The 62,133-nt window shown below is 43.6% G+C and overlaps 1 pseudogene; it reads left to right on the forward strand.

Annotated features, from left to right (window-relative positions):
* Positions 1-18,809: 18,809 nt before the first annotated feature.
* Positions 18,810-31,593, forward strand: LOC127202996 (vomeronasal type-2 receptor 116-like; annotated as a pseudogene).
* Positions 31,594-62,133: the final 30,540 nt, after the last annotated feature.

The following is a 62,133-nucleotide window of genomic DNA, read 5'->3' on the forward strand; positions in this document are numbered from 1 at the left end:
TTTAATCCCTGAACTTGGGAGGCAGAGGCAGGCAAATCGCTGTGAGTTCTGAGGCCAGCCTGGTCTACAAAGTGAGTCCAGGACAGTCAAGTCTACACAGAGAAATCCTGTCTCAAAAAAAAAAACTGTACTATTTATATTAAATATGTGTTTCAATATATTTTTAAAAAGAAAAGAGAGGAGGGGACAGGAAGGGAAGGACTGGCAGATGGCTTAGCAGGTAGGGCCACTTTGAACTGATTGTCAGGCTTAGTAGCCAATCTCTGAGACCCACACAGTAGAAGAAGTGAACCAACTCCCACAAGTTGTCCTTTGACCTCCATACTCTTTCCATTTCATGTGCCTGCTCATACATATGCACTAAATAAATATTTAGAGGGACAGAGAACTGGCTTAGCAAATAAGAGCACTGCATGCTGTAGTGGATAGAAACATGTTTTTGTTTTGATCCCAAGTGTGGGATGTGAAACAGACTTGTGTAAGGGTGTGTGGTGGTTTTGTTTGTTTGTTTGGTTGCTTTTGGCTTTTATTTTTTGTTTGTTTGTTTGTCTGTTTGTTTTTCTTTTTTTAGAGACAGGGTTTCTCTGTGTAGCCTTGGCTGTCGTGGACTCACTTTGTAGACCAGGCTGCCCTTGAACTCATAGATATCCGCCTGCCTCTGCCTCCCGAGTGCTGGAATTAAAGGCGTGCGCCACCACCACCCAGCCTGGGTGTGTAGTGTTTTTCCACTGAAAACAGATTTGTGAGAGAACAGGTGATGTTTGTCCACTAGAAGAGTAAACACCTCTTGTGAGGTCATGGTCTTTGCCAACTGATAAACACCCTAGTACAGACTCTGAGAAGAGATATGAGCCCAGAACAAGAGGCGGGGCTTTTTGGTCTTGGCTGTTCATCACGACACTTCAAGATGCTCCTCGAGAACTGCTCCAGTGAACACTTCAAGGCTCCAGGTTCCGGGTTCTGGCTGCTGCAGTTGCAATCACTTTCGCTGAATTTCTGGTTTGCTGTCTAATGGGTCTACTGTATTCCTGCCGACTACATCAGCGGAATTGCTCCGAGGAACTGAGTGTAAAAACGGTCTGTTTCTTCTGTTCCTATTAACCTCTCTTCTCTTCTGTCTAGCGTTAGGTAGGTTGAAGGGTGGTGCTGCTCTGGCTGCCCTGAAACTCCCTCTGAAGACCAGGCTGGTCTTGAACTCAGAGATCCTCCTGACTCTGGAATTAAAGGAGTTCATCATCACCACCGGCTCATTCCAACACTTTTTTTTTTTTTTTTTTTTTGGTGTTTTGTTTTGTTTTGTTTTTGGAGACAGGAAACTCACAAAGATCTGCCTGCCTCTGCCTCCCCCGAGGGCTGGAATTAAAGGTATGTGCCAACGCTCCAAATTTCACTCCAACATCCCAACTTCGTTCCAACAGTTTAGAAGAACATCGTCACGGGTGGATCAGGGCCCAGGGGGGCCTGCTCAAACTATGGCACTAACCAAGGACAATACAAGTAGTAAACATCAAACCCCTACTCTGATCTAGCCAATGGATAGGACATCCTCCACAGTTATGTGGAGAGCAGGGGCTAACTCTGACATAAGCTCTGGTGCCCTTGGTGGGGAGCCCTGGTGTCACTCAAAGAAAGAATAGGCAGACTACCAAGATGAGACTTGTTAGCCTGTGACCATAAAGTGGAGGAGGAGAGCCCCCTTGGACATGGACCTAAGGGAGGGTAAGAGAGTAGGGGTGGGAAGGTAGGAGAAATGAGAGGATAGGAGTGATGGGAGAACAATTTAGTTGTAATCTGAATAAATTAATAAAAAATAGCCGGGCGTGGTGGCGCATGCCTTTAATCCCAGCACTCGGGAGGCAGAGGCAGGCGGATTGCTGTGAGTTCGAAGCCAGCCTGGTCTACAAAGTGAGTCCAGGATGGCCAAGGCTACACGGAGAAACCCTGTCTCGAAAAACCAAAAAAAAAAAAAAAAAAAAAAAAAAAAAAAAAAAATTAATAAAAAATAGAAGTAAGCTGGGAGCACACCTTTAATCCCACAGCTCAGATGGCAGAGGCAGGCTGGTCTCTGTGATCTTGAGGCCAGTCTGGTCTACAAAGCACATCCAGGACAGTCAAGTCTACACAGAGAAATCCTGTCTTGAAAAGCAAAATAAAACAAAATGTAACTTTTGTGAAAGATATAGTGGCATATGCAATTATTAATCCCAACTATGCTAGCATTGGGCAGATCTATGAATTGGACACAAGTCAAGGGTCACATAGCAAAATCCTGTCTCATAAAAAAGCCAGGCACTTGGGGCACACGCCTTTAATCCCAGCACTCAGAAGGCAGAGGCAGATAGATATCTGTCAGTTCGAGGCCAGCCTGGTCTACAAAAGCAAGTCTATGACAGTCAAGGCCACACAGAGAAGAAGAAGAAAGAAGAAAAGTGAAAAAAATAAAATAAAATAAAGTACATTTTGCTTGTTTGTGACAAGACCTTGTGTCTCTTAGCCTAGCCTTGGATTCCACATTCTTCTATGTGCCCCTCCCAAGTGTTGGTATTATTTCTGTAGACCAAAAACTCTAGCATTTTTAGTCAAAACATTTAAAAGTACTATTTCAAAAGTACCTTTTTTGGTTTTTTTTTAGTTTTAAAGACAAAGTTTCTCTGTATAACCACTCTTACTGTTTTGGACTCAAATCAATCCACCTGCTTCTGCTTCCCGAGTGCTGGGACTAAAAGCATGTGCCACCACACCTGGTTAAAATTTTTTGTTTTCCAACTTTTTTATTTTATGTGGACAAGTGTTTTAGTCTGCATGTGTTTATACACAAGCCTGGTAATAGCAGAGCTCAAAAGAAGGCATGGGATTCCTTGAAAGTTGACTTACCTGAAATGGTGTTAACTACCATGTTGGTGCTGGGAACCAAACTTGGGTCCTATGCAAGAGAAGCCAGTAGTATTTTTTTTTTATTATTATGTATACAATGTTGTGGCTGCATGTGTGACTGCCCACAAGATGGCATTAGAGATGCTTGTGAGCTACTATGTGGTTGCTGGGAATTGAACTCAGGACCTCTGAAAGAGCAGACAATGCTCTTAACCACTGAGCCATCTCTCCAGCCCAAAGCCAGAATTCTTAAACTCTGAACTATCTCCTCCATTTAAAAAAACAAAACAAAAACCAATGGCTCCCTAAGCCCTACCCCAGATGCACAATGCTCAAAACCAGTCCGTACAATCATGGTGGTGTGCAGTGGTATGCTTCTTGATTCCCGTGGTGACTTAAAGGGACACACTCATCTACTTTCAAAAGACCTCGATGCCCTACAGATGGAAAAGGACGTCCTCAAACTACTTGCAGCATTCAACTTTGGCTTTCAGTGAAAACAATAGTCTACATTATAAATCTGAAGGGGGCTGAGGGGAAGGTAGTGCTCGCAGCTGAAGCTATTGTTGCTGTTGAGAGCCCTGCTATTATCAGCATCTCCTTCAGGGACACTGGACCAGTAAGTTGTACTGAAGTTTGCTACTGCCACAGGAGCCACTCCAATTGCTGGCTGCTTCATACCTTGGATTGGATTCAAACAGGCCTCAGGGAACCAGGGCATCTGTGGCTGAAAACAAGGCCCTCACAGAGGCATCTTATGCCAACCTGCCCAACATTGCTTTGTGGAGTACGGCCTCTCCTATGGCCTATGTGAACATTGTTATCCCTACGTAACAACACTCGGGGGAAATTCTCTACATGCTTAGCACTGTTTCCCATGAGCATCCACAGGTTATGCCTGGTCTCTACTTCTATGGAGACCTGGAGGAAATATAAAGAAGGAAGAGCAGGGGCTGGAGAGATGGCTCAGAGGTTAAGAGCACTGAGTGCTCCTCCAGAGGTCCTGAGTTCAATTCTCAGCAACCGCATGGTGGCTCACAACCATCTATAATGAGATCTGATGCCCTCTTCTGGCCTGCAGGGGTACACACAGGCAGAGCACTGCATACATAATAAATAAATAAATAAAATCTTTAAAAAAGAAGAAGGAAAAGTGTGGCGCCCGCGGTACCCAGTTGAGGGCAAGGGACTGCAGATTTAACTCACACACACACACACAATAACACAGCGGGTCCTTCATGCTAAGAGAGCAGCAGCCGGGGCAGCGGTTTATTATTTTTTCCCTCCCGAGTTCCACAGAGCCCTCTTATGGGCAGCAAAACAGGAATCCTCCTCCCAGGTGAAATCCCTTAAGAGGTAATTGCACACAGGAGGAAAAGTCTTGAGGAAGGGGGGGCGCGTTCTCAGAGCAGTAAACATGACTAGCTAACCAAGATAAACACAGACGTGGAAGCTGCTAGAAACAGGACATGAAACAGCAAGACAGGCAGGCAGCCCAGTCGGGCCTGGTTCCTACAGAAGAGCAGGCTGCTGACCAAGGACCAGGTGGCTCCTGAGTTCACTGCTGTACAGTGGAAGGCTGGTCTGGAAGTGTGCACATGTCTTTTGTGCCTTCCCAGCAGGCCCTTACTGAAGACTTCAGTATTCAGCAAGTAACCCAGGTAGGGCTGGCAGCTCCCACAGCACAGGCCTATATGAGTGATTTGGAGCGACCACTGAGTGGCCATGGGTGGCTCTTGCTCTGAAGACACCTGAGCAAAGAAGATGAAAAGGAAAATAAAGTACCTGAAAGCTGTGAGAAAAAAATGTAAATGGGTGTTTTTCTCTGTAAATGTGTAAACCACATAGGTGTCCAGTGCCCTCAGAGGTAATAAAAGGAGGGTTTTGTTTGTTTGTTGTTTTTGTTATGTTTTTGATTTTTTGGTTTTTTGAGACTGTGTTTCTCTTGTAGACCCACCTGCCTCTGCCTCCCACATGCTGGGAATAAAGGCCTGTGCCACCACCACAGGGCCTCATGGATTCTCTTAACTATTAAGCCATCTCTCCATCACCTAGGTCAAAAAGACTTGGGAGTCAAATCTTTAATGGTATTTGCTTTTAATCCTAGCACACAGGAGGCAGAGGCAGATTCCTATGAATTTGAAGCCAGCCTGGTCTATATAATGAGTTCCAGGCCAGCCAGGGATATGTGGTAAGACTGTGACTCAAAACAAAACAAAACAAAAAGCCAAGGGATTTTAGAGGAAATTTTTAAGTCGAAATCCAGAATTCCAGGTGAGCCAGGACCACAGAGTGAGCTGTCAGGAAATACAGCTGAATAGCTAATGCACTGCCCTGTAAGCCTAGTATATGTGAGGTGGAGGCAGAAGGGTCAGAGCTCAAGGTCATCTTCCTCCTCCTCCTCCTCCTTCTTCTTCCTCTGTCTCTGTCTCTCTCTCTCTCTCTCTCTCTGTCTCTCTCTGTCTCTCTCTCTGTCTCTCTCTGTCTCTCTCTCTGTCTCTCTCTCTGTCTCTCTCTGTCTCTGTCTGTCTCTCTCTCTCTCTGTCTCTGTCTCTCTCTGTCTCTGTCTCTCTCTCTCTATGTCTGTCTGTCTGTCTCTCTCTCTCTCACTCTCTCTGTCTCTCTCTCTGTGTGTCTCTCTCTCTGTGTCTCTGTCTCTGTCTCTGTCTCTCTCTCTCTCGCTTCTCTCTCTCTCTCTCTCTCTCTCTCTCTCTCTCTCTCTCTCTCTCTCTCTCTCTCTCTCTCTCTCTCTTCCTTCAGGGAAGGGGGCTGGTCTTGAACATCCAAAGATGATCTTGCACCTCCGACCCTCCAGAGTAAAGCTCCAAGAGTGTTGGGGTAACAGCCACTACTTCTGTTTCTTTAGCAGTTAGATTTTATTTGTTTGGGGTTGTTTTTTTCCCCAGACTGGGGTTCTCTGTGTAGCCTTAGCTGTCCTGGACTCCCTTTGTAGACCAGGCTGGCCTCGAACTCACAGCAATCTGCTTGCCTCTGCCTTCCAAGTGCTGGGGTTAAAGGCGTGCGCCGCCACCACCACCCGGCAAGAGTTGGATTTTAAATCCAATGCCTTCTGAATGTTAGGCTGCATGTTAGGCAAGCACTACATCCATGAAGTCATTGTCTTTCCTGCTTCCCATCTTTAGATACCTGTTTATTTATTTGTCTATTTGTAGTGTTTCTCCCCAGCCAACTTTGCCCTGTGAAGGCACAGGACTGGAACTTTGTGGTTCTATGTTACTCCAGATTCCCAAGTCTGTGTTGCTAGCTTTATTTTATTGTTATTATTTTGTTTTGTTTTTCTGTGCTTTTTTTGTTTTTGTTTGGTTTTTTGTTTTTGTTTTTGTTTTTGTTTGAGGAGGTGTGGCCATCTCTGTGTAGCCTTGGCTCTCCTGGACTCACTTTGTAGAACAGGCTGGACTTGAACTCACAATGACCTGCCCACCTCTACCTCCTGAGTCTCTTTGTGGTTTTTTGTTTTTGTTTGTTTGTTTAATGGTTTTTCTTTTCTTTTTTTCTTGTTTTTTTCAAGACAGGGTTTCTCTGTTTAGCCTTGGCTATTTGATAGTTTTTCAAGACAGGGTTTCTCTGTGCAAGCCCTGACTGTCCTGGAAGTCACTCTGTAGACCAGCCTGGCCTCAGACTCATAGTCCAACTCATGGAAATCTGCCTGCCTCTGCCTATGCTGGCACTAAAGCTGTGCACCATTACCACATAGCTATTTGGTTTTTTTCAAGATAGGATTTCTCTGTGTTGATCTGCCTCCCAAGTACTGGGATTAAAGGTGTGCACCACCACCCCTGGTTTATCTTTACACCAGTGATCCGGGAAGTGAGGCTATCATTTTAATTCCTTGTTTTTTTCTATACTTCCCAATTAACCCTTCATTATTCATGAATTACTGTGTTTTTGTTTATTTTTGGTTTCTCAAGACAGGGTTTCTCTATTTAACAGCCCTGGCAGTCCTAGACTCACTTTGTACATCCTCTAGGCTGGGATTAAAGATGTGCGCCACCATGCCAAGCAAATTAAGGTTCTTTTTAAGCCAGAAGGCTAAGTCATAGAACTACAGGAAAATGAAACCCAGAGAGACAGTCTACTAACACCTAAGGCTTTGAGGACTCCTCTCAAATATCTACTGCTCCATCCGGTATTTTACTTTATTTTTTTCCTAGTGCTGAGGAGGGAACCAAGGGTCTTACAGGTGATCAACAATATTTTATTCTTTTTTTATCTATCCTATATTGGGTTGACTGGTCTTGAGTACCTGATTCACCAATTCCCACCTCTCAAGGAATAGAACTACGGGTCTGTGTGCCAGGGGGCCTGTACTATATTTGTAGATTTATAGACTGGTTATGGAGCCTTCACTGGCCTCACTCTTGAAGTGGTCTTCCTGTCCCCACCATGTCAAGTGATGGAATTATTGGCATGATGCTCCCATGCGCACCTTGTGTGTATATGACTACATGTGTAGAGGTCAGAGAACAGCTGGAAATTGGTTCTTTGCATGTGGCTAACAGGGAGTGAGGTCAGGTAATTATCAAGCGGAGCTGGAAGCCCCTTTACCCTCTGAGGCACCATTATACTGGGAGCCACTTAGCCAACTCCGTAATATGGAGGACAGAGTTGACTTATCCCCTGGAGGTTAGTCTCTACAAGACTGGGAGAGGTCTGGGAAATTCTGAGCTACAATAGACCCAGTCTCAGCTCTCCAGGATACTCAGCTGACTTTAGCTTTGCTACTGTGTTTACCCCAAGATACAATGGTTTGATGGAAACTTCTCTTTGTTCCTTAGAGTAAGAGTGTCAGAGGCATGGCCTTCAATATAATGGACAAAGACAAAAGCCTCCCCTAGGTAAGTCTGTGGGTTACTTAAACCAAAAACTGTGATTGATCTGGGTGGGCCTAGCACATGCCTGAGATCCTGGGACTTCAGCTACCAAGGCAAGTGTACTTGGGGATACTATGAATATTCTTTTTTGTTTTTGTTTTTGTTTTTTTGTTTTTCTAGAAAGGCTTTCTCTGTGTAGCCTTGACTGTCCTGTATTTGCATTGTAGACCAGGCTGGCCTCAAACTCACAGCAATCTGCCCTGTGTGGCCCTGAGGTGTACTGTGGGTTCTAGAGTCACAAAAAAATCCACGAGGAACTCAGTGGTGTGACCCTACACAAGGGCCAATGGTCACTCACTCCTTGGGACCATTTTCAAAATTTTTCAAAAATCCTTGGGGTACAACCAAGTTTCCCTGGGTTAGGATGCAGTGTTCTCTTAGCAAAGCCTACAAGCTGTAGGGATCCTAAAGGCCATGGTGGAGACTTTACTCTCTTGACAAGGACTTTAAAACATTAGTCTTGGTGTCGCATGGAAAGCAGGTCTTTCTGTCCTTGTGTGGCTTAGTGTCATCGCCCCCACCCCAGCCCTCAACTGTTCTCCCACAGAAGGTCCTTTCCCTTTCTGATCAATTATGCACAGGAAGAAGTGAGGCACTCCTATTGGTCAGCTTAGTGGGACCCGCATGAGACTTGGGGTAGCGCTCTGCTCTGAGCCACTTGCCGAAGGCACTTGACTGCCTAGGCCTATGCTGGGCATGGAACCTGCCTCATACTGTGATGTCAAGCTTAGGGGATGTTTCTGTTGCCCCAAGACATATCTCTGAGACTTGGACTTCACCATCTGAGACAAAATGTCATTCTTCAATGCCGGCGGGCGGGGCGAGGGGGCGGGTTTGGAGGGGCGGAGTAGAGCACACCCTTAAACCCAGCACTCGCACTTGGGAAGCAGAGGCAGGCGTATCCCTATGAGTTCGAGGCCAGCCTGGTCTACAAAGCGAGTCCAGGACAGCCAGGGCTAACACAGAGAGACCCTGTCTTGGGGGTGGGGGAGTCACTCTTCAAGATCTCTGAACTTTCTACATTATTGGACGATGAACTTCAGTCAAGCAGCTGGGCCTGGCAGGAGGCCTCTGTCAGGGTGTGTCCCTCATGTGAGAAGTGCCCGCTGTGCTTCCAAAGGAGGAAGTCCTTCCCGCTGGAATGCCTCCCCCCGCCCCCGCCGCCCCCCTCCTCGCCCCCGAGAGCAGCAGCCTGGAGCCCAGGACAAGCAGTCACTGTGCTGCTGGTCTGGACATGTCTGTGTCCACACAGTTACACACCTTCTCCTTCTCCACCTCCACCTCTCAGAGCTGGGGATGTGGTAGAAGCCTGTGTGTGCCCGCTTTCCTGGGGTAGCTGCTGTGTTGTTCTTGTGTGGTTATTGTTGTGACTTTACTGATGTCCACTGACTTATACGGGCACATGAGTGGCCTGCAGCTGGTTTTATGTATAATAATAAGATATAAGAAGATGAATATGGTAAGGTACCAGATGCCACATAGCATATTATAGGAGGTTTATTAAATGAGCATGGGGAGAGAAGGAAAGGGGGGAGGGGTACTCCAGAGAGAGACAGAGACAGGAAGAATAAAAGGAGCAGAGAGAGAGGGAGAAGAAAAGAAGAGAAGACCGTTGCAACCCCTAGAAATTCAGTTCTAGGTTGTTGTGATCCATCGTTTTCTATGTTGGATGCTTTATCAAGGCTATAGACTAGTCTCAGGTTTGCTAGGAAACCAAGTCTGGCCTTGAACTCCTGATTTTTCTGCCTGAAACTATCACCATCTTCTGTGCGGTGTAATTGTTAATTGTTACTCTGTAAGCTTACTAAATCCATGTCTCCTCTAATACACCCACTATGTTGTTGTTCTTTGGGAGTGAGGAGAGGCAGTGGGCACGGGGAGAAGGAGGCACAGGCAAAGCTCCATCAACTGTCCAAAGCTCTTGTTCACTTTACCATGGTTGTGTCTAGGGGAAGGAGAGGAGGGAAGACTTCCTGACAGTTCCCTGCACCCACTGAGGGTCCTACATTGCTGGGTAGAAGTGGGGAGCAGGGGGACCAGAGAGATGCCTCTCTGCTCTTCCAGAGGTCCTGAGTTCATCTCCCAGGAAACCAACTTTTATGTGGTCTGATGCCCTCTTCCTCACGTAGGTTTACATGCAGAGAGTGCACTCATTTTCATAAAAATAATAAATAAATCATTAAATAGCAAAAAAAAAAAAAAAAAGTGGGGAGCACAGGAGTATCCAGTGCAAATTAACTCTAGGAAATGAGTTCATTATGGATTATACGGATTTTAAATTTTCAGCTATTTTGACTTTGACATGAACTCTGGTGCTCCATATTTGACCACCTCCCCTTGGTGGGGAGGCCTGGTGGCACTCAAAGAAAGAATAAGCAGGCTACCAATATGACACTTGATAGCCTATGACCATATAGTAGGGGAGGAGGTCCCTCTTGGTCATAGACTTAGGGGAGGGGAATAGGGTGAAAGCGGGAGGGAGGCAGGAATGGGAGGATAGAATTGATGGGATAACATTTGAGATGTAATCTGAATAAATTAATAAAATAAAATTTAAATTAAAAAATTTTTTTCAGCTATATTTAAATATATATCTTCCCCGAGTGGAAGTGTGTCCTGCGGCAGGCCTAAGGCCCTCCAGCCCATGGATCTGGAGTTATAGTGAGCACCTGATGGGCATGCCTGGAAGGGAACTCTTTATCCTGTGTTGGGGACAATAGGCCATATGGCCAATGTTCGGCCATCTTGTCAGAGCCTGCACCTTTAAGTCTCGGTCTTTCCCAGAGCTTGCCTTTCACCAGAAACTAGCTGACCCTGTTGTGGGTCGGCAGTTAGACTAAAGACAGATAGAGATGGAGCAACGCTATTGTAGTTCGGCAGTTAGACTAAAGCTAGATGAAGACAGAGCAAGGTACCCAGTGTGGCAGGATGTTATGACCCTGCCTGGAATTCCCTATGTTTTGAGAAAAGCCTGCAGCTGGGTTGCTATAGCAATATATGCTTCCCTGCCTTCTGCCTTATAAAAAGCTGCTGCCTGACTAATAAAGTTTGAGAGCTTGATCAATCAGACTTGCTCTCCTTCTTTGTGTCTTGCATTTCATTTTTCATACAGGTGAATCTCCTCTCGAGCTTTAGTCAAACCCCGCAGGCTGGGGCAATCCTGAGCAGCAGCAGTGTGCAGGTTGCTCCAGTGACGGGCATCTTGGGTAATAAAACATTCACATCCTTTTGATAGAATGTGCTTGGCTGTGCAGGGGAGGCCACCAATGTGGGATTCAAGGAAGACTAAGGATCTGCTCACTGAGAGTGCTTGCCTGGCAGGAGTGAGATGTGGGATCCAACCCCAATTCTTTAAAACTCTGTGTGTGTGTGTGTGTGTGTGTGTGTGTGTGTGTGTGTGTCTTATGTGTCTGTGTGTGTCAAGGCTACATAATGAAATCAGATATAAAAATAAAATCCTAGCCATTGAGATGTAACAAGAATAAATTAATAAAAAAGAAAATCCACTGAAGTTACTGGTGGCCACTGACCTGGTGACTCACTCTATAGAGTCCATGGTTGTGTACAGACACAGCACAGTCTTAACTGAGGCAAAGTAGCAATCAGGCAGAGATGAGAGACCATCTCCGTGGATAGGAAAGGATGTTGGCATGGTAAGGCCTAGGTCTCTGGACCTCAGCACTGGTAGGCATCCCCAACTGGGCTGTACATCACTGGCTCTGCCTCTAGGACAGAGGATCTCCAATTTCTTTCTTTCTTTCTTCCTTTTTGTTTGTTTTGTTTTGTTTCTTTGAGACAGGGTCTCTCTGTGTAGGCTGTCTTGGACTTGTGTAGACCAGGGTGGCCTCGAACTCACAGCAATCCTCCTGCCTCTGCCTCCCGGGTGCTGGGATTAAAGGTGTGCGCCACCACTCCTGGCTAGGATCTCCAATTTCAAGACCAACCCAGCCTATACAACTAGATGGAGGCCAGGTTGAGCATATGAACCATGCTTGTCCCCTATTCAGATCTAGCCAACAGAGAGCGCGTTCTCCACAGCTGTGGGGAGAGTGAGGGACTGACTCTGGCATGAACTCTAGTCTCCTCTATTTGACCACTTCCCCTGGGTGGGGAGGTCTGGTGGCACACAGAGGAAGGGGAAGCAGGCTAACTGGATGAGACCTGATAGGCTGTGATCATATGGTGGGGGAGGAGGTCCCCTTCTCTCACAGACCTAGGGGAGGAGAATAGGGTGAAAGAGGGAGGGAGGCAGGAATGGGAGGATAGAATTGATGGGATAACATTTGAGATGTAATCTGAATAAACTATTTATATAAAATTAAATATATATATTATCTCTTATATCTTAAATAAATACAATGTTATTTTTAACTAAATGCTATAACATAGACAGATATTTAAAATTAGCTCTTACATAATTCATAAATGACTAAAACCACAGATCGAAGATGAAACTAAACAAATATAATTATTGGGTTTATACTGGGTCTCAGACCTATGTAAACTCAGATGAAAAGCACATGGTGAGCCGAGCATGGTGGCACATGCCATTAATCCCAGCACTCAGGAGGCAGAGGCAGGTAGACATGCTGTGGGTTCGAGGCCAGCCTAGTCTACAAAGTGAGTCCAGGACAGCCAAGACTACACAGAGAGACCCTGTCTTGAAAAAAACCAAAAAAAAAAAAAAAGAAAGAAAGAAAAAAAGAAAGAAAGAAAGAAAAGAAAGGAAAAGCACATGGTGGTCACTATGTAAATACTGATTTGACCTCAAACTGGAAAAAAATAATAATATTATTAGCAGGAATTTGGGATGGAACAGAAGGTCATTTATCCTAAACTCAACATGCAGACTTAGGAAATTCTGAATTTTCAGACTCTAGTTTCAACAGTGTGTGTCTTGTATCTCTGTGTGTAGGAGTGTCTGTTGGTATGTGTGTGTGCCATACACATTTTTTAAAAATATTTATTTATTTATTATGTATACATTGCTCTGCCTGCTTGTACCCCTGCAGGCCAGAAGAGGGCATCAGATCACATTATAGATGGCTGTGAGCCACCATGTGGTTGCTGGGAATTGAACTCAGGACCTCTGGAAGAGCAGACAGTGCTCTTAACCTCTGAGCCATCTCTCCAGCCTCCGCCATACACATTTTTACACAAGAAATTAGGACAGGTATTATTTGAGAATTGCAAAGGTCTAGAGGAATGAAAGATGGTGTATCTTGTGAAGCTAGTGGGAAAAAATCATCAGTACACTCTTACAATGGCAATGCAGATTCTCAACTGCAATGAAGAATAGATTACTATGAAAACTGTATATGAAGAATTTACCCATTAAAACCATGGTTGTTTCCCAATTATTATTTGCTTCTAAAATACTCAGCACAAGAATTCTTTACAGAGCCGGGCGTGGTGGCGCACGCCTTTAATCCCAGCACTCGGGAGGCAGAGGCAGGCGGATCACTGTGAGTTCGAGGCCAGCCTGGTCTACAAAGTGAGTCCAGGATGACCAAGGCTACACAGAGAAACCCTGTCTCAAAAACCAAAAAAAAAAAAAAAAAAAAAGAATTCTTTACAGATATTACTTGAATGTAAAAGAGTATAAAACAATACTGAAATGCAGAGGTGAAGTACAAGAAATGGGTTATCACATTTTATTGATCTGTGAGAACTGCAGATCTAGGATGGATATTATGTGTTACAATTCAAATATTTAACATGGCTTATCATTAATAATGTAGGTGTTAGTGGAGTGACAAGTTTTATTTAATATTTGAAATGATACTAAAAGGTCATGATTTGAAGTGCGCATGAGCTACCATTTTGTGCGGAGCTAGATGGTTTTTGATACAGCATGACTCTAGAAATTTCTGGATTTCACCTGATTTTTTGGTTCTCCAAACATTGGCAACATATGTTTTGGTTAGATATTCTTTACTTGTCCCTGGTTTGACATATTTCACAGTGTGTGTGCTCTAGGGTCTCAGATGCCTCAGACAAATAGCTACTTCTGCATCATATAGACTTGGTGATCCTATGCTCACCATGTAAGCATGAGCCCTTTTGTATGTCCCTCCTGAATCAATAATTTATATTTAACTGTGTGTAATTTTAAAAATCTGGTGACATAATTTCTAGTTGCATTCACATAAACAGATATGTAAGATAGTACTGAAACCAAATTTTAACTAAACGTTCTCTGCCCAGGGATATTAATATCCATAAACATGAATGATGTCATGGAACTAGAGACAGAACTATCATCAAATATATTTATCAACTCATATTTATCACATGGACGGTGGACCACACATGACAAGCCTGAGGGAAGACTCCTTCAGGAATGATCAAGGACCTCAGGGAAAAAAAAAAGGAAGCATGGATATGCTAGTAGACTTTTCTTTGTCCAGAAAAATAAAAGAAAGAAGGGACACATGGCTGCCCATTTGTTATGTGGATATGCATGACACTTCATAATCCACAGTACTCAGGCTTACAGTAGGACAAAGATACTCACTTTCACCTTGTTGTACTTGCTTATCTACATCCCACTTCTCGTGAACAGTTTCGTTCCTTCCAGTTGCTTTTGGAGAATGAAGCAGAATGAGAGAAAGGATGGAGAGTTAATGAAAGCCTGTCTCTTTACACTTTATGTACATCAATGGCCTTTGGAGAAAGACTATTTTACCCACATTCTGAGTACGCTGTAAGTGCTTTTCTAGTTTTTCTTGTAGATTTCATCACAAGTATTTCAGTCAGGAGTGATCTGAAGAAGAGAAAAAGAACAATGCTTTGAGTGTTCTCTCTTGTTGTTCCAAGGTGCACATCAAGAAATAACTCGAAATTCTTTTATAAACTCAATGTTATTTTGTGAATTTGAATTGGTCCATAAAGTATTTCATGTTTCTTCCAGTTAGCCTCCTGATTTCAAGGCAAGAAGTTGACTGAACATAAGAATCTCTGCCATAATCCACAGAAAGTAGGCCTCCTGTTGGTAGTTTTCACAGCACAGTAGGCAGTGCTTTATTCTAAAAAGATACCCCATACTATTTCAATAAGTTTCATCCTGAGAAGGTAAAATTAAATGGCCATAGAGTGTGTTTCTGTCAGTGTGTAGCTACCAGTACATGTGCTGGGGCAACTAATGTTTGCACTACACCTAGATATAGGCAGCTTTCACATAGATGTTCATTTACTCACTAAAATTATCTGTATGTGGTCACTCTATGACTTCTGAACCTGCATCAAGAGTGTAAGTAGGATTTCTGTCCAATGTGAACTTTAAACATGTTCTTATATCTCCATCTTATCTTGTATACATACACAGCCACTGGCTTTTAAGTATTACAAAGCCCTGTTCTTCACTCTTTCTTTATCAAAGAAAAGAAATTCTTACATTGTAAATTTTATGTTTGAGAATGCAGGGTGTCACTAATACTGCAGTGACTACTTACTTCTTTTGTCACTTGACTGAGTTACATTTGTGGCATGTATAGTTGACAGTGCTAAAGAACAGAAACAGAGAAATTTCCTAGTAGCCCATCTCTGCAGTTCTTTAAGACATATGTGTCTTCTTTTTTATGCCTAAGCTCTTTATTCTCTTTTACTTTTATCACAGTTACTACTTATGTTTCTCTCTCAGTAATTTTACTCAGTATAATTGCATATTTTACCAGGTGGTTACTGTACACAGTTTTGTTTTGTGGGTTTCTGATAGTTGTTTTCAAGCACAGCACTTTAGATTACCAGGCCACTCTGGTAGCTCAAGTAACTGATGTTGCTTATGTTTAGTATGCAAGAATTAGTGTTTGTGTCACGCAAATCCTAGTCTCAGCTTCCTAATGTGTCTTATTGAAATTTCCAATGCTAATTTTTCTGTGCTACACTACAGGGTATTCTAAAAAGAAGTTATTTTTATAGACAAAGATACCAAAAAGGTACAATTTCTAAGTAAAAATCTAATTACATTTAAATATGAGTGAATCATTTCGAGTGAAGGAGTGTGTTTGATGCTTATTGTTCAGGTGATAGGAAATAACTAGCAAGAGACAGGAGTGGTTATTCTTTCCATACAGAGAATAAAAAACTTGTATTTTATTTGTTGCCCATTTTTATTAAAAATATATGAAGATTTCTCACATGCTTTACTCTTTTTATTCTTCTGTTCTTCTTTTTTTATAAACATGTAATACTGGCACATACAAATCTCACTGAAATTTCCAGATGTTCCTACTTCTCAGAAGGACATTACTCTTCTCTGAGCATACCTGGAAAGGGGGTCAAAAGACGGTTTATAGAAGAGAAAATATATTGCACAGATCTGTCAAGTGTGAATTGCACATCTCTTTTTTAGAATTAAAATGAATGAATGTGACTGGGTTGCTTGCGCATACCCTTAATCTATGTGTGCAAGTGTGGGGACAGCATAGTCCCATGCATTCAAAGCCATATTAGTTTAGATCAAAACGTTATTCAAAACCATGGGAGCAGTTACATTAATCTGTCATAAATGAGCATTGCTTAGGTCCATACATCCAGATGCTTACAGACATACATCAATTTAAAATAATTTAGTTATGTATTTTACCTACTGATCATTGCCCTCTCCCTCCTCTATTCCTTGTCACATGCTCTCTCCATCTACTTCATCTGCATTCTCTTTTATTAAAAAAACGGGAGCCCCCTACCAAATCACCTCAACTCATGAATCACATCAGGACTGAGTGTGTACTCTTCCTCTGTGTCCTGACAAAGAAGTCCTACCAGGGGAAAGAGATTTAAAAAAAACAGGCAACAGAGTCCAAGAGTCCATGTCAGAGACAGTCCCAATTGCTCTTTCTAGAGGATCCACAATAAGCCTGAACTGCCCATTGAATACATCTATGTAGGGGACCTAGGTCCAATTTTTGGATGGTCCTTGGTTGTTGATTCAGTCTCCACAAGTCCCTCTGTGCCCTGATAAATTGACTGTTGATTTTCTTGTGTAGTTTATGTTAGTTTTTCATCCTTCTATACTTCTCCCTACTTTTCTATAAGACTCCCAACACTCTTTGTCTAATATTTGGTTTTGATTCTTAGCATCTGTTTTGATTCACTGATGTCCAGAACTCTCAGGGAACATCTATGCCAGGCTCCTGTCTGAAAGCACAGCACAGTATCAATAATAGTGTCAGAGGTTGTCTCTCTCCTGTGTTCTGAGTCTCAGTTTGGTCCAGACATTGCTTGGACGTTCCCTCAATCTCTGCTCTATTTTTATCCCTGCATATCTTGTAGGAAAGGTAAATTTTGAGTCATAGTTCTTGTAGGTTGGTTGGTATTCCCCTTCCTTCAGTAGGAGTTCTGTCTAGTCAGAGGGTGTCCTCTCATCTGAGTCACCACTATATTATCCCAGACCTGTCTCATTTATTCATCTTGTCAGAGAGATATCTCCACCCATGCCTTATTCTTACTGTTCAGGCTCTCTGACCTGATGCATCAGCTCTCCCCATGTCTGATATCCACCTTCATTTCTATCTGAGCTCTCTCTCTCCTACCTTGTTCCATATCTTCAACTTCTTCTGCTGTCTATTATATTTCCCTTTCTGAGTTAGAATATAGCATCCTCGGGGCTGGAGAGATGGCTCAGCGGTTAAGAGCACTGACTGCTCTTCCAGAGGTCCTGAGTTCAATTCCCGGCAACCACATGGTGGCTCACAGCCATCTATCATGTGATCTGAGGCACACTGTATACATAATAAATAAATCTTAAAAAAAAAAAAAAAGAATAAAGCATCCTCTCTTGGGTCCTCCTTCTTACTAATTTTCTTTGGGTCTATAAATAATAGTATTTTTGTCCTGTACTATATGGCTAAGTAAGTACATCCACGTGTGTTTTTCTTAGTCTGGGTTACCACAGTCAGCAGATGTTTTCTAGTCTACTTGCCGGCAAATTTCATGTTTTTCATGGTTTTAGTATCTGAACTATATTTTATTGTTTCATTATCCATTCTTTGGTTGAGTGACATCTAGATTTTATGAATGAAGCTGTTATGAACATAGTTGAGCAAGTGTCCTAGGGTATATGTCCAGGTATGGTATAGTTATGTCTTGAGGTACAGGTTTTACAAGTTTTCTGAGAAAGTAACAGATTGATTTCCAAAGTCAGACATACATCTGTTTAAATATGCCTCTCCCGTGTGTGAATTTATTTGAAAATAAATCATTAAAAGGATATTCTGCGTGAAAAAAATAAACTAAAAAGTAAAAGGAGCAATATGAAGATGGATATAGGGGAATATGATAAATATATTTCCAACTAATTATAATTTATTGTTAGTACAGGTATCAAATACTGCCCCAGAAACACTTCTGTGCATTCATCAGTCATTCTTTCACTACCTTAGCCAAAACAGTTAATTTCATATGGAAATACCAGAAACTCAGAGGCTCAAACATAATGTGTTATTTTTTTTATTTCTTAATAATTAATAAATGAATACACGATCAGGTTTACAGCTTAGTCAAAACCTGTGGCCTTGTCTTTACCTTCTTAGCAGGTACTCAATAACCACAAATGGAAAATGCTTTCCATGGAATATGCATGTTTTGTATAGATGAACTCACATGAAATATTAAAGGTGTTCCAAGATTTCATATTTTTATGTCATCCAAATCTTATTACACAAGATAATTGTTCCTAACATAGGGATAAGGACAATATCTTCAAGTACAGGATAGTTGGTGTATTGGTGTCAAATGATCATGTATATATCTTTGTACATAATCAATATTGTTCTCTTTTACAGAGAACCAGCTGAAAGCCTGTTTTCTCTGGTCGTGGCTTTTTCAGTGGATGAAAAAAACCAAAACCCTCACCTTCTGCTAAATATTTCTTTAGTATTTAAAAGACCATATTTTTTAAGTGTGTCAGAAGTAAACAGTCTCCTTCATGTTTCTAGATCAACTCATTTTTATCCTCCTAATTATGACTGTACTCAAGAAGTCTGTTGTACAGTATTTCCTACAGGACCAAACTGGGAAGCATCTGTACTATATCACACATTCATGTCCAGCCATGAACCTCAGCAGGTGAGATTTTTATGGGGTTAAAATTTAATAAATTTGGGGGCTGGAGAGATGGCTCAGAGGTTAAGAGCACTGACTGTTCTTCCCAAGGTCATGAGTTCAATTCCCAGCAACCACATGTTGGCTCCCAACCATCTATAACAAGATTTGTAGACATAATAAATAAATATTTAAAAAAAAAAAAAAATTTAATTAATTTGTGTCTCCATTGGTGGCAATGATAAGATGCAAAGAAGGGTGTAAATAGGAAGCTGGTCTTACTGGATTTATGCCAATCTATGTAGTTCAATGGTTTTATTCAGATACTTGATTGGGATCAGACATTTCTCTGTTTGAAATAGGGATAAAGGGAGCAGTAACAGGTAAGGATGATTTCTAGAGGTTTGTACAGATAAAATGTGTTTACAACTTCTTAAAAGTACCATGCTAGAGCCAGGCGTGGTGGTGCACGCCTTTAATCCCAGCACTCGGGAGGCAGAGGCAGGTGGATCACTGTGAGTGTGAGGCCAGCCTGGTCTACAAAGTGAGTCCAGGACAGCCAAGGCTACACAGAGAAACCCTGCCTCGAAAAACCAAAAAAAAAAAAGTACCATGCTGCCTCATGCTGGTCCCTGTGTCCTAGGTTCTTCATCTTACTTATGGGCCTTTCCATCCTCTCCTGAATGACCGTGTACAATTTTCCTATATTTATCAGATGGCCCATGAGGATACATCTCTCGCCATGGCCCTTGTCGCCTTCTTACTTTATTTCAACTGGAACTGGGTAGGGATGGCCATCACAGACAATGAACAAGGTACACAATTTCTTTCATATTTGAAAAGAGAGATGGAAAAAAATACAATCTGCTTTGGCTTTGTGAATATGATTCCCATAAAGATGGATGTTTACATATCAAGAGCTGAAGTGTATTATAATCAAATCATGACATCATCCACAAATGTTGTTATCCTTTATGGTGACACAGACAGTACCCTAGCTGTGGCCTTTAGGATGTGGAAAACTCTAGGTATACAAAGAACATGGATCACCACCTCAGAGTGGGATGTTCCTACAAGTAAGAGAGATCTCACACTTGATCCATTCCATGGGACTTTTGCTTTTGCACAGCACCATGGTAAGATTTCAGGTTTTAAAAATTTTGTCCAGACATTGGACCCTCTCAAATACTCAGATAAATCACTGGCAAGACTGAAGTGGATGGACTTTAACTGTGAAGCCTCAGCATCTAAGTGTAAGACAATGAAGAACTGCTCATCCAATACCTCATTGGGATGGCTAATGGCACAGAATTTTGACATGGCCTTTAGTGACAGCAGTTATGACATATACAATGCTGCATATGCTATGGCCCATTCCCTTCATGAGATGCTTCTGCAACAGGTAGAAAATCAGCCAACTGAGAATGGGAAAGAACATGATTATAGCTGCATGAAGGTAGTGTTTCTTCTATTGGATGATACCTGCTCTCATCAATGTCACAGTTTTTAAGAGTCTCTCAGATGATGCCAGGTGGTGTGGTGGCAAACGCCTTTAATCCCAGCACTTGAGAGGCAGAGGCAGGTGGATCGATGTGTGTTCGAGGCCAGCCTAGTCTACAAAGAGAGTACAGGACAGCGAAGGCTACGCAGAGAAACCTTGTCTCGAAAGAAAAAAAAAAGGAGTCTCTCAGATGATTAAACTGAGTTAACTAGCAAATGTTCCCCAAAAATCTAGGTTTCTAAATATTTTTATATTGACACAATAAATCTAGAGATACGTATAAATCTCTAATACAAAGGCATTGGAATGAAAGATACTATCAGTGAAAATCAGTGATTCTGTCACAGACCACCTGATTATAACCATACCTGTTCTAATATTGGAGAACTGAGGAAAAATTAGTGTTTTCTCATTAATTGTCTCCATTATGAAAATATGAGTATTTGTTCATTAATTCTTGAATTTGAGCTAATAAGTTCAGGGGATAGTTTTCTCAGTTGATTCTGTCCTAAATGTAGTCTCTGCCTCAAAGTCTTAGTATAATTTCACAGAAATAGTTATGTGAATCAGTTTATTACACACACACACACACACACACACACACACACACACACACACTCATTTGTTTCAATATATGTTTCTCACTGTATATTTCTGTTTCTAAGTGTGTTTCTGTGTATCTGCATGTATATCTATGTTGATATGTGTGTGGTCATATGTGTGTGCATGTGTGTGTGTGTGTGTGTGTTTCTGTACATCTGTTTGTAGAAATGAGCATAAGTTGTCTGTGCTTCAATGCCCATGTGTATGTTTGTTTCTGTCTTTGTGTATGTTTCTGAGTGTATTTGTCAGTTCATGTGTCTGCGAGTTCTGTGAGTTTCTATGTACTGGGTTGCACATATGTATCTCTGATGCTATGGGTGTGTGTCTGTGTGTTTATGTTTCTGTCTGTCTCTCCTTTGATGTTGTGAGCATAAATGTGTTTTTATGTCATTGTCTCTCTGTGTGAGTGTTTATATCTCCTAATGTCTCTCTGGGTGTATTTGTCTGTGCATGTGTGTGTCTATGTATATGTTTGGTATATTTCTTTATTTGTGTGTGTGTTTGAGTGTATATGTCTTTCTGTGACTGTATACTCATATGTGTGTCTGAACATATATGCTAATGTGTGTGTAAAAAAATATGCAGGTATATTATGTGTGTGTGTCTATATACATGTATGTCTCTCTATGTGCAGATGCATGAATGTGTGTGTGTCTGTGTGTGTGTTAAACATCTATGTTTGATGTATATGTGATTGTCTATGCTTGTGTTTCTTAGTTTCCTTTCAGTGAACTAAAATTATGCAAACATTATGACGATTTAATATATCATTTTACTCTCATTGAGATTTTTCAACCCGAAATCTACAATAAAATTGCCTTCCAGATAAAATCATTATACATTTTCTCCCATCAGGGAAGAACATATGGATTATATAATACTGCCTGTTTTTAAGATGCACTCCTTGATGAGAAAGACCAACTTCACCAGCCCTACTGGAGACAAAGTGAACATGAACCAGAAAGAAAAATTTCAGAAGGAGTATGACATTTTCTACATTTGGAATCTTCGATGGGATTTTGAACTTAAAGTGAAGATAGGAAAATTTAGCCTACATTTTACACCTGGTCAACAGCTCCATTTATCTGAAGACATGTTAGAGTGGGCCACAGGAAGTAGACAGGTGAGTTTACAAAACTGTACTGATTTCCATCACATACCAGTAAACACTGTGTGTTTAGTTGATCCATTTATGCTTTTTTATAAATTAGTGAAATGAAATTAATTGTCACATAAGGAACCTACTTCTAGTCTCCTATGTTGCATTTCTTACTTTCACTATTTTGATGTGACCTTTTATTAATTCCTTGAAGAGTTCATGTAATAGATATAGTGTATTTTATTATATCGGAAACTGTGTTTTTGCTTTTTAAAGATGACTATAAAACAACTTTTGACCACTCATTTATAATATATCCAGTAAAGTGAACAATGTAGTCATGGTGCCATTCCTATTACTATTTTGTAATTTCCTCGTTTATTATGAACCTCTGATTAAAATAAAAGTTCACGAAACTGAAGCTTACTGTAATGAAAGAGTAAATTAAAAATACAATGGCATTAAAAGACAAACCCATCATTTTATTTACTTTTAATTCTTTTTTAAAATTTAATTTATTTTATTTTATTCATTTTACATACCAGTCTTAGTCCCCTTCCTCATGTCATTACAGGCTCAACCTCTCTTCTCCTTCCTCCTATGCCCTTTCCCTAGTCCTCAGAGAGGGGAACCCTTCTCCCCTACTCACTGTACTCACTGACCCCAGCCTATCAAGTATCATAAGGGCTGCCTGCACACTCTTCCTCTGTGTTTTGACCAGGGGGAAGTGATCAAACAGAAGACAACAGTTGTTTTTTCTGTTGTTGTTGTTGTTGTTGTTGTTTTTTATTATTACATATACAGTGTCCTACCTGCATATAACTCCTGCAGCCCAGAAGAGGGCACCAGATCTCATTACAGATGGCTGTGAGTCACAATGTGGTTGCTGGGAAATGAACTCAGGACCTTTGGAAGAGTAGCCAGTGCTCTTAACCTCTGAACCACCTCTCCAGCCCCCCAGTTTTATTTTATAGGTTTGCTTAAGCCTTCTTACAAAGAAGCCCTACATTTTCAACACTTCTAATTATAAATTGACATTTTTGTGATACATATTAAACATTCTATGGATTATAACGTTGTATTTTCTTTCTCTTTTATATGTGTATGGGTTTTCTGTCTGCATATACATCCATGAAAAACTGGCGTATGTCATGTATATGGATATTAGAAGAATGATACAGATACCAGGTAATGTGAAACTGCTGAGATGTACACAACTGGTGCAAGAAATCAATTGATATTGACAGGTTGGCCATGACGCAGCTCTGAATTATGCCACGTAAAGAAACTGCTCACTACAGTATGCTTGCTTGGCCTTCTTAATTGTTGTGTAGTTCATTCAAACTAATGAAGTGGTGTCTGGTTTCCTTCTGTGTATTTGGAGGTATTGGTAGTAATACATTGTTGATATACAGAAATTTGTGAATAAAAAAATTCCATCATAGCTCCAGAGTATGTCATAGGTATGATTTCTGTGTGGTTGGTGTTAAAGTATTCTATTTTATTTAACTACTCAACAGCAAAGTTGTTTAAATTTTAAAGAGGTTAAGTCCAGAAGTTTATTTTAAATGATATAGCAAGTTGCTCACATACCGTTACATTTGCTGTTAATACTCCTTCTCTGAGTGATGAGGGAAGTCAAACTTAGTCAAAGGAACACATGATGTGAAGCTTAGCTACTGAGATATATATCATTTCAATGGCAGCTATAATATCTTCTGTATGTTTTAGGCACAGCTTGATTGAGCATTACAAAACCATGCACTGGAATAATACTCAATGTTAAAAAAATATATAGAAGCATTGCTCTGCTTCCAGATGTGCATATTAGGATACATGCAGAAACAAACAAACATAAAAATGATGATATCAAATCTACCTAGCTCAAAATGTTACAGTCATAGTCTTAAATAAGAGTATGTTCAATGATATGCTAAATACATAATTCAAAGAATGATTAGTAGAATTTTCTGTGAAAAGTGAGAAGAGTAGACATAAATTACCCCTGGAAGGATACAAGGAGATCCCAAAAACTAACATAAAACAAGTCATTGAGAAAAGCGTATGAGCCGGGCATGGGGGCGCACGCCTTTAATCCCAGCACTCGGGAGGCAGAGGCAGGCGGATCGCTGTGAGTTCGAGGCCAGCCTGGTCTACAAAGTGAGTCCAGGACGGCCAAGGCTACACAGAGAAACCCTGTCTCGAAAAACCAAAAAAAGAAAAAGAAAAAAAGAAAAAAGGATATGAAGAGCCGGGCGTGGTGGTGCACGCCTTTAATCTCAGCACTTGGGAGGTAGAGGCAGGCGGATCGCTGTGAGTTCGAAGCCAGCCTGGTCTACAAAGTGAGTCCAGGACAGCCAAGGCTACACAGAGAAATCCTGTCTCAAAAAACAAAAACAAAAACAAAAAAGAAAAAAAAAGAAAAAAGAATATGAAAAAGGAATCCCATGAAGGTACAAAATAATAAAAATATTCCAACAAAAATATGTAAAGAAAAGGTAAATTAAATGATATAAAATTCTAAGTAAAAAGTCTCACCAAAACAACAGTTCAAGATAAAGACAGAAAAAAATAAAAATAAAAATAATAAAATTAAAATTAAAAAAAAGATAAAGACAGGCTTACAAAGCTTGAAATTAGGCGTAAGTATTAGAAAATTCAGACTATAACAAATATAAAACATTACAGAAGATTCAACATATAGGAGACCATGAGTTTCTGATTAAAAGGTCAAGCTTACAATCCAAGGTCATAAGGGGAAAAGAAGGAAACATTCAACTCATCAACACTATATCCAGTGAAATGTAATCATAAATTTCAAGTGAGATGTATGCCCATCAAGAAACAATGGTCATTTAAATAGCAAACATTCAAAATCAGTAAATTGGCATATTTAACTTAAAAATTATTTTGTAACAAAGGCATAAGGTTGAACGCTGCAGTACAGGTGACTCTGTCATAGCAAGTTCCCATCTGTATATCAGTCAATTTCACTATGATCATTCTTACAGGAGGAGAGTAATAGTGATGTATTTCAAACATTTAACAGCCAACCACAGTAACTATAAACAGAAAAGTTATTCCTCATAATAGAAGGGTACAGAACAGAGTTCAATAATACACACAATCACAGGAATTTATAACCACTGAAACAGCACTACAAAAGACACTAATTGAATCACTTCACATGATGAATGCAAGAGTCAAAGTAACATATAGGAAGCACTAATCTCTAGAGAAAAACAACTACTAGGAAACTATCACATATTAAAATATCAACAAATAGACAATATTCACCAAATCATTTACAATAATAATTTATTGTGAATGATCATATTCTCTAATAAAAATCCATAGACAACAAGATTGGTTCAATAAAATAACAACAAAACCCCAAAATTTTCTTTATTACTTCCATGGGAAAAATATTATTTGTAACCTCATTTCTTCTATAAAGATGAGCGTTATGGGGGCTGGAGAGATGGCTCAGTGGTTAAGAGCACTGTCTCCTCTTCCAAAGGACCCGGGTTCAGTTCCCAGCAACCACATGGCAGCTCGCAACTGTCTGTAATTCCAGTTCCAAGGCATCTGACACCCTTACCCCCACACCAATGCACATAAAATAAAATTAAAAAAAAAAAAGTTGAGCGTTATGAAATGGAAACAGACAAACAAACAAAAAAACCCATGAAAATATTCATGTTGATGGACATGGATGGAATAATTCTTGAGTAAACACCTATCTAGACAATTCAACAAGACACCACAAGTCTATTTCGCTCAAGAAATGCAATCATGGGCTGGAGTTCAATTCCCAGTGACCACATGGTGGCTCATAACCATCTATAATGAGATCTGATGTCATGTTCTGGTGTGCAGACGCATATGCAAGCAGAACACTGTATACATAATAAAATACATATATTTAAAAAAAAGAAATGCAATCATAAAAAAAATAAAAATAAAGAAATGAAATCATGATTCAAAAATACAGATCAGTTAAATGAGATACATCATTTAAATACACTCTAAAATGCAATTTTATAATTATACAAAAATATACATAAATGTATTACAAAGAAGTCCATCACCCATTCAGAGTAAAAAGGAAACATATTGGAATATAAAGAACATGTAATGTCTTGACAGAATAGGATTTTTAATGGCAAACAGATTGCAAGCATTGTACGGCAAGTTGGAGAGAAAAAAAATTTTTTTAATTCTATTAAAATCAGAATGAGGCCAGGTTTCTGTGGTGCATGTTTTAATCCAAACAGTTTGTAGGCAGATTTAGAAAATTCTCTGTTGATATGTGGCCAGTTTGACCAATATAGCTAATCCAAGGCAGGCAGTTTGACATAGAGACCATGCCTCTTCCTTAAAATATTGAAGAGAAATAGGGCAGCAATATGCACTGTCTCCAATCTTCTTCAAAATGGTCATTACAATCTTACCAAGTGCCTAGCTGAAGATTAGGATAGATACTGGGACTTGCTACTGGTACTCTAGGTGAGAGTGGTAAGGATGAATGTGGAAATAGAAGGACCCAGAAGGTACTAGAAACCTACAAGAAGACAACTAAGGCTGGCAGAGCTGGACTCAGGCCGGTCAGCTAAAAATTCTGTACTAACCTAGGACAATGCATGCAATAAACCTAGAACCCAAATCCAGATCTAGCCAGTGGACAGCACATTCTCCACAATTGTGTGGATAGCAGGGACTGACTCACACATGAACTCTGATATCCCCTACTTGACTGCTTTCCCTCGGTGGAGAGACCTGGTGAAGCTCAGAAGAAAAGTAAGCAGGCTACCAGGAAGAGACCTGATAGGCTGTCATCTTATAGTGGGGTACAAGGTCCCCTTCTCTCACAGACCTAGGGGAGCGGAATAGGATGAAAGAGGGAGGGGTGGGGAACGGGAAGATACAAGTGAGGGGATTAAAAAATGACATGTAATCTGAATAAATTACTTAAATTTAAGAAAAAAATCTTACCAAGTGCCAAAATAAATGTGAAAATATGTTTTGAAAATATAGAAAGTAATGTTCCCCATTCTACATAGGGATTTGAGGTATCCCAATGCTAAACAGTGAGACCCTGTTCCACTACCACCACAGCAAAAGGAAGCGTTCTCCTTAAGTGTATATATGGAGAATATGAGATGAACCTGTGTACCAGTGACAATGTGGTTTCCACATAGACCTTAGTACTGAATGAAGGATTCAAATGAGTATGCAAGAATCAGCAAATTTCTGAAGCTGCTTATAAAGCCCCATCATAATATTCAGTGTAATAAAAAGATAACCTTTCTTTTCTTTTTTTTTTTTTAAGATTTATTTATTATGTAAACATTATGCATCAGATCACATTATAGATGGTTGTGAGCCACCATGTGGTTGCTGGGAATCGAACTCATGACCTCTGGAAGAGTAGTCAGTGCTCTTAACCGCTGAGCCATCTCTCCAGCCCTACATAACCTTTCTTTAACCTAAGAAAACCTTCAATTAACATCAAACAAACTAACTTTTACTCAGGTTCCCACAGTATTTGTAGGCTCCTTAAGTTCTTCTCACTTCAGGAAACACATCACAGCTTCTCACACATCAACTCGGCACTTTGTCACTAGGATTGTCTTTTCAACTGTGTTTTTCTTTACACTAAGTTTGTGAAGATTTTCAGTCTTAATTTATTGGAGGGTGTGTTTGTTATTTAAGACTTGAGGAGATATTTCCCCTGTTTTAGATGTGCTTTCATCATATCTTGCTAAGTCGTTGCCTTGATTAAACTTTGGCCATGAGCACAGTGAGGAAGAGAGGTTGATTTGGCTTGTGGGTTATATACAAGGGAAGACAAGGATGGAATTTGGAGACTGAAAGTAAAGCATAGGCCCTTGAAAGAACATTGTTTACTGGCTTGCTCTGTTCATTTCTCATCCATCCTTGCCTAGCAACAGCATTGCCTTTAGTAGACTGGGCATGCCTACAATGAATACCCAATAACAAAATTCATTAGCATTAGAAAGACAGGCTGTTCTGATAGAAAGAGTTTCTCAGGTAAGGTTCATTCCATGTTCTTTATCTTTTTACTGTAATTTGTGACATCATGATAAAAATCAACAAGAAAACCATGTTGCAATCTCTGTAGTGTTTGCACTAATTTCTCTAAAATTCTGTTTCCATAATGTCTAAGATTTGGTAAAGAGCTCCACTTTTCATCAACTTATTTTAATATATTCACACATTTGGCATTATACAAAGTACTAAGTGACATGTTGGTCCTCAGCTTCTGTTTATAAAATAAGCTTATTGATATCTCAACATACTAATATAATATAGTTATGGATGAAGTACGTAAAACTCAATATGTATCTTATTTCCTCAGATGGTGCCCTCTGTATGCAGTGCTGATTGTGGTCCTGGATTCAGAAAATTCAGGCAGGAGGGAATGTCTGTTTGCTGTTTTATTTGTACACACTGCCCAGAAAATGAAATTTCTAATGGAACAAGTGAGTGTGTCCTGTGTGATAAACTTTACATTAATAATGCTTTCCACCAACTAAGAGATACTTAAGGGATCTAAAATATAACTACAAAAATAAAATATACCATTTTCTCCATTAGCAGTCACAGGAATACAAACATTAACAATGTCGTAACCACAACCTCCACCACCACCACAACAACAAAAACCCTTTTGCCTAGTTTTACATTTTGATTCAGTCTCTGTCACATCATATTTTCTCAAAGAAATAAAATCAAACTGCAGTGTGAGCACAGACTGCATGAGATCTGTTCTGTTTATTAATTTCCGTTATAACTACATGCACAGAAGATTCCAGTCGTGAATGTTCAAAATGTAAATTTATTCTTTTTCCATGTATGTATGTGTCCCTACATATGTTTACATACACTATAATGTACAGGATCCAACAGAGGACAGAATATGGTACCAGAACTGATGGACTACTGTGTAAGGAAGGAGCTAGAAACCAAGTCTGTATCCTTAGAAAAATTAGTGTAGCAGTTTCTGATAATTTTACAAGTAATTTTTTGAGTATGAGACAGAATCTGTGTGCTATTTAGAGGCCCATTTTCTTTTTCCCCCCTTCTTTATTGTAATTTATTCTGATTACATTCCAATTGATATTCCCACACCGATTTTCAAATGTCTGAGGTGATTTGTTTCTAGGAAGGTGAGGATAATTGTTCTCACATGGTGTACAAAATATAACGAATCTTATGTCAAATATTTTATAAATAGCACCCAATTAATAATTTCATGAAATAATATATTAGAATGGTTTTTTACTGAAAAAAATTAGTACAAACAGTAACATTTTATTGTAATTTGTAAAGCCAGTTTAGTAAAATGATTATATATTTATGTTTGGCTAAATGCAAATGGACAATGAATAGTTTTTTTCGCATTTGCCTGTCATACTATGCAGTGAAATTAAGCTGCCAATAAGATGGCTCAACATTTAAATCATTTGCCACTAAGACTGATAGCTGGCATTCAACCCCAGGACTTATATAGTGAGAGGAGGCAAATAACTCTCACAAATGCCTTGTGACCTCTATGCACTCAAATAACATCCATAGTTATTAAACAAACTGTAATAAAATTGTTTTAAATGTAAAAATGAATAAGAGCTAAAGGTAATTACATCAATAAATAGAAAAAGATTAATATTATTTATAGGTGTGTGTGTGTGTTTCTGTGTTGTGTGGGTATGTGTACATAAGGGTAGATGCAAGTGAGAGGCACCTAATACCTCTATTGTTAATTTGCAAGCAGTTGTGAAACACCTCACATGGGTCCTGGGGACTGAACTCAGGTTTTCTGCAAGAGCAGAACATTTGCCTCCCAGCTCAGCTAACTTTGCAAAACTTTACGTAAATTAACTAGTTACAGCTGCCCATAAACACATTGTTCTACATAAAAAGACTTCAAAACCAGGAAGCACATCTTAAATCCGTGCAACTATCTAATGAATCAGCACAATACCAATGAAAATTTCTACCATTGCCATTTCACAACAGTATATTATGAATGACGTGGTTTGTTCCACACACAAAAACCTGGGTCACTGGCTGGGTGTGGTGGCACATGTCTCTAATCGCAGCACTCAGGAGGCAGTGGCAGGTGAATCGATGTGGGTTCGAGGCCAGCCTGGTCTACAAAGTGAGTCCAGGATGGCCAAGACTATGCAGAGAAACCCTGTCTCGAAAAACCAAAAAAAAAAAAAAAAAAAAAAAAAGACACTCATTCACGCTGTGGGTAATGAGTTTAGATTTTGTGAATTCACCAGACTCAGTCATTTCATGATCACACCCAGAATGATGTAAGAAATCTGCTTTCTGAAATCCTGGTAAGTCATGTCACTAACACTGTTAAGTAGACAAACTTTGCTTTGGTTATTTCTCTATAAAGATAATAAGAATTGGGGGCGGGGAGGAATGGGAGGATACAAGGGATGGGATAAACATTGAGATGTAACAAGAATAAATTAATAAAAAAAAGATAATAAGAATTAATAAATAGAAGCAATGTCCTTCAATTATATTATCAGCAATAAAATGGAGGTATCCCAAAGCTTTTCCAACAGACTTATTGAAATATATTATTAATAAACTGCTGAAGCTGCACTAACAAATCTTTCCTTTCTCAATCAGACATGGATCTGTGTGTGAAGTGTCCAGAGGACCAGTATGCTAACACAGAGCAGAATCACTGCATTCCAAAAGCTGTGGTCTTTCTCGGCTTTGAAGACCCCTTAGGGATGGCTCTGGCCTTAATGGCCTTGGGTTTCTCTGCCCTTACAGCTCTGATTCTTGGAGTATTTTTGAAGCACAATGACACTGCCATTGTGAAGGCTAATAACCGCTCTCTCAGCTACATATTATTCATGTCACTCATGTTCTGTTTCCTCTGCTCCTTGCTCTTCATTGGCCATCCAAACTCAGTCTCCTGCATCCTGCAGCAAATCACATTTGGAATTGTATTCACTGTGGCTATTTCCACTGTGTTGGCCAAAACAATCACAGTGGTTCTGGCTTTCAAAATCACAACTCCTGCAAGAAGGATGAGGTACATTCTGGTTTCAGGAACACTTAACTACATCATTCCTCTCTGTACCCTCATCCAAATTATTCTCTGTTTAATCTGGCTAGGAACTTCCCCTCCAACTGTTGATATTGATGCAGACTCTGAATATGACCACATCATCATTATCTGTCACAAGGGTTCAGTTATTGCATTTTACTGTGTTCTAGGATACTTAGCCTGTCTTGCCCTCAGAAGTTTCACTGTGGCTTTCTTTGCTAGAAACCTCCCTGATACATTCAAAGAAGCCAAATTCCTGACATTCAGCATGCTAGTGTTATGAACTGTGTGGATCACATTCCTTCCTGTATACCATAGCACCAAGGGCAAGGTCATGGTGGCTTTGGAGATTTTTTTCATCTTGTCTTCCAGTGCAGGGATGCTGGGGTGCATCTTTGTTCCCAAGCTCTTCATAATTTTATTAAGGCCAGACAAAAATTCTCTTCAAAAGATCAGGGAGAAGTCACATTCTTAAGGTAATATTTAGTGAATATTTTGTGTTTAATTAATTACTTTATTCAATTTACATCCTGATAGTAGACCCCATTCTTTCTCTCCTTCCAGTCCCACCCTTCCTCCCTCTCTCCATCCCCTCTCCCCTATGCCTCAGATTAGTGGAGACTGCCTTCCCATGCACCCCAGCCCACCAAGTTGCATCAGGACTGGCTATATACTCTTCCTCTGGGGCCTAGAAATACAGTCCCACAAGGAGGAAGTGATCAAAATTCTGGCAGCACAATCCAAGTCAGTAACAGCCCCTGCATTTCTTACTAGAGGACCCACATGAAGCCTGAGCTGCCCATCATCTACATCTGTGTAGGGGGCATAGGTCCAGTTCATGCATGGTCCTTGGTTGTTTCCTCAGTCTCAGCACGCCTCTCTGTGCCCTGGTTAGCTATCACTTTTGGTCTTTCTGTGGAGTTCCTGTCACCTCAAGTCCATTTCTCCTTCCTCCCACTGTTCCACAAGACTCCCTATTATCACTCAACGTTTGACTCAGCCTTTGTTTTCAACCTGTGTTTAGCAGAGCCTCTCAGAGGACAACACAGTTAGGCTTCTGTCTATAAGCACAGCAGAGTACCATTAATAATGTCAGGGGTTGGCTGTGTCCAGGGACTGATTCTTGGTTTTTGCCAGGTAGTCCGACTGGTAAATGAAATCTAACTGACAAATATAAAGTTGGTACATAACCACCAAATATTGGGCTGCAGTGCATGATCTGTCTCTTCTTAGGATGATGCTCACTGTTTCCTCTAATGATGCTGCATAGCAGTATGATGGCTCCTAGAGTTCTATGTTTTCCATATTATCTTGCCCTGATCTACTTATTTCACAATTTATAACTCTTGGGCCAAGACTAACATAGAGAAACTCTGTCTCAAAAAAACAAAAAAGAAAGAATGAAAGAAAGAAAGAAATGGGACTCACAATTAAACAGAGAATTCTCAACAGAGGAATATCGAATGGCTGAGAAACCCTTAAAGAAATACTCAACATCCTTAGTCATCCGAGAAATGCAAATCAAAATGACTCAAAGATTCCATCTTATACCAGTCAGAATGGCTAAGACCAAAAACTCAAGTGACAGCACATGCTGGCAAGTGTTTGGAGAAAGGAGAACACTCCTCCATTGCTATTGGGAGTGCAAACTTGTACAACCACTTTGATAATCAATATGGTGCTTTCTCAGAAAACTGGGAATAGGGCTTCCTCAAGACCCAGCTATTCCACTCCTTGGAATATACCCAAAAGATCCTACACCACACAACAAGGACATTTGATCAACCGTGTTCATAGCAGCCTTCTTCATAATAGCCGGAATCTGGAAACAACCTAGACGTCCCTCACTCAAAGAATGGATAAAGAAACTGGTACATTTACACTATGGAACATTACTCAGTTATTAAAAACAAAGAAATCTTGAAATTTGCAGGCAAATGGATGGAACTTGAAGTGATCATCCTGAGTGAGTTAATCCAGATCCATAAAGATACGCGTGGTATATACTCACTCATAATTGGATAGCAGTCCAACAGTGATGTCCTCTGAGAGTCTTCATTCAGCAGGGGATTGGGATAGATTCTGGGAATTCCTATTGGGATTCCTGGTGAGAGAGGTATGGGAGAATAGGGAAATGGAAGGACCCAGAGGGTCCTGGAACCCTACAAGAAGACCATCAAGGATGGCAGATCTGGATCCAGGGGGTCAGCTCAAACTACTGTACCAACCAAGAACAATGCATGCAGTAAACCTAGAACCCACATCCAGATAGAGACAATGGACAGGACATTCTCCACAGTTGTGTGGAGAGTGGGGACTGACTCTGACATGAACTCTGCTGCCCCCTATTGACCACTTCCTCTTATTGGGGAGGCCTGGTGGTGTAAGGCTCTCTCTCTCAGCCTAAGCCTGGGAGCATGACCTAGACAAGCTTGAAAAACTGACCCAGAAAAAATTGAAGGCCAGCTTCAGTTTCTGAGATCAAGGTGGCCAACTGAGATTAAACAATTTCAACTAAGGTAAACAATTTTCAGAAAAATACCATCTGGAAGCTCTCTGGAAACTCCCCAACACCCCTCCCTGCCAAGAATAGCCCCCAAGACCAACGACCCCGGCAATAGCCAATAACATTTAGACAAGCACCCCTAGGGACCGCCTGAGCCAATCCTAACATAGGGCATGCAGCCCCTCCTAACCTTTCCGGGTTTAGCCTTCAAAAATAGCTTGTAGCAATAAGAACTTTATAACAGGGAGATCTGGGTCCTGGGGTCCTCCTCAAACTAAGGCACCAGCCAAGGAGAATATAGGCAGTAAACTTCGAACCCCTACCAAGACCTAGCTGACGAACATGATATTCTCCACCGTTGAGTGGAGAGTGAGATCTGACTCTCACACGAACTCTGGTGCCCCTTTTCTGACCACGTCCCCTGGATGGGGAGGCCTGGAGGCACTCAGAGGAAGGATAGCAAGTTACCAAGAAGAGACTCGATATTCTAAGAGCATTTATAGGGGGAGGAGGTCTCCCTCAATCACAGACATAGGGGAGGGGAGAAGGGGAGAAATGGGAGGGAGGGAAGAATGGGAGGAAACAGGGGAAGGGCTAACAATCGAGATGTAATATGAATAAATTAATAAAATTTAAAAAAAAAAGAAAATGAAGGGAGAAATGATGTGATTATATTATAATCTTAAAGATAAAAAATAAATTTATCAAAGTTTAAAAAGTTAACTTCAAATAAGGCAGTCAATGCTCTAGGCAAAAAAAGAAGAAAAAATGCCTCTCAGAAAAGCTGTCTGTTCCAGAGACTGTAAAAAATACTGACATTGTCTAAAATGAAGATTTTGATGACATTCTGGTTATTGTCTGTTCTCACCTTCTGAGAGTATGTCATCTAATTCTAACTCCTTGCACTGCATGTGCTGTGTATACTCTGAATTCTTTCCATGGACATAACACGGAACCAGGCAGGAGCCAAAGAGGATACAGAATAAGTTCCAATGACCAGCAGCCAATATATGTTGTGAAGAAAAAAAGCACAAATGTAACTGGATATTTTGATATTGGAATTCAGTTTTCATTTTGGTTAGAAGCATTTGTTTGTGTTTGGTGGTGTCTGAAACTTCATTTTGCTATGATTTATACCTTCGTTCATAGAATAAATAGGTCAACACTGCCTAAATACCTTTCGGTCAGCAGAAATTTTCAGTTCATTGCATTATAAATTGTCTATTATATTGGGGGCTCGAGAGATGGCTCAGTGGTTAAGAGCACTGCCTGCTCTTCCAAAGGACCTGAGTTCAATTCCTAGCACCCACATGGCAGCTCACAACTGTCTGTAACTCTAAGATCTGACACCCTCACACCAATGCACATAAATTTAAAAAAAATTTTTTTAAATAAATAAATAAATAAATTGTCTATTATAAAACTCATGCTTGTAACAATAAAATTTAACTAAAACAAAAAAAAATAGCTTGTAGCAGTGACTCCAGGGTGCCTCCTTCCTTGCTGAGGCCCCCTGACGCGCGTCAGCAATAAACTTTGTGCCTTTGCATCAACACTGTGGTCCTTGAGTGGTCTCTCGCGACGACCCCCTACCCGAGTGGACTCTAGGGTCCAACAGTGGCACTCAGAGGAAGGGGAAGCAGGCTACCAGGATGAGACCTGATAGGCTGTGACCATAAGGAGGGGGAGAAGGTCCCCTTCTGTCACAGACCTAGGAGAGGGGAATAGGGTAAAAGAGGGAGGGAGGGGGGAATGGGAAGATACAGGTGATATGAATAAATAAATTAAGTTTTAAAAATATTTTTTAAATCCATAAGCTTTCTGCACTGCACTTTCCTAATCTGACCACAAAAAAATATTCATAATTTTAACTCAATTTTTTTCTCAACCTCTCCTATACTGTAACACAAAATGTCTATTTTATTGCAAACGATGATGCTAACATATCTAAAAGTTATCTTTGTAAACTTAAAAGGATTCTCGTAAGCTACAGGAAATCCACCTCTCAGATCAAATGGAACCCAGGTAAGTATTGCCAATCAACAATCTAAGTTTCCCCCGCCCCTATCTACTATTTCAAAGGGCGGCATTCCTCCTCCTTCCCCCTGGTTTTGGAGTTCATTTTATGGTTACCCAATCGCCACCTTTATGCACCCAACACCGTCTGATTGATGTGTTCCCCTTCCCAGTCAATGTAAATGCTTCCCTTTTGTCCAAGAGAGTGTTGATACCTCTCTGGTTCACTGGGGAGTAGAGGTACCACAGACATGTCCACATGACTGTAGCATGTCCTTCTCAGTGACCTTCAGTTAGGGCCTTTACCTTTGTGTGAGCTGCTTTTTTTTTTTTTTTCCCCGTTTTTTTGGTTTTTCAAGACAGGGTTTCTCTGTGTAGCCTTGGCCATCCTGGACTCACTTTGTAGACCAGGCTGGCCTCGAAGTCACAGCGATCCACCTGCCTCTGCCTCCCGAGTGCTGGGATTAATGGCGTGCGCCACCACGCCCGGCTTTTGTTTTGTTTTTTTAATTAAAAAATATTTATTTATTATTATATATACAGTGCTCTGCCTGCATGTACACCTTCAGGCCAGCAGAGGGCATCAGATCTCTCATTATAGATGGTTGTGCGCCACCCTGTGGTTGCTGGGAATTGAACTCAGGACCTTTGGAAGAGCAGATGGTGCTCTTACCCACTGAGCCATCTCTGCCGCCCTTTTTTTTTTTTTTTTTCTTATGTTTCTTTTTTAACATATAACTTTATAATATTACACATGAATAAAATAGACTACATACAGCAGGAAGAACCATGAGACAATCAGGAATTATATAAATGTTACATTCATAGTGATTTGGCTATTTGTATTTGGCAAACTTGAAATAAACCTCTTTGCTATCTTGTTGGGTCTAGATTTCTGAATGAAAATCAGTATCTATCACATCTCATCTCTATTAAATTAAAACATCTAGGCCAGGCGTGGTAGCGCCTTTAATCCCAGCACTCGGGAGGCAGAGGCAGGCAGATTGCTGTGAGTTCGAGGCCAGCCTGGTCTACAAAGCGAGTCCAGGACAGTCAAGGCTACACAGAGAAACCCTGTCTGTGAAAAAAAATTAACTTGTACAATTTATTTATCATAAACAGCCTGCAATAGCACTTTCAACGTATTGGAAGTACGCTTTGTATTATAATTGAGTTATATGGGTTCAATACCTCATGTTAGAGTAGAAACATACATACACATTTGTGAAGAATAATCTTACATTTGAATTATATACCACTGTATCTAGAATTAAGCTTATTTTGCATCTATATACAAAATTCTATACCAGTGAATTAAAAATAACCTCGTGACAATTGAGGCATTAAGTTAAGGGGTAGAATCTACTTTTTTTTTTTTTGGTTTTTTGAGACAGGGTTTCTCTGTGTAGCCTTAGCCATCCTGGACTCGCTTTGTAGACCAGGCTGGCCTCGAACTCACAGCGATCCGCCTGCCTCTGCCTCCCGAGTGCTGTAGAATCTACTTTTTGTTCTTTCTTCCTTATATACTTCTATATTTCCTCTTCTTTCTTTTTTCTTTTTTTTAAGTTTACTTCTTAAGTATACAGTGCCTGCATGTACACCTGCAAGCCAGAAGAGGGCACCAGATCTCACTCTAGATGGTTGTGAGCCACCTTGTGATTGCTGGGAATTGAACTCAGGACCTTTGGAAGAGCAGTCAGTGCTCTCAACCTCTGAGTCATTTCTCCAGCTCCCTCTTCTTTCTTTTCAACCCGTATCTCCAAACCTAAGAATGTAAGGTAAAGAGAGACATAGCTGAGTCTAACTTTGCTTTCTCTCTGGATAAGACCAATAATAACTTGCAACCAACTCCTGTTGATAACAACCTTCTATAGCCCAAGAATGCAACCAAAATCCTACCCAACCCCCATAAAAGGAAATGGGGGTTTCTCTTAAGGCTTCTTCCAGTTGATTTGGGATGGATAATACCTTTGTAGGGGCCCAAATAAAATTTGGGAAATGGTTAAACAAGCTAGGAATCACATTTTGTGGTCCACTTTCTAAATGTTGAGAAATTCCAGGCTTAATTAGAGTCCTGTGTGAGACAGTCTGAAATGTTGAACCAATTGGGATTGGAGGGTTTTTTTGAAAGTGTCCTGAGAGCTGTCTTGTTCTGATGAGGAACAGCAACTGAAGCACTGGGTGCTGGAACATGAAGGATAAAGGATGTCAGTGCTGAGAGGAATGAGTCCTGTCAGGTCTGATCCAATAGCAGTGTCCCATTCTTTTGTTCTGAAAGCATATGCTTTCTCACAAGCATTATGCAGATCTAAAATTATAAGGTGTGTGTGATGCACAGAGCAATTAAGGCTGGCTTTCTGCTCTTTGTATGAGCAGAAAAAAAAAAGACATTTTTTTTTTAATTAAGGGTTTCTTTATTTATTATGTATACAATATCCTGCCTGCAAGCCAGAAAAGGATACCAGATCTCATTATAGATGGTTGTGAGCCACCATGTGGTTGCTGGGAGTTGAACTCATGACCTTTGGAAGAGCAGGCAGCACTCTTAACCACTGAGCCATCTCTCCAGCCCTCCAAAGACATCTTTAAATCTTCATTCATGCAGGGTTTGGTGGCGCACGCCTTTAGTCCCAGCACTCGGGAGGCAGAGGCAGGCGGATCGCTGTGAGTTCAAGGCCAGCCTGGTCTACAAAGTGAGTCCAGGATGGCCAAGGCTACACAGAGAAACCCTGTCTCGAAAAACCAAAAAAAAAAAAAAGTTTCCTCCTGTTCTGCAGTTTAAATGCTTCACATCTCAATTGTATCCCCCTCCCTTATTCCCTCCCAATCCCCCCCTCCCTCATTCCCTCCCGATCGCCCCTCCCTCCCTTAGCACCTCTGCCTCCCTTCCTTAGTCTTCATAAAAGGGAGCCTTCTTTCCTTAACATCTGACCTCAGCCTATAAAGTCTCATCTGTTCTACCGGTAACCTCTTCCTCTGTAGCCTGGCAAGGCAGTCTTGCCAGGGGGAAGTGATCTAATTTCGGTGGCCAGAGTGCATGTCTGAGGTAGTCCCTATGCTCCACACATGGGATCCACAAGGAGACTGTGCTGCTACATCCGAGCAGTGGGTCTAGGTCCACATCATACATGGTCCTTGGTTGATGTTTCAGTCTCTGTGTTGTAGTGTAGTTAGCCTGTATTATGTGGCTGATAACCGCTTATAAGTAAGTATACACCATGTGTGTCTTTCTGGGTCTGGGTTACCTCACTCGGGATGATCTTTTCTAGTTCCATCCATTTGCCTGCAAATTTCAGGATTTTGTTGTTGTTGTTGTTGTTTTTAATATCTGAATAGCATTCCATTGTGTGACCATACCATAGTTTCTATATCCATCTTCAGTTGAGGGACATCTAGGTTGTTTCCATATTCTGGCAACTACGAATAAAGCTGCTATAAATATAGTTGCGCAAATGTCCTTGTTGTATGGTGGAGCATCTTCTGGGTATATTCTCAGGAGTGATAATGGCTGGGTCCTGAGGTAGAGTTATTCCCAATTTCCTGTGAAAGCACCAAATTGATTTCCAAAGTGGGTGTACAAGTTTACAGTCCTACCAGCAATGGAGGAGTCTTCCCCTTTCTCCACATCCTCACCAGCATGTGCTGTCACCTGAGGGGTTTTTTTTTTGTTTTGTTTTGTTTTGTTTTTGAAACAGGGTTTCTCTGTGTAGCCTTGGCCGTCCTGGACTCACTTTGTAGACCAGGCTGGCCTCGAACTCACAGCGATCCGCCTGCCTCTGCCTCCCGAGTGCTGGGATTAAAGGCATGCGCCACTACGCCTGGCCTTGGATTTTTTTTTTTTTAAAGATAGATTTATTTATTATTATGTATACAATGCTGTCTTCATGTACACCTGCAGGCCAGAAGAGGGCATCAGATCATATTATAGATGGTTGTGGACCACCATGTGGTTGCTGGGAATTGAACTTAGGACCTCAGGAAGAGCAGTCAGTGCACTTAACCTCTGAGCCATCTTTCCAGCCCTTTTTTTTTTTTTTTTTTTTTTTTTTTTTGGTTTTTCTAGGCAGGGTTTGTGTGTGTGGCCTGGATTGTCCTGGACTCACTTTGTAGACCAGACTGGCCTGGAACTCACAGCAATCCACCTGTGTGGGGAACTGCAGCTGTGCTGGTACTGACCATTACTTTTTGTTTGTTTGGTTGGTTGGTTTTTCGAGACAGTGTTTTTCTATGTAGCCTTGGCTGTCCTGGACTCACTTTGTAGACCAGGCTGGCCTTGAACTCACAGAGATCCGCCTGCCTCTGCCTCCCGAGTGCTGGAATTAAAGGAGTGCGCCACCACGCCCGGCCCATTACTTGTTTTTGTCTGCAGTTGAAACTTTACTTGTTTTTCTCTGCAGTTGAAACTTTACTTGTTTTTCTCTGCAGTTGAAACATTACTTGTTTTTCTCTGCAGTTGAAACTTTACTTGTTTTTCTCTGCAGTTGAAACATTACTTGTTTTTCTCTGCAGTTGAAACTTTACTTGTTTTTCTCTGCAGTTGAAACATTGTGCTCCTCCACTGGTTGCCTTCATTTTCCTTGTTTTGAGTCTCATTATTTGGCCCTTGGTTTGCCTCCTCTTGGGGACTTTCCTCAGTGCTGTTTGATTGCTGGTTCTCCCCTGTATAAGCAGCTCTGTTACTCCCAATAACCGGCATTCTCTTAGCAGGAATGACCCACTGTTGTGTCGTCTTTTCAACCTGCAGACCCTTGCCATAGCCTAGACTAGTAGCACGGGCGCTACATGCCTGCCTCTGCCTCCCAAGTGCTGGGATTAAAGGCATGCGCCACCACCGGCTGGCATGAATGATGGTTTTGATGTGTCCCTTTTTTAAATATTTATTTATGTATTATTATATATACAGTGCTCTGTCTGCATGTACACCTGCAGGCCAGGAGGGGGCATCATATCACATTACAGATGGTTGTGAGCCACCCTGTGGCTGTTGGGAATTGAACTCAGGACCTCTGGATGAATAGTCACAACTCTGAGCCATCTCTCCAGCCCCTTTGATGTGTTCTTGAATTCGGTGTGCGACTATTTTAATGAGTATTTTCGCATCAGTGTTCATAAGAGAAATTGGTCTGAAATTGATGAACTCACAACGATCCACCTGCCTCTCTGCCTCCCAAGTGCTGGGATTAAAGGCGTGCACCACCATGCCCGCCCTTTAATATACTTTTTGAAAGATTTATTTATAGATTATTTGTAGAGTATCCTACCCCCATGTAGGCCTGCTATTAAGATGAGGGGACCAGATCTCATTATAGATGGTTGTGAACAGGCTGGAGAGATGGCCCAGCCATTAAAGACTAGGTTTACAATTAAAACTAGATGGTCGGCCGGGCGGCGTGGTGGCGCACGCCTTTAATCCCACCGCTCGGGAGGCAGAGGCAGGCAGATCGCTGTGAGTTCGAGGCCAGCCTGGTCTACAAAGTAAGTCCAGGATGGCCAAGGCTACACACAGAGAAACCCTGTCTCGAAAAACAAAAAACAAACAAACAAACAAAAATAGATGGTCGTGAGCCACCAGACGGTGCTGTTAACCACTGAGCTATGTCTCTAGCCTAAAACATCATGGAACCAAAAGAAGGTCAATATGAGGAGATGGCTGGAGGGTAGAAATCAGGAAAAAGAGTGTGTGAGGCATGTACGGCATAGCTCTACAATGTGGCCTATGGTCATCTCACCCATGTGTGCGGGGTTCTGAGTGAGCTCACACCCAACACTAAGGTTAACAAAGGTATTAGGTCTCAGGATGGAGGGGAGGGATAAGATGTACCCTCAGAAGGGGCCTTTGGTCAAGGAGACTTTTTGTATAGGCCTGGCAATGACAGGGTGGGAGTAACAGATCCCAAGAGCTCAGCCAGGACGCTCAGACTTGGGTGCACTGTCCGTTACCGGGATTGAGCAGCGCCATCCTGAGTGCCCCTGGCTGGAGGAAGCCTTCCAGGAATATGGAACTGTGCGCCCCCTTTCGGCAATACAGGACATTGCAGGTAACACAGTCTGTGAGGCAGAAGACAGCTGTGGGGAATTAGAAAGTCTACAGGTTGGAGTGGCGTCTAGATTCCCATAAAGCCGTGAGACCTAAGTGAGCTGGGTGATGTGACCTGCGCAAGGGCTCTGGGGTGGAACCAGGCTTCCTAAGCTAGGCTGCAGTATTCTCTTAGCAAAGCCTGCAAACTACATGGATCCTAAAAGCAGTATATATATTTTTTCTTTTTGTTTGTTTTTTGAGACAGGGTTTCTCTGTGTAGCCTTGGCTGTCCTGGACTCACTTTGTAGACCAGGCTGGCCTCGAACTCACAGCGATCTGCCTGCCACTGCCTCCTGAGTGCTGGTGTTACAGGCGTGCGCCACCACGCCCGGCCCAAGCAGTATATTTTGATCTGCGAGAGGGTTGTTTGTTTAGTTTTACTTTGGCTCTTTTTTTTTTCTTTTAATATTTTTTTAAAGATTTACTTATTTATACAGTGCTCTGTATCAAAGATGGTTGTAAGCCACCATGTGGTTCCCAGGAAAGGAGCTCAGGACCTCTGGAGGAGCTGTCAGTGCCTTTAACTTCTGAGCCCTATCTTTTTTTTGGGGTGGGGGGGAGTTTCAAGACAGGGTTTCCCTTGGCTGTCCTGGACTCACTGTGCAGAGCAGGCTGGCCTCGAACTCACGGCGATCCACCAGCCGCTGGGATTAAGGGTGTGTGCCACAACGCCCAGCAGCTCTTTCATTTATTTGTTTATTGGTCTTCTGAGACAGGGTTTTTCTTTTAAGCCTGGCCTGGCTGGATCTCACTCTTTTTTTTTTTTTTTTTTTTTTAATTTCTGAGTGCTCTGTCTGCATGTACAGCAACATGTCAGAAGAGGGCATCAGATCCCCTTCTGAATGGTCATGAGCCACCACGTGGTTGCTGAGAATTAAACTCAGGATCCCGGAAGAGCAGCTCTTAACTGCAAAGCCGGCTCAGCACGCCCGAGGGTTTCCCTCTTGGTGTGCTGCTGGTCTTGGAGGCAGGAGGAAAGCTGGGCCCTCCATCCTGCTCCTGGGACTCCAGGACTGTTCTCCCACAGGAGGTCTTTTCTCCTTAGATCCATTTATGCCCTGGGTGGACCTGGGGTGTGGATTTCCTGTAAACCTGTGCAGTGCTGTTTCCTGAGAGGAGCCTGCTTGGGATGGGAGCATTGGGGTGGGTGGGGAAGCTCAGTTCTGAAATCGGCTAAAGGCCTTGGTTGCCTGGGGCTATGCTGGGCAAGGAGCCTGCCTCAGGCTGTGATGTCAAGCTGAGGGGATGTTTCTGTGGCTCTAAGACAATCTCTGAGGCTTGGACTTAACCATCTGAGACAAAATGTCATTCTTCAATGCTGGGGTGGGGGGTGGAGCATGCCTTTAAACCCAGTATTTGGGAGGCAGAGGCAGGCGGACCCCTGTAAGTTCGAGGCCAGCCTGGGCTACAAAGCGAGTCCAGGACAGCCAAGGCTACACAGAGAGACCCTGTCTGGGTTGGGGGGGGGGGGTCATTGTTCAAGATCTCTGAACTTTCTTCATTATTGGACAAGGTACTTCACTCAAGCAGCTGGGCCTGGCCAGAGGCCCCTGTCAGGGTGTGTCCCTCGTGTGGGAAGTGCCCTCTGTGCTTCCAGAGGAGGAAGTCCTTCCCTCTGGAGTGTCCCTTGAGAGCAGCAGCCTGGAGCCCAGGACAAACAGTCACTGTGCTGCTGGACGTGTCTGTGTCCACACAGTTAAAAGTCTTCGCTACCTTTCACCTTTCAGAGCTGGGGCGGTGTGGAGGGCGAGAGGGTTAGGGGCCACAGGACTAGCATCTGCTGTTTGATTTTTTTTTTTTTTCTATATGGCTTATGTATGGCTTTTTAAAATTTCAATTTGAGCCGGGCGTGGTGGCGCGCGCCTTTAATCCCAGCACTCGGGAGGCAGAGGCAGGCGGATCGCTGTGAGTTCGAGGCCAGCCTGGTCTACAAAGTGAGTCCAGGATGGCCAAGGCTACACAGAGAAACCCTGTCTCGAAAAACCAAAAAAAAAATAAAATAAAAATAAAAAATAAAATTTCAATTTATTAACTGGGATGTACAGATTTATACACACTTATATTGGCATGTAGGAGTCAATTTTGGAATAATTTAGAGTGACTTCTGGGGGTTAATCTCCACTCAGCAGGTCCATGTCGTGACCCCTCCTAGCCACTGTTGCTTATATTGTTAAACAATAACAGTGTCTCCCCTAGGGGGCTGGAGAGATGGCTCAGAGGGTAAGAGCACTGTCTGTTCTTCCAAAGGTCCTGAGTTCAATTCCCAGCAACCTATCATGAGATCTCATGCCTTCTGGTGAGCAGACACACATGTAGGCAGAAATACTGTACAAATAATAAATAAGTAAATAAAGGTGAAATGGGGCACGAAGCCGGGCGTGGTGGTGCATGCCCCTGGCCTCCGTGAAATTTAACCTCAGTGTGTCTGAGGAAAATGGAGGGAAGCCTTTTTTGGTTTTTTTTTGTTGTTGTTGTTGTTTGTTTGTTTCCGAGACAGGGTTTCTCTGTGTAGCCTTGACTATCCTGGACTCGCTTTGTAGACCAGGCTGGCCTCGAACTCACAGTGATCTGCCTGTCTCTGCCTCCCAAGTGCTGGGATTAAAGGTGTGCGCCACCACTGCCCGGCTAGGTAAGCCTTTTTTATCAACAGTTCTCAACATACTTCACCTACAGTAGAGGGTCCTATGTTACTGGTCAGAAGTGGAGAACAGTAAAACCCACGTGAACAAAAGAAAATGAGATTATTGGGGGGATTTATAATTATTTTTAATTAGTTAATTTATTTTGGTTTTTAGAGACTGGCTTTCTCTCTGAAGCCCGTGGCTGTCCTCGACACACTTTATAGACCAGGCTGGAGTCAAACTCAAAGAGATCCACCTGCCTCTACCTCCCTGAGTGCTGGGATTACAGGCAGGGGTGCACCACCACACCCGGCTGGGATGATTTTTGTTTGTTTGTTTGTTTTGTTTTCCTTCACAGAGTTTCTCTGTGTAGCCTTTGCTTTCCTGGACTTGCGTTGTAAACCAAGCTGGCCTCAAACTCAGTGATCCACCTGGGATTTAAGGAGCGTGCACCACTACACCCTGTGGATTGATGAATTTGTTTTTGATTTCTTTTTCAAAGCAGGGTTTCTCTGTGTGTCCTTGGCTGTCCTGGACTCGCTTTGTAGACCAGGCTGGCCTTGAACTCACAACAATCTGCCTGCCTCTGACTCCCGAGTGAGCGCTGGGATTAAAGGCATGTGCGACCATGCCTGGCTCTGGCTCCTGGTCTTAAAGACACAACCCTGGAAGTTTTTGGTGCTTTGCTTTGCTTTTGTGAGCCAAGATCTCACATTACTGTGCCTGGCTGCAAACTAGCTGTCTAGTCCAGTCTGACCTCAAATTCCCAATCCTCTCGGTTCACTGTCCTGAATGCTGGGATGACAGGCCTGTGCGACTACGCCTGCTGGAGATTTCTTTCTTTTAAAAAAGGCCTCACTACATAGCCCAGGCTGGCCTGGGACTCACAGTAATCCTCCTGCCTCAGTCTGGTAAGGGCTAGGATAACAGATGGGAGTCAATAACCAGCTATCGTGGTTTTGTTTTGAGACAGAGCCTCTCTGTGTAGCCCAGGCTGTTCTGAAATTGCTAACAGAGAGCAGGAGGCCTTGAACTCACAGAGATCCTCCTACCTCTGCCTCCCAAATACTGCCTTAAAGGTGTAGGCCACCACACCCTGTCCTGGTTACATTTTGTAGATACATTATGTCTCATTATGTGGTCCAGACTGATCCCCCAACTTATTTTCTGCTACTTGTTTTCCCTGGGTCCTCAGGGCTCTCAAGGGCTGAGGTTACCCCAGGAATCTCTGTGCAGGCCAGACTCACATTGCAATGGGGAACACTGTTTCATTCTCCCAGGCTGCCAGGCTGCCCTGCCCCCAGCAAGCTTGCCATGTGGGACGAGGGGGCGCGGGGGGGGGGGGGGGGGGGGAGGGTGTCTTGCTAATTTAGTTCTTCGAAGAAGGTTCTAGGGATTTGGACTCTCAACACAAAAGGGTTTAGATTCATTAAGAACTTCCATTAAGTCTCCGGGCTTCCTGCCAGATCTCAACACTGCAGATTTCAGAGCTGATAACAGTAAGGAGGGAGGTGGGCTGGGCCGCCCCCGGGGAAGCTCTCTCTCTCTCTCTCTCTCTGCGCCTTCCTTTGGATTGCCCAGGTTTGCAGGGAAATAAAGCGGGGGAAGTGTCAGGAGCTTGGCTCCACCAACCCGGTTCAGTCCAGTCTGAACTGACTCAGGTAGAGAGGCCTCCTGTTTCTCCACCCCCAGAATGTCACACCTGTCTCTGCCCCAGGAGGTCTCATTGTTTCCAGTCAGGAATGCTTTCTGTTTGTGACTGAATCTCACTATGCAGGCCTGGCTGGCCTGGAACTCACACACACCCATGCCTTTTAACTCCCAAGTGGTAGGAAGAAAGCCATATACCAACCACATTTGAAAAAAAAAATTTTTACAAAAAGATTCATTTATTTATTTATTTATTATTTATACAGTATTCTGCCTGCATGGGAGCCAGGTTGGGGGAGGTCTCCAAAAACAAAATGAAACAAACAAAAGCAGATCATTGCTACATAAATCTCCTATTTGCTAAGAATGGCCAAGCTTGCAGTTTCTGTCTCTTTTTAAAACTTGTTTGATTGTTCCAAGTTTGTCTTGGGGACTGGGGCCTAAAAAAAGATTTACAGAGCCTGGTGTAGTGACACACAGCTGTAATCCCAGCACTCGGGGAGGCAGAGGCAGATGGGTTGCTGTGAGTTCAAGCTCAGCCTGGTTCACAACAAGAGTCCAGGACAGCCAAGGCTGTTCTCTCTCTCTTTCTCTGTTTTTGTTTTTTGTTTTTCAAGACAGAGTCTCTCTGTGTAGCCTTGGCTGTCCTGCACTTACTTTGTAGACCAGGCTGGCCCCGAATTTACAGTGATCTTCCTGCTTCAGCCTCCCTAGTGCTGGGATTAAAGGCGTGCGCCACCATACCGGGCAAACAACAGCCAGGCGTGCTGTGAGTTCGAGGCCAGCCTGGTCTACAAAGTGAGTCCAGGACAGCCAAGGCTACACAGAGAGACCCTGTCTCAAAAAACCAAAAAAACCAAAAAACCAAAACAACAAAAAAAAAGCAAACAACAAAAGAGTTTTCCCTTAGTGTTTGGAGTCAGTTCTCAAAGGTGTTTATTTGAAGAGGGGCGCTTAATCTGCTGTTTCTCGTGGTCACCTCCCGAACATTTTTAAATCTAAGAGTGTTTCTCCAGATCTTCATTGCACATTAAAAATGCCTGCGCACACCTAAAATTTAACCCAGATTATAAACTGGTCCACCAACATCATGAGGGCAACAGCAAGGAGGTGCAGTTTTTCATGCAACCACTAAGGGGCAAACAGAACGAGGCCATCTCTGGCAAAGCCGAGAAGCCTGTTCCCTTGCCTAGCTGGCCGTCAGATGGCAGTGCTTGGTGAACCTGTGGGTTCAGGTACAACTGGCCAGGGAAAGAGTCATAAATTCAAACCCGGGTGGACCTGACGGTGCTCTTTGTGTCTATCTACATATATAATTTTCACATAAAGCAACAGTTTTCACAAAGTAATTGCTGGAGAGGTGCCCCAGCAATCAACAGCGACTAGTCTTACAGAGGACCTGGGTTCAAGTACCCACACCCACACAGAAACGCACAACAGCCTGAAACTCCAGTTTCAGGGGATCCCCATACACTCTGGTCTCTGAGGGGCACCCCCCCATGTACATACACACAGGCCCTGGCATATACATGTAACTTAAAAAACAAAGATGGGGGGTGCTGGAGAAATGGCTCAGAGGTTAAGAGCACTGCTCTTCCAAAGGTCCTGAGTTCAGTTCCCAGCAACCACATGGTGGCTTACAACCACCTGTAACGAGATCTGGTGCCTTCTTGTGGTCAGCAGGCACACATGTGGGCAGAATACTGTATAAATAATAAATAAATCTTAAAAAAACAAAAAACAAAGATGGGACAAGCGGTGGTGGCACACGCTTTAAATCCTAGCACTCAAGAGGCAGAGGTAGGCAGATCTCTGAGTTCCAGGCCTACCTGGTCTACAGATCAAGGTCCAGGATGGCCAAGGCTGCACATAGAATCTCTGTCTAGGAAAACAGTACAAAAAACAACAACAAGCTTGCTATTTTTGCAGAGAACAAGGTTCAGTTCCCAGAAACCACATGGCAAGCCAAAAACATCTTTATTCCAGTATCAAGAGCTCTAATATGTGTACATGAAGCAACTGAACAAACACAAATCTTCGAAAAATTATATATATATTAGCCCGATGCCAGGTGGTGGTGGCACATGCCTTTAATCCCAGCACTCGGGAGGCAGAGGCAGGTGGATCCCTGTGAGTTCGAGGCTAGCCGGGTCTACAAAGTGAGTCCAGGACAGTCAAGGTTACCCAGCAAAACCCTGTGTGTGTGTGGGGGGGGGGGGAACCAAACAAACAAAAAATACCCCAGGCATAGTAGAGCACAGGCAGAGAAAACTCCGAATTTGAGGCCTGCCTGGTCAACACAGTGAGTTCCTGAACAGCCAGGGCTACATTATGGAGGCCTTGTACTGAAAAAAGAAAAGACGATTAAACGGCCGGGTGTGGTGGCACACGCCTTTAATCCCAGCACTTGGGTAGCAGAGGCAGGAGGATAGCTGTGAGTTTGAGGCCAGCCTGGTCTACAAATCAAGTCCAGGACAGACAAGATAGCATAAACACTGTCCTCAAAAAACAAAACAAAACAACAAAAAAAAATAAACTGTGCTCACTAAGACAAGTGTGGAGTTTAGCAGAAAGGGTGTTCCCTACTGGAATATGGGAAGGGAAATTAATTCTGTTTCCCAGTAGTCCCCGTGGCTGCTTGCAAGCTTCTGAACTTTTCTAAGTCTCTCATCCATCCACTCTACCGGCACCCCAAGCTAGAGGGCATGCATGACTCAGGAGGTGGTTAGAGGAGCAGTTAAGGCCAGACCCTGGGCCCTGCAGCCCCAAACAAGTCTGTAATAAAGCAGCTGATGCCGGCAGCCATATTAGAAGAGGTGTGATGCCACCTCCTCTAACCCATCATTGACTTGGCTCCTGGAAGGTGGCCTGCGGAGTAAACAGAAAGCTGTGGAATCTCTTCCTAGGAGCCAGGTTACCTCCTCTGGCAGACACCAGGCTCCAGCCTTTCCCCTTCACCCAGCAGGAGGTTCCTGGGAAAATTCCATTTCCTTGGGGACCATTGTCTCAATAATCTGATAGCCAAAGGGTGGGGCACAGGTGTCCTCTTTTAGAATATCTTCCTTAGGATCAGGATTGTTTCAGTGCTCTGCCCTTGGCGGGGGTCACCTCCCAGAATGATGGGAAGGCAGCTGCAGGCGGGGGCCGCCTCCCAGAGTGATGGGAAGGCAGCTGCTGCCTCGGCACTCCCAGGGATGGAGGTTCTCTAATGAGCTGGTAATTTCACGGAAGAATTCAGCTCTCCAGAAGATGCTGAGACAGGGTAACTCCCATCTGCAAACCCCAGCACTCTGGAAACAGGAACAGAAGGCTCTGCGGTTGAGAGCCAGAGTGGGCTACATAGCAACTTCCAGGACGGACAGACTACATCCAAAGACGGTGTCTTAAGAAATAAAAAAATAGGGCGGTTGGAGAGATGGCTCAGTGGCTAAGAGCACTGCTTGCTCTTCCAAAGGCCCTGAGTTCAATTCCCAGCACCCACATAGCAGCTCACAATTGTCTGTAACACCAAGATCTAACACCCTCACACCAATGCACATGAATTAAAATTAAAGTATTTTTAAAAAATAAAAAAAAATAATAAAAAATAGCCCAGGCATGTTGGTGCACACCTTTCATCCCAGCACTCAGGAGGCAGAGGCAGGCAGATCACTGTGAGTTCGAGGCCAGTCTGGTCTACAAAGCGAGTCCAGGACAGTCAAGGCTACACAGAGAAACCAAATAAATAAACACATAAATTTAAAAAGTTAAAGTCCATCCCCACAAAGAAGGGCTGGCAATGTGAGGCCTTTCCTAGCATGCTGTGGGCCATGGTTTCCTTAATTAAGGTTTCTTTAAATTGATGCAACAGAGCTTGGCTTCGGGCTGTTTTTTTGACACTGTAACCTGGGAGCTGCTTCTGGCAGCCATAATTAAACTATCTTATCTTTTCTTTCCCAGATCTGTCCACTGTAAGTGAAGTTTTCAGGCCTGGCAACTATTTAGGAGTGCAAAAGAATCCTCTGAGGACCATCTGTCCCCTGGAAGGTTTTTAATGACAAAGGCAGTTAAGAATAGCTCATTCTTTTAAACAGCTAGAATGAGGTAGGGCAGAAGCCCATTTCCTGTGTAACTAAGTAAGATTTCTTCTTTTTTCTTTTTCTCCTTTCTTTTTCTTTTCTTTTCCTTTTTTTTTTGTTTGTTTGTTTGTTTGTTTTTTGGGGTTTTTTTTCTTCTTGTTGTTGTTTTTGATTTTTCCTTCTTTTTTGGTTTTTCGAGACAGGGTCTCTTTGTGTAGCCTTAGCTGTCCTGAACTCGCTTTGTAGACCAGGCTGGCCTCAAACTCACAGAGATGTACTTGCCTCTGCCTCCCTAGTGCTGGGATTAAAGGCGTGCCACTGAGCCCTGCTGGTTTTGTTTTTTTCTTCTTTTCTCTCTGTCTGTGTGTGTGTGTCATGTGCATGTTGCCTGTCCTTGTGTCCATGAAATGTGGAGGTCACAGGCCAACTTAGCACTGTGAATGGCCAAGGCAGGCTTTGAACTCCTGACCATCCTCTTGCCTCCTGGCCTAAATGGTGAAGATTACAAATGTGAGCCACCTTGCCTGGCTGAGGACAATTTCCAATGGTGAGCTTGAGTTCTGGTTTCCAACTTGGGCCACTCAGCAACCACTAGGTTGGATCTAAAACAAACTCGGCCAGGACTGGAGACCAGGCCTATTCCACCCTCACCAGGAGTCCATCATAGGAGAGGGTCTTTGAAAACCAACAGGGAGGTGTAACTCAGCCTGCAGAATGAGTGCTTCCCCGTACGTCACACACTTAAACAAGGCCTCAGCTCTGCGTAGACCCTCCATGAAGGTATAAGCCTGCAATATCAACATCCTGGGGGTGGAGGCAGTGGGCCAAAGTCAGGTCACCTTCAGCTGCTGTAGCCATGTTGGGCTTTAGGAAATCCTCTGCAAACAAAAAAGCTGCGCGTGGTGGCGCACGCCTTTAAGCCCAGCACTCCGAAGGCAGAGAGGCAGGCGGATCGCTGGGAGTTCGAGGCCAGCCTGGTCTACAAAAGTGAGTCCAGGACAGCCAGGACTGTTACACAAAGAAACCCTGTCTCGAAAAACCAAAAAAAAAAAAAAAAAAGCTAGAGGTGGCTAAGCACAGCCTTTGGTCCCAGAACTCTTGAGACTGAGGTAGGCTGGTCCCTGCAAGCATAGACTGGTCACATAGTGAGTTTCAGGTCAACCAGGCCTACCTGGAAAGACTCTTGTCTCAAAAAGAAAACACTCAGCCGGGCAGTGGTGACGCTCACCTTTAATCTCAGCACTGAAGAGGCAGAGGCAGGGGGAATTGTTATGAGTTCCAGGCCAGCCTGGGCTACAGAGTGAGTCCAGGACAGCCAAGGCTACACAGAGAAACCCTGTCTCCAAAAATTAAAAAAAAAAAAATTTTTTTTTAAAGTAAGGTCTATGTAAGTGTGTGAGTACCCACGGAGGCCATGCAATCTCCTGGAGCTGGAGTTTCAGGCAGTTGCGAGCTATGCGATCTGGGTTCTTAGAACTGAACCCAAGGTTCTCTGCAAGTGTAGTAGTGCCACATGCTCTCAGTGTCTCGGTGATCTCTCCTCCCCGCCCCCTTTTCAGTCTTCCCTTTTTTTTCCTTTATAACAAGACAGCCTTGTTTGTTTGTTTGTTTTTTTTTTTTCTCCTTTGTTTTGTTTTTCTTTTCTTTTCTTTTTTTTTTCTTTTTTGGTTTTTCGAGACAGGGTCTCTCTGTGTAGCCTTGGCCGTCCTGGACTCACTTTGTAGACCAGGCTGGCCTCGAACTCACAGCGATCCGCCTGCCTCTGCCTCCCGAGTGCTGGGATTATAGGCGTGCGCCACCACGCCCGGCTTGTTTTGTTTTTCAAGACAAGAGTTTCTCTGTGTAGCCTTGTGTGCTGTCCTGGACTCAATTTGTAGACCAGGCTGTTCCTGAGTGCTAGGATTACAGGAATGCACCACCATGCCCTGCTTTAAGACAGACTCTTACCTAGGTAGCCGTAGCTGGCCTGGAACACACTATGTAGACCAGGCTGGCCTTGAACTACAGAGATCTACCTGCGCTCTCCTCCTGAGTGCTGGGGTTAAGCATGCATGCCACCATGCCTGGCTCGGTTTTGTTTGTTTGTTTTGTTTTTGTTTTTCGAGACAGGGTTTCTCTGTGTAGCCTTGGCCATCCTGGACTCACTTTGTAGACCCGGCTGGCCTCGAACTCACAGGGATCCGCCTGCCTCTGCCTCCCAAGTGCTGGGATTAAAGGCCTGTGCCACCACGCCCGGCACCTGGCTCAGTTTTGTTCGAGACAGCCTTACTATGCATAGTGCTAGCTGACCTGAGACTACGGACTACGGTGACTGGGCTCCTTGAACTATGGTAGTCCTCCTGTCTCAGTCTCCTAAATTCAGGGAACAGATTTGAGGCAGCTGTTAACTGTCCAGGCAGGAGAGAAGATATTAAAAAGAGAGCCTTGTGGCCTGCCCCGCATAAACCCTCCAGGAAGGCACATGCCTGCAATATCAACATTGTGGGGAGTGGAGGCAGCCAGCCGGCCAAGGTCCCCAAGGAATCATCAGAATTTCAGGAATTGCATGCTGGGGGGCAGGGGAAAGGCTGAGCCAGGTGTGGTGGTACATGCCTGTAATCACAGCACTGCAGGAGGCAGAGGCAGGCGGATCTCTGTGTGTTCGAGGCCAGCCTGGTCTACAAAGCCAGTCTAGGACAGCTGGGGCTGTTATAGAGAAACCCTGTCTCAAAAAAAAAAAAAAAAAAAAAAAAAGGAAAGGAAAAGGCTGAACGCTAGCCAGAGAAAGGAACTTGTCTCCCAGGAAATAATTATATGCAGTTGTGTGGAGATACTGGAACCCTGTCACTGTGTCAGTAATTGGTTGGCTGTAACTACTCAACTATTTACATCCCTGGTCTCCCTTTTAAACCTTAAGCCTTATGTCAGGAGCTGGGAAGTTGAACACGGGGTTCACTGGGCCTTGTTATGTGTCCCTCTTCCCAGGGTGGCCACAGTGACAGTACCTCCTTTTCCAGTTTCATGAACACAGGCATCCTTAATTGGCCTATTGATGACCAAGCTTAGTTTGCTGAGGCATCTTTTTTAATCTTGCCAACCTAAGTCCATTTTATAGGTCAGGAAACAAATACTGAAATATTAAAGAACTTTACTGCTGCTGGACGTAGTAGCACAGGCCTACAATCCCAGCACTTGGGAGAGGCAGAGGCAGGGGGATCTCCATGAGTTTCAGGCCAGCCTGTTCTACAGTGCTAGTCCAGGACAGCCAAGGCTGCACAGAGAAACCCCGTCTCGAAAAACAAAACAAAACAAAACATAAAAAGATTAAGAACATTACAGCTATGTTTATACTCATCTTCTTCCAACCCAAACTGGGTTGCGAGGGGAGTGTCTTTTTTTATTCTTCAGGCATTTCCAGTACTGTCACTTTGGATTTTGTTTTGTTTTGTTTTATTTTTGATTTTTTTCAAGACAGGGTTTCTCTGTGTAGCCTTGGCTGTCCTAGGCTCACTTTGTAGACCAGGCTGGCCTCGAACTCGCAGCAATCCACCTGTCTCTGCTTCTCAAGTGCTGGGAGTAATGGCGTGCGCCCTCACACAGGGCGGATTTTTGTTTTTATTTTGTGAAACAAGCCACCATGCCAGGCGTATTTTGTTCTTTTTTTTTTTTTTTTTTTTTTTTTCTTTTGGTTTTTCGAGACAGGGTTTCTCTGTGTAGCCTTGGCCATCCTGGACTCACTTTGTAGACCAGGCTGGCCTCAAACTCACAGCGATCCGCCTGCCTCTGCCTCCCGAGTGCTGGGATTAAAGGCATGCGCCACCACGCCCGGCTCTATTTTGCTCTTACTAGGTAGCCTTGGCCATCCCTGAACCAGTCTGCTGCCTTCTGCCTCCCAAACACTAGGATTAAAGGTGACTAACAAGACTAACAGCTGGGACTGGAGAGATGGCTCAGTGGTTAGGAGCACTGCCTGCTCTTCCTAAAGGACCAGAGTTCAATTCCCAGCACCCACATGGCAGCTCACAATGTCTGTAACTCCAAGATCTGACACCTTCACACACATAGACATACATGCAGGCAAAACACCAATGCACATAAAATAAAAACAAGGCCTGGCCGGGCGGTGGTGGCGCACGCCTTCAATCCCAGCACTCAGGCCAGCCTGATCTACAAAGAGAGTCCAGACCAACCAAGGTTACATAGAGAAACCCTGGCTCAAAGAACTAAATTAAATAAATAAAATAAATTAATTATATAAAAAATTAAAAGTAATAAAAAATAAAAAGAAAACAAAAACAAAAAAAAGACCACCAACTACGTATTTGTTCAGTCATTTATATTGAGACAAGCTCTCAAGTACCTCAGGCTAAAACCCAACTCTTTCTGAGGGTGACCTTACACTCCCGATTGGATCGTCCTTCTGGCAGCTCCTATATGCTGGGATTATAGGTGTGGATATCACCACACCTGTTTTGTTTTGTTTTTTTAATTAACTTTCTAAATAATGTATTTCTAGCAGATAAGCTCCAGCCTTCTCCCCCCCAGGACTTTGGCAGCCTTCCAATCTTTGACCGGGCCCAATTTAGTCTTAACAAAGCATCTGCTGAGACTCCTCCCGTCTGAGGTATCTGATCTCCACTATCTCCAGGAGTCTCTCTGTCTGTCTCTAGCCTGTGAAGTGTAGAGCAGAGCCTGCCTGCCTTTTATGAGAATCCTGCTAGGTCGGTTTAAGCAAGAAATCAAGGCGCCCTGGTGTCTCTTCCTAGTAAATTTCCACAGACTCACTTCCCTCACTACCCTGAGTCCTTGCTTGGGTCTTTTGGCTAAAGTCCTCACTTTGCAGGTTTGCTCAGTTAAATTCAACCCATTTCCCCTACTGAGATAGGTTTTACCCCCCACCCCTACCTCCGACCCCCAGCCCCCTCAAGATAGAGTTTCTCTGTAGCACTGGTTGTCCTGGAACTAGCTCGGTAGACCGGGCTCACCTCAGACTCACAGAGCTCCGCCTCCCTCTGCCTCCAGAGCAGAGTAGAGTAGCTCCTGTGTGCGCGTGCGTTCAAGGAGAGTTTGACCTTCATTATGAGTTCCTTTAGAGTTTCCATCTTTTTTTGTTTGTTTGTTTTCGAGACGGGGTTTCTCTGTGTAGCCTTGACTGTCCTGGACTCACTTTGTAGACCAGGTGGCCTCGAACTCACAGCGATGCGCCTGCCTCTGCCTCCCGAGTGCTGGGACACCACTGCCCGGCAAGTTAAGGTTCTTTTTAAGCCACCACTGCCCAGTTTATTTTTTTATTTTCTTGGTATCTATCTATCTATCTATCTATCTATCTATCTATATATATATATATATATATATATTTTTTTTTTTTTTTTTTTCTTTAAAGCGGAATCTCCCTTTAAGCTAGCCTGGAAATCATGATGTAGGCCGAGTCGGCCTCTCACCTGTGGCAGTCCTGCAGGCCTCAGTCTCCCCAAGTGCTTTGATTAGAAGCATGTACCAACTCAATCATTTCTTTTCTTTCCTTTTTGACACAGGGTCTCGCCATAACAGTCTGGCTCACAACAGTCACAGCAAAGGATGTCCTTGAACTCCAGCCTCCACCTTCCAAAGACTTCCCTATTCTTCCTGCCCTCCCTCCTGCCTTTCCTCACTTCACCGGGGAAGGAATGCTGGGCCACCCACGTGCTCCCTCCACTGCTGCACCTCCAGCCTTTCCAGGCGGAGCTGTAAGGAGTGTGCCATCATTTCTCAATAACAAGCCACATGGTCATAACAGAATATTATATTTAGCACACGGCTTGAAAACATGAACCCCATAAGAAGACTGCAGTGCGCTGGGACTTATTTGTTATTTGGCATGTGGGAGTCTCCCTGGGCTCAATCCCAAAGAAACACACACACACACACACACAGTGGTTCTTGCCCAATAACCCCCATCCCCACAAGTGTGGCATTTTTATTATTTTCTTTGATTTATTTATTTATTCTTTATTCATTTATCCCATATCAAGTATCCCACATTAGGGGATATTGGGGGGGGGGTTGAGACAGGGTTTCTCTGTGTAGCCTTGGCTGTCTTAGACTCACTTTGTAGACCGAGCTGGTCTGGAACTCAGAGCAATTCACCTGCCTCTGCCTCCGAGTGCTGGGATTAAAGGCGTGCACCACTACGCCTGGCCTGGTCTGTTTTGTTTTATTGAGTCAGGGTTTCTCTGTGTAGCCTTGGCTGTCCTGGAACTCCGTAGACCAGGCTGGCTTAGAACTCCACTTGCCCCTGTCTCTCTAGTGCTGGGATTAAAGTCTGATGCTGAGCCCAGCACCCTGGGCCAGGAAAGCCAGTGCCCAAAAGAATCTTTGTCTCTACTTTTTCTTAACACCTTTCACAGAAGGAAATATGGATACGTGGTAGTTTATCATTTAATGCCTTAAAGATGTGTTCAGGCCTGTGTGGGTGGCTATCTATTTAACTGAAAGGCCCATGAGATGACAACAAATTTAACTTTGTGCACAGAAGGATTTCAAGCACAGTTGGGAAAGGATTCTTTTGGGGGGGGGCGGGAAGGATTCTTATTGTTATGATCAGTCGGGGCGAACAAAGCCAAGGACTGGGTCATTTCCATGACAGCCTGGCCTGAGGACATGCAAATGACAATCCTTCAGTTCAGCCCCGCGAGTTTGTGAAGGGGTCAAATTAAAATGGCTCTCCTTTCCTGGGCCTTGCCCTCACAAGCAGTCAAATCTCAACTCTTAGTTCTGAGAAATTTCCAACAACTTCTCTCATAATTCCGTTGAGGAAAAAACGGAACAGGTGGGGGCGATGGCGGGGGTAGACGGGAGAGCAAGTGAGATGGCTCAGGGAGTAAAGCTACCTGCCCAGAAACCAGGTAGCCTGGCTTCCATCCCCAGGACCACGACAGACAGGTGGAAATCTCCTTAGACAAAATGTCCTTCGACCTCTGCATGAGCACCCCGGCATGCGCAGACTCCTCAAGCCGAAATAAAATATAATGAAAGCTGAGCGGTGGTGGCGCACGCCTTTAATCCCAGCACTCGGGAGGGGAGGCAGAGGCAAGGCGTATTGATATGAGTTCGAGGCCAGCCTGGTCTACAGAGTGAGTCCAGGACAACCAAGGCTACAGAGAAACGCTGTCTCGAAAAACCAAAAAAAAAAAAAAAAAGCAGCCTGCGGGTTGGGTGGCAGTCCCTTTAGCTGGGGAGAAGGAAATGCATTTTGGGATTTGAGCCACAAGGAGCACTGGGGAGAAGATACCCAATGCCCAGCCCGGTGCCTCATTTCCTAGCCAGGCTGTGAGCCTTTCTCAGTATCTCTGTTGGGGTGTCCGGAGCAAGCCGGGCGATGGTGGTGCACGCCTTTAACCCCAGCACTCGGGGAGGCAGAGGCAAGGAGGATCGATGTGAGTTCGAGACCAGCCTGGTCTAGAGCGTCCAGGACAGTCAAGGCTACACAGAGAAACTTTGTCTCGAAAAAACAAAAACAAAAATCAAAATAAAGGAAGGAAAAAAGGGGGGAGGGGAGAAATCAAGTGTTGTAAATATAACATCCGTATCTTTGTTCTTGTTTGAAACAATCTTTTTTATAGACCTACCTGCCTCTGCCTCAAGAAACCCTAAAACCCTGCAATGTGGCTTAGTACCTTTATCCCTGCAAACTGGAGTCCTGATTTCAACCCGTGGAAATATTTAAAGGTAGGCGAGAAAACCAACTCCCTCAAGTTGTTCTCTGACCCCTGTATTGAGTTTAGCAAATCAGGAAAACGCGCGCAGCCGCGCGCACGCGCGCACACACACCCTGAAAGAAAAAGCAAGGAGGAAGGAAAAGAGGGAGAAAGGATTTTGAAACTTAGTAAGAAAAAAATTTTTAAATGAAAACTGAGCCTCCCAAGTAGTGATATTACGTCTTTTACTTGTTTTATTATTATTTTAAGACTGACTCACACTATGCAGCCCTGCCTACTACTATTTTAGACCAGGCTGGCCCCAAACTAGCAAACCAGCCTCACAAATTCTAGAACTAAAGGTCCCACCTTACCCAGCCCCCGAGATGTTTTAAACACAAATAAACAAACAGGTCTGTTTCCTCTGCCTGGGTGAGTGGTGGGGGGTTGGGGGTGGAAGAGTCCCTGAAGGTCATTCCGCCCCGGGAAAGTCAGCTTAGAGGAAGCAGGGTGGGCTGAGTAAGGATGCGCCCTGGGTGGGGGAGGGGTGTCAGAGCCTCCCTGTCCAGGGGGCCAAGGAGCCCTCAGACTATATAAGAACCGAGCGCCTACACGTTTTTGCAGGCTTTCGCTCCGAGCTGGATCCTGTGATTTCTCTCCGCGACTATTTTGTGGATCACCTCCCGCTTGCAGCTTTTCTCACAAGGAAAGGTACTAATGTGTAAGTCATCTCTGCTTCCTTCTTTTCCGACTTTTTTTGGGTATTTAGCATTAGGTTCGTACTGGGCTCAACCACCGAGGCCTGCTTTTCGTCTCGTTTTTTTGTTGTTACCCGGTTTATCCGTGTGACTTTCCTGTCCTGAGTCAGGCCGGCCTCGAACTCGGAGATCTGATTGTTTCTGCCTCCGTGAGTGTGGTTTTAAAGCCGGGAGTCACTAGGCCAGGCAATTTCTTTAACCTCTGGCCTGTTTTTCTGCAGCCTCCAGGTTGAGGTCGCGGGTAGAAATCTCCGACTCCGTATGGGGAGCGGAGTAGGATTTACGTCCTAAGAATTGTTTCCACGCGGGGTGTATTTCATTAGTTCTGATTGTTGGAGGGACAACTTAAAATTGCCTTACTGCGTCAGATTTTCTACCACTAACTTTCTCGATTTTCATGCAGGGGGTTTTTTGCAGGTTGGAGTGATTGGGTCGTAAGTTTCCGCGATGTGGCAGGAAAAGTTACATGGACACTCTCGATCTGCTGTACTCAAACTGGAGGCACTTTGTTTTTTTAAAAGAAAGTGCCGCCAGGTTTTGAGTGCTGCCGGTTGAGAAGACGGCTATCCGGCGGCGTGGAGCACGGCGTTCGGTAGACGGGAACGCTACACAGGTCCTGGAGGGGGGGATGCCACGTTTCCGGGTTCCCAGCTCTGCTGGAGTTGACTCCGCAAGGGGTTTGAGGCTGTGAGAGTAGGGAAGGTGAGGGCCAGGCATCTTTCCACAGTAATGGGAAGGAAGGTGCGTGGTGAAAGAGGAGCCCGCATACTTCCCGGCCTTGAGGCAGCCTTCTGGGGTGGTTACAGTGACTGCCCAGCATAGTCTCATCTAAGTGGAGGCCCTCTCTGAGCTACTACTAGAAAGTGCTTCCACTTTGTGCCATTACGTCGGGACATAACATCCGTGTGTGCCTCTTGGCCATCCACATCCATCCGTCGCTACCGGGCATCTGGAAGTGGGACAGTTCTGAGTAGAGTGTCCCCTAACTAAAGTTGCCTTTCACCTTAAATGAGTCCGGTAGTGGTGGGAGAGGAGGGATAACAAAGTTACCTTTTTTTCGTATCTCCCGGAGTGTTGATTAAAGCCTGGCCTGGCTGCAATGTCTTGTGGGGGTGGGGTGCAGGGGTAGAACTTACTAATTGGGGTTTGTTTTGAAGCCGGGTTTCTCTAGCCTGGCCTGGCCGTAAGGAGACAAAAGGCATGTATGTCTCAAGATAACATTCCGGTGTTAATTTTTTAACCTTGAGTTTTTTTTTTTTTTTTTTTGTATTCTAGGTTCTAAACGCATGGACTTTTCAGCTTGTGATACTCAAACTGGGGTCTCTTTTTTTGCCTTTCATTTTGAAGAAAAGTGCCGCCAGTTTTTGAGTGTTACCAGTTTGAGAAAAGCTCGACAGTCGACGGCAGCAAAGCGTGTAGGTTCAAGGTCTCAGGTGGGCCTCATGAGTCAGGACACCTGGGTACGGGAGGAGTTAAGGCCACCACTTCAGTTCATAAGGGAGCCAGGATGTGCCGCCATAGGGCGGGGATTTGGAACACACAGTGGCGATCAAAGTGGAGGCCCTCTCTGAGACTTCCCGCAGGAGAGGCTCTCCATTTTGTTGGTCTCTGTGTGTACATGACATCTAAAAAACAAGAAACAGGACCGCAACCGGATGTTCTGTACCTCCTTGAAGCATTATGGGTCAGGGGTGAGTAACTGCTGCTGGGAACTTTATTAAAAAGGCCGTGACAAACAAGGAAGATCATATCCCAGGTGGTGACCCAGACCTGGGACTAGAGGCGACTTTTTTAGATCTGAGGTGGCTGCCATAAATCTTTGAGTTGCCATTTTAAGGTTGAAAGGGCCTGGTGCGGATGGCAGTGGGGCCTCGCAGGCTGGAGAGGGCGGGCAATTTTTTTTCAGGATTAAAAGGTGCAACACCGCCAGCTTCCACCAGGGAGTAGTTGTAGCAGATACGAAGGGTGCAGTCTTCTGGCCTGCAGGAACCACATGCCTCAGGTGGTCAGGTAAGATGCCCATACCTCGGCTAAAGGTATAGCCTTGGTGGGTAGCCAGAGGGGACCCCACTCAGGCATTTTTTTAGTTGGTGTTGCCTGCATTTGAGCTGCCATGTGGGTGCTGGGAAGAACAGGGCCCTTAACCCGTTGAGCCATCTCCAGCCCCCGCTTCTGGTATTTCGAGACCGGGTTTCTCTATATTAGCCTTAGCTGTCCTAGACTAGCTTTTTGTAGACCAGATTGGCCTCACAGCGATCCGCCTGCTTCAGCCTCTGCTGGGATTAAAGACGTGCAGCGCCACGCCCAGCCACTTTATTTTTCAAGGACGGGGTTTTCTGTAGCAACTGATCTGCCTGCGACTCTGCCTCCTGGGATTAAATAGCCACTGTCGCCACCGCCCTGCCCTAAGAGCTTAACCTTTATTATAGAGACAGAGTTTCTCTTGCAGCTTTGGTTGCCTTTGGAACTCCTCACCCTGTGATACTCAAAACTATGGGGACACTTTTGTACTTTGGATAAAGTGCCGCCAAGCTTTGGGTGCTTCCGGTTGAGATAAAGAAGCTGGAAAGGTGGTGTGCCCGCAGCTGCCCATCTGGCGGCACTCAAATGGAGGAGCGCTCTTCTGGTCTAAAAGTGGAAAGTGTTGCATCATTTGGGTGCTGTCTGTGGGTACTGTTCACAGACATAGTAGGTAGGGCCTACAACTGCGGCATATGCAACCGCCCAGTTGGCGACAGAGCCTCCTAAAGCCAATTAAATCCATTTGCACCTGGGCAGGAAGTGAGGTCAGAGGCGGGGGTTTCTGATTGGCTGTGGAGGCGGGAACTTGCTACTGCATGGTTGCCCCGCCCTGTGCCGGATATCCAGCTCTTGGTGAGTTGGACTTGGCTCTTTTAAGAACTTTAGCTCACGTGGAGCTTGTCTCTGCCTTGGCTCCCACCTTAACGCTTTGTTACAGGCACTTTTGGATCGTGGAGAACTCTCATACAGCCATACTCAAAATGGAGGCCCTCTCCGAGCTCTGCCGTGGAAAGTGCTTCCATTTTGTGTGTTGCTGTGTGGTGCGGTCGCCGCTGGACGTCCGTAGACCCTGGAATGGCTTCTTCGGGTGAGACTCAAATGTGGAGCACGCTTCTGGATTACTGAGTGGAAAGTGCTACTACATTTGAGTGTCTCCTGGGAGCACGGTTCGCCGATCCTTCTGTTATGCCGCCAGTTAGACAGGGTAGGCTATGAATTCCAGCTGCCCCGGGGAACTGCAGGTTGGGTGGTCTCTTGGACCGTACTGGGTAACAGCCAAGAGAAGACCTCCCAATAGCTGAGTTGTGCCGTTGAGAGGAAAAAGATTACGGACCTGCCCCATGTTTAATGAGGTTTGAGCTTTCCAGGTGTGGCTGGCAACACAGGAAGCCCAGGACAACGGCGTTTAGATTCTCCAGGTATCAGAACTAAAGTTTTTTCTTACGCGCCCCCTCCCGGTATGTGTCCAGTATGTGCATGCGTGCCTGTGGAATCCAGATGAAGGCGCCAAATCCCGCGCACCTGGAGCTGCCATGTGCGTGCCGTGGATTGAACCACAGCACCTTGAACCGTATCCCTCCCTAGCCCCTAGAGTCAAGCTTTCAATAAAGTCTTGTTTTCTTTAGACTTTGTTTCCTGGCTGTTTTGTTT

This window comes from Acomys russatus, chromosome 19 (genome assembly GCF_903995435.1).
Source record: "Acomys russatus chromosome 19, mAcoRus1.1, whole genome shotgun sequence".
In the NCBI taxonomy this organism is placed as follows: Eukaryota; Metazoa; Chordata; class Mammalia; order Rodentia; family Muridae; genus Acomys; species Acomys russatus.